Source organism: Triticum urartu, chromosome 1, assembly GCF_003073215.2.
Source record: "Triticum urartu cultivar G1812 chromosome 1, Tu2.1, whole genome shotgun sequence".
In the NCBI taxonomy this organism is placed as follows: domain Eukaryota; kingdom Viridiplantae; phylum Streptophyta; class Magnoliopsida; order Poales; family Poaceae; genus Triticum; species Triticum urartu.
In genome coordinates, this window is record NC_053022.1 from 111,531,925 (window position 1) to 111,604,013 (window position 72,089).

The 72,089-nt window shown below is 44.2% G+C and overlaps 1 protein-coding gene and 1 long non-coding RNA gene across 3 annotated transcripts in view; one reads left to right on the forward strand and one right to left on the reverse strand.

Moving 5' to 3' along the window:
- The first annotated feature begins 20,253 nt into the window (after positions 1-20,253).
- LOC125516025 lies at positions 20,254-23,738 on the forward strand. Of its 2 annotated transcripts, none has more exons than XR_007287230.1 (7): positions 20,254-20,734; positions 20,839-20,877; positions 20,982-21,061; positions 21,145-21,271; positions 21,915-22,061; positions 22,232-22,352; positions 23,278-23,738. It is a non-coding gene; the product is annotated as an uncharacterized LOC125516025 (long non-coding RNA). The 2 variants fall into 2 exon arrangements; XR_007287221.1 differs by having other exon boundaries at positions 21,926-22,061.
- Positions 23,739-67,429: 43,691 nt separating this feature from the next.
- The window catches only part of LOC125550980 (E3 ubiquitin-protein ligase UPL6), a 14,014-nt gene continuing 9,354 nt past the window's right edge, over positions 67,430-72,089 (reverse strand). Inside the window, exons 21-27 of the mRNA XM_048714122.1 lie at positions 71,729-71,899; positions 71,564-71,653; positions 69,210-69,290; positions 68,470-68,543; positions 68,113-68,184; positions 67,949-68,038; positions 67,430-67,834 (exon numbers count right to left, since the gene is read on the reverse strand). Of these exons, the coding sequence (XP_048570079.1) occupies positions 67,768-67,834; positions 67,949-68,038; positions 68,113-68,184; positions 68,470-68,543; positions 69,210-69,290; positions 71,564-71,653; positions 71,729-71,899 (645 nt within the window). The 3' untranslated portion in view covers positions 67,430-67,767. The remainder of the gene's footprint in view (positions 67,835-67,948; positions 68,039-68,112; positions 68,185-68,469; positions 68,544-69,209; positions 69,291-71,563; positions 71,654-71,728; positions 71,900-72,089) is intronic.

The following is a 72,089-nucleotide window of genomic DNA, read 5'->3' on the forward strand; positions in this document are numbered from 1 at the left end:
TTTGGACAGGTCCGTGCCCCTACCCTAGGTACATGGCTTCATAAACTGACATTTGGCTTCTTGCCAGTAAGGAGCTCATAGGATGTCTTGTTCAGAAGCTTGTGAAGATAAACATGGTTGATGATATGGCATGCAGTATCAATGGCTTCAGGCCAGAACTTTCTTGGAGACTTGTATTCATCAAGCATCGTCCGGGCCATCTCAATAAGTGTTCTGTTCTTGCATTCCACGACGCCATTCTGCTGCGGCGTGTACGGAGCTGAGAATTCATGTGTGATGCCCAAAGTATCAAGATAAGTATCTAGGCCAGTGTTCTTGAATTCAGTGTCATTGTCACTTCTGATGTGCTTGATCTTGACGCCATAGTTGTTCATGGCTCGATTGGCGAAGCGTCTGAAGACATCCTGCACTTCAGTCTTCTAGAGGATTATATGCACCCAAGTATATCTTGAATAATCATCAACAATGACAAAGCCATAGAGACAAGCAGTAGTAGTAAGAGTTGAGTAATGAGTGGGACCGAAAAGGTCCATGTGGAGCAGTTCGAAGGGTTGAGTCGTTGTCATGATTGTCTTCGAGGGATGCTTGGCCCTCGTCATCTTTCCTGCTTCACAGGCACCACATAAGTGATCCTTCTTGAACTTGACGCCCTCGATGCCTATGACATGCTTATTATTTGCAAGGGTGTGCAGGTTCCTCATGCCAGCATGCCCTAGCCTCTGATGCCAGAGCCAACATTCAGAAGCTTTTGCTAGAAGACATACGGCAAGTTGTGGTCCCGCTGAGAAATCTACCACGTACAAATCATCTTTCCGATACCCTTCAAAGACTAGAGACTTGTCAGATTCCATTAGAACAAGGCAACGATATTTTCCAAACATCAGAATCATGTTCAAATCGCAAAGCATTGAGACAGACATTAAGTTGAAACCAATGGCTTCAACAAGCATCACTTTATCCATGTGTTGATCCCTTGAGATTGCAACTCTACCTAGACCCAATACCTTGCTTTTACCAGTGTCAGCAAATGTGATGTGACTTTTGTCAGATGGATGTAAGGTTGAGTCCATGAGAAGACTTTGCTTGCCAGTCATGTGATTAGTACACCCACTATCAATAATCCACTCTGAAGCAGCTGGTGTCGTACCCTACAGTGCAGTTAGGGGGATAGGCTTCACGAAGAGAATTGTGAAGCATAAACATTTGACGAGCAAGTGGATTATGAAAGCTTAGATCGAGGTTAGGACTGATAGGGCAAGTAGCAAGCGACTCAGGAACAAAATACATAATAAGACCATTTGGGCATTTGATCTTGTGCCCTACAAGATGTTTAAGGTCCCCAGCAATAGCTTCAGACGAATTTGATTGTCGACTGGAGACCTTTCCCTGCAAAAGAGAGTTAAGCTTTCTTAGCCACCCACATCTTCAAGGGTGGCTTCAAAGCAATGAGTCTAAGTGCAGCATCTGAGAATTTTGGCTTTGGAGCCCTAGCAAAAAGTCTTGCAGGTGGACAATAGTACTCATAAGAATAAGCAGAGTAGTTCTTGGTCTTATGAACATGGCGGTTTGATGAAACACGCTCATATTCATAGGCTTGAGTATGGCTTCCCTGCAAAACATTTGCATTAGTGCGACTTGGGTGAGTCCATTGTCTGTATGAAGCCTTTGGACCATATGAAGCCTGTGGTCTGGGGTTTGTCTTCTTCACTTGTGGTGTCATGATGACATTCACAGGAAGATTCTCCAGCAACCTTTTCGGCACCCAGACTTTCTTCACAGGTGGCCCATTCCTGCAGTTAGTACCAATATACCTGGCAAACACTTCACCATTCTGATTCTTAAACAGTTTATAGTTTGCATCAACAGATTCATCAATAACAATGGGATTAGCACAATTGAAGCCTGACAGGGTGGATGGATCCACTTAGGGTTCCTTTGCAGCAACCCATGTGGTTTTGGGGTACTACTCAGGTTTCCAGTAAGAGCCATCAACATTCATTTTCCTTTCGAACCCAAGACTCTCTTTTCTAGGGTTTCGGTTCAGGATCTGCCTTTTGAGGACATCACATAGTGTCTGATTCCCTTTGAGACTTTTGTAATCCCTGTTTCAAGCAATGTCTTCAACCTAGCATTTTCATCAGCAATTGCAGTGGTATCCTCAGCAGAGGGGTTAGTTACCACATCAATAGTTGAATATATTACAATAGTAGCAGCAGTAGAACATCCAGCAACAGAAGTAGCGTTGTCACGCTCAATGCATTTAAGACATGGTGGTTCAAATCCTTCCTAAGCGGGACTGATCTGTTTGGCGTGAAGTGACTCGTTTTCCTATTGAAGATCTTCATGATCCGCTCTCAATTTCTCAAGATCTTGCTTCCTTTGAAGATAATCATAGGAAAGCTTTTCATGAGTTGTTGAGAGCATTTCATGACGACTTTCAAGTTCCTCATACTTAACATGAATATTTTTTATGTCTTCAATTAAGGTCTAAGATCGACTCATTTCAGCGTCTAACAGGTCATCGCTTTTGTCTAGTAGTTTTTGAATATGTTCCATAGCCTTCTGTTGTTCAGTTGCAATTTTAGCAAGTGTTTTGTAGCTGGGTTTGGAACCACAATCAGAGTCATCTTCACTGGATGTTTGATAGTGAGTAGTGCGTGCGTTTACCTTGGTACCGTGTGCCATGAAGCAGTAGGTGGGAGAGGAGTAGTCCTTGTCATTTGCATCGGTGTCGGTGATGAATTCATTGTCTTCAGTGTTGAAGATGGACTTGGCAACGTATGCTGTAGCCAGACTTGCAATGCCAGAATCGGACTCCTCCTCAGACTCCACCTCCGCCTCCTCGGAAGCGGACTCCTCCTCTGAGTCCATTTCCTTGCCAACAAACGCACGAACCTTGCCAGATGAGCTCTTCTTGTGTGATGAAGACTTTGATGAAGACTTGGAAGAAGACTTTGAGTATTTCTTCTTCTTCTTGTCGTCAAAATCATACTCCTTGCTCTTCTTTTTCTTCTTGTTCTCATTGTCCCACTATGGACACTCAGAGATGTAGTGGCCAGGTTTCTTGCACTTGTGGCATGTTCTCTTCTTGTAGTCATGACCAGAAGCTTCATCATTCTTTGAGCTTGATCGTGAAGACTTTCTGAAGCCTTTCTTCTTGGTGAATTTTTGGAACTTCTTCACTAGCATAGCAAGCTCCTTTCCAATGTCTTCAGGATCATCAGAACTGCTGTCAGATTCTTCTTCAGAAGAGGAGACAACTTTTGCCTTCAAGGCACGAGTTCGCCCATAGTTGGGACCGTAGATGTCTCTTTTCTCAGAAAGCCGAAACTCATGTGTGTTGAGCCTCTCAAGTATGTTAGACGAATCGAGTGTCTTGAAGTCAGGACGTTCTTGAATCATCAGGGCTAGGGTGTCAAACGAGCTGTCAAGTGATCTCAGGAGTGTCTTGACGACTTCATGCTTGGTGATCTCAGTAGCGCCGAGGGCTTGAAGCTCATTTGTGATGTCAGTGAGTCGATCAAACGTGAGCTGAACATTCTCATTGTCGTTTCTCTTGAAGCGGTTGAAGAGGTTGCGAAGGACACTGATTCTCTGATCTCTCTGGGTTGAGACGCCTTCGTTGACCTTGGGGAGCCAGTCCCAGACTAGCTTGGATGTTTCCAGAGCACTCACACGGCCATACTATCCTTTGGTCAGATGACCACAGATGATGTTCTTGGCAGTGGAGTCCAGTTGAACGAACTTCTTGACATCAGCAGCGGTGACACCTTCACCAGCCTTGGGAACGCCATTCTTGACGACATACCATAGGTCGACATCAATGGCTTCAAGATGCATGCGCATCTTATTCTTCCAGTAGGGATATTCAGTTCCATCAAAGACTGGGCACGCAATGGAGACTTTGATTATCCCTGCAGTCGACATAGCTAAAACTCCAGGTGGTTAAACCGAATCACACAGAACAAGGGAGTACCTTGCTCTGATACCAATTGAAAGTGCTAGTGATCGACTAGGGGGGGGTGAATAGGCGATTTTTTATGAAAGTCTTCAAAACATGGAAGTTTCGAAGACAACCGATAGAAATAAACCTATTATCATGCAGCGGAAGGTAGACTACACTAAGCAAGCCATAGTCAAGTATTCAATGAAGTGAAAGCACACCGACTAATAGCAGCTAGGAAGTATAGATCAGGTAGGAAGATAGTGTGAAGCCAATCAGAACAAGCGGTCACTCAGTGAAGACAAAAGATAATGCAAACAGGCAATGACTTCATTAGAGCCAACAGTAAGTAAAGGAATGGGAAGGACGAAACCAGCGACTCGTTGAAGACAATGATTTGTTGGACCAGTTCCAGTTGCTGTGAAAATTGTACGTCTGGTTAGGGAGGCTGAGATTCAACTCAGAAGACCGTGTCTTCACCTTATTCCCCTTGAGCTAAGGACACCCAGTCCTCGCCCAATCACTCTGGTAAGTCTTCAAGGTAGACTTCCAAACCTTCACAGACTTCGTTCATCGGCGATCCACAATGACTCTTGGATGCTCAGAACGCGACGCCTAACCGGCTGGAGGATTCACAGTCCTCAAGTGTAATAAGTCTTCAGATCACACAGACAGGAAGACTTCAGTGATGCCTAACACTCTTTGGCTCTGAGTGTTTAGGGCTTTGTCCTCGCAAGGAATTCTCTCTCAAAGGCTTCGAGGTGGGTTGCTCTCAAACGACAAAAGCCGTACACTAACTCTGAGCGGCCAACCGTTTATGGTTGTAGGGGGTGGGCTATTTATAGCCACTAGGCAACCCGACCTGATTTGTCCGAAATGACCCAGGGTCACTAAGGAACTGACATGTGTTCCAACGGTCAGATTTCAAACACACACGGCAACTTTACTTGAGCTACAAGCAAAGCTGATTTACCCAGCTCTGGATAAGATTTGCTCTCATTGTCTTCGCTTGAAGACATAGGATTTTGGTTAAGCATCACTTCTGTCATTCTAACTGGTTCAATTGGACCCCACTTAACAGTATGGTGGTTCCTATGACTCAACAAAGAATAAAAAAAAGAATGACGAAACAACTAAGTCTTCGTGCTCCATAGTCTTCATGCAATGTCTTCTCTTGTCATAGTCTTCAATGTGAATGTCTTCACATACCATTTTTGACTTCAATGTCTTCATACATTTTTAGGGGTCATCTCTGGTAGGAAAACCGAATCAATGAGGGACTTCTACCTGTGTTATCCTGCAATTCCCACAAACACATTAGTCCCTCAACCAGGTTTGTCGTCAATACTCCAAAACCAACTAGGGGTGGCACTAGATGCACTTACACATAGTATTCTCCAGGAGTGGGAAGGGCTGTGAGCTCAATGATGCCTTGAGCTTTAGCTTCATGATGAACATCTCCTGTTATCCACTCAAGGATCCAAGTCTTCGGATCCCTGTTGTATCCACAAATGTGGAGGGTAGCATAGAATTGAAGCAGAAGTTCTTCATTCCAGTGTTCCTTTGCAGTCACAAAATTAAGCAGATCCGCATCACGGAAGCAGTCAAGGGCTTCTTCAAGGCATGGCAGTCCAGCAATGGCTTCACAGTCAAGATGCATGTGAGGGAAGATGCATCCCTGATTGTATAAGATGCATGAATAATAGCTTCACTATTGATAACTCCAGAATCGGTCTGAAGAGATTCTTGGCCTTGTGTAGGGGTTCTTGGCACTGTTGAAGAATGTGTTGTGTGCCTTGAATCCATTCAGATTAAATGATCCTGGTGAAGTTGCAGTACCTGGAAACCATGGTAGCCTTGGCTTTGGCTTCTGGACCTGAGGCCTGTGCTCCACATGATAGGCAAACTGGGGTCCAGGAGTAGGCGGAGGAACCAGGATTGGCCAGCGAACGGTAACAAGTTGTCCATGAGCATATGCTTGCTCGATGGTGTCTGGCCTTGGAGGAGGTACAAGAGCAGAGGCATTGGCTTCAGGCAGCGGATTTGCTTCGGGTGCTGCATTGGCTTCAGGTGCATTCACTTCTAGCACCACATTAGCTTCAGGCGCCACATTAGCTTCAGCCATGACAACGTCATTGGCTTCAGTGTTGATGTTGGTGGCCGCCTCAGTATGGGTAACCTCCACTTCAGGAGCTGGAGGGTCGGACACGTTCTCCTCGAGAACAACTTCAGGGTTGGACGGGGGTGTACCAAAACGTTCTTCTCTTGGTTCTTCATGGTCATCGGCTGATGCAGCCGCAATATCTTCAGCCGTTTTGGCTTCAGATTCAGGAATGTTCATAGTAGGAGAGGCTTCAGGAAAGACTTCGCGTGAAACGGATTGGCGCTCTTCTCCTTCTGGAACACTTGACAATTTGACCTATGGCCTTGGTCCTTCATGAAGCCTGTGAAATACTGGCGATGCCTGTGGAGATGGAGTTGGTTGGGCCTCAAAGTCTTCACTGTCAATCACCAGAGTGGTGACCTGTGGTGGGGGAGTGACTGGTGTTTCTTCAGCACGAGGGGATTCTTGAGGGTGATCAGCCCATGAGTCATCCTGAGCAATTGGCGTCAATGGACGACCAATGCTGATGAGTTTGCTGTTCGTGAGAACATGCGATGATACAAAATTGTGCTCGATCTGAGGAAGGACTTCATCATCTTCAACATTGTCGTGAGGACCAATGTCTTTAGCTGTGGTGGGGTCAATAGCTGGATTCTCTTCAGCTTCAGGAGCCTTTGTGAAAGCAGGCTCATGAACTACCAAACAACATTCTCGATGTGCAGAGGAAGGACGAGCAACAGAAATTGGCTCGACAACAAGGGGCTCTGTGGAAGCAGCCCGGTCTCTCTTCTTTGTTTTTCTTTTCTTGGTTGGGGGAGCATCATCAGTGGTGGCTTTGGTCTTGTGCTTTCTGGCTTCGGATTCAGCTGCTCTAATTTTTTTGAATGCTGAAGCCACTGTGGGGACCTTAGGCTTCGAGCCTGTCATACTGGCTGGGAAGACAATGCGAGGTTCTTCCTGCCTTGATGCTTCTGGTTCGGCCACAGCTGGCTTCTTCTTCTTCTTGGCAGCCATTCTGGGGTCGATGCCTGGTCGCCCCAAAGCCTTGCGCTTTTCAGCTTCATTGTAGCCTTGAACACTTTTGGCAGTAAGATTCTTCATGCGCTCACGAGAACCTTTTGCTTCTTCTCGTTTCTTGTGGAATGCCTCCTTGAGCTCATGCATCATGACATCTGGGCTGTCAAACCACTCATCAATAAACTTGTATAAGATTTCCACATCAAAGAGGGGAAGATCATTGAAGATTTCCGCCTCTTGCTTGCTCTTTATCAAATGCTCAAGAGAGTCATAGCCAAGATCATCATCGCTGGATAGATCAATGGCGTCATTCTCGTTTCTCAAAACAGCAGCAGGGGTCAGTGCTTGACCAGTGGGTTGCATGGGCTTTTTCAACTTGGCAGACTTGGAGATGCGTGAGAGATCTTCAGACTGCACACTGGCTTCAGGAGGTGCAGTGGCCAGAGGCTTCACCCGTGAGACCTTTGGTGCAGAGGGGGGCTTTGAAGCCTTTGGTTTCTGTTGCTTCATAGGCTTCGGAGGTGCAGGCGCTTCATCAGAATCAGAGTCATCTGCAGAGTGGTCCACGGCTGCCCCTTGAACCTGAATGTGAGTGATGAGACCTTCTAAGTTGTAGAAGGGCCCAATAAGATTGGGTTCAGCTTCGCGTGTGCCATCAGCTGGTGGTGCAGATGGGCCTGGGTTGAAGTCTAATCCCAAAGACTTCTTGTTTTCCTTGGCCGAGTTCTTTGCAGCCTGATAGTTGTGCTTGAACAGATTATCTTCACGACACCATAACAGAGAGGATGGGTCGGCATTAGCAGGCTGAGGTCCACGAATCATGCAAGGGTAGAAGCCTTGAGCAATAGCTTCGGACTTCGACTTGGGCTGAAGACCTTTGTAAATTATATCTCCACAGGGGCCCTTTAAGGCATTCTTCTCAGCATACTCCTTGGTGACGAATCTGTACTTGAACCATTCCTCTGCCCAATGTCTTCGAATCCATAGGATTCGGTTCTTACGTTCTCCATAGGTTTCTTCCGGATCTGACTTGTATAACTCATAGAGATCCGATGGAAGGTCCTTAGCAGTGTTTCCACGGCGTTGTCTGCCACCCTTCCTGACTGATTTTTGAGTTGCCATGAAGTTTAGATTGAAAGTCTTCAACACTGTCGAAGTCTTCCATCTACTGGTCAGACAGGAACTGGCTTCAGGAGAATTTATGTGACGCTGTAAGAATTATTTTGATCGAACTCTTTACCATTGGCGTCAGAATCTAGATGACTCTTGGTAGGCATTGGCGTCGTGTAAGCTTTGCAGTCTTGCATTCAAAACTTCTTCAGGAAATCCTTGAGGTATTTCTCTTGAGATATGAATATGCCGTTGCATTGCTTCGTATTTGAAGACCAAGGAAGAACTTCAGCTCACCCATCATGGACATCTTATATTGCTGTTGCATCCTGTATCCAAACTCATCAATATATTTCTGATTAGTGCAACCGAAGATAATGTCATCCACATATATTTAGCACACAAACAGTTCACCATCATATGTCTTCGTGAAGAGTGTGGGATCTAGGGAACCATGTTTGAAGCCTTTGCTCTTCAGGAAGTCTTTGAGTGTGTCATACCAAGCACGAGGGGCTTGTTTGAGGCCATACAATGCCTTGTTGAGCTTATACACCATGTCAGGATGTTTTGGATCTTCAAAGCCAGGCAGTTGTGCAACATACACTTCTTCAATCTTTCCATTGAGAAAAGCACTCTTCACATCCATTTGATACAGAAGGATGTTATGATGATTTGCATAGGCCAGCAGTATGCGTATCGCTTCAAGCCTAGCCACAGGAGCAAATGTTTCATCAAAGCCAATTCCTTCAACTTGAGTGTATCCTTGAGCAACGAGACGAGCTTTGTTTGTGACAACTTGACCATGCTCATCTTGCTTCTTGCGATATATCCATTTAATGCCTAGGATATTGTGCTTACGAGGATCAGGATGCTTGACCAGTTCCCATACATTATTCAGCTCAAACTGTTGAAACTCTTCTTGCATAGCTTGAATCCATTCAGGTTCCATGAAGGCTTCATCAACTTTCTTGGGTTCAGATATTGAGACGAATGCGAAGTGCCCATAGAAATTTGCTAGTTGTGTTGCCCTTGAACGAGTGAGTGGATCAGGTGCATTGATGCTATTAATTATTTTCTCAATCTGTACTTTATTTGCAACACGAGGATGAACATGACGAAGATTTTGCTCTTGCTGATCATTGTCATCGTTAGAAGGATTGTCTTCAGGCTAAGTATTGTCTTCAGGTTGATCAGGTACAGAGATGATGAGTTCCTCTTCGGACTGTGCTTCAGACGTATGATTTCTCCAGTTCCCATAAGCTTGATGGATTCACTGGATGGAACTTCATCTAGCACATTTGGCAGGTGCTCTCTCTGCGAGCCGTTAGTCTCATCGAACCGCACATCCACAGTTTCAACCACTTTATAGTGAAAGAGGTTGAAGACTCTGTAGGAGTGCGAATCCTTTCCGTAACCAAGCATAAAACCTTCATGTGCTTTCGGTGCAAATTTTGAAGTGTGATGTGGATCCTTGATCCAGCACCTGGCACCAAATACTCTGAAGTAATTGACATTTGGCTTCTTACCAGTGAGGAGCTCATAGGATGTTTTGTTCAGAAGCTTGTGAAGATAAACACGGTTGATGACATGGCATGAAGTATCAATGGCTTCAGGCCAGAACTTTCTTGGAGTCTTGTATTCATTGAGCATCGTCCGGGCCATCTCAATGAGTGTTCTATTCTTACGTTCCACGATGCCATTCTGCTACAGCGTGTACGGAGATGAGAACTCATGAGTGATGCCCAAAGTATCAAGATAAGTGTCGAGGCCGGTGTTCTTGAATTCAGTGCCATTGTCACTTCTGATGTGCTTGATCTTGACGCCATAGTTGTTCATGGCTCGATTGGCGAAGCGTCTGAAGACATCCTGCACTTCAGTCTTGTAGAGGATTATATGCACCCATGTATATCTTGAATAATCATCAACAATGACGAAGCCATAGAGACAAGCAGTAGTAGTAAGAGTTGAGTAGTGAGTGGGACCGAAGAGGTCCATGTGTAGTAGTTCGAAGGGTTGAGTCGTTGTCAAGACTGTCTTCGAGGGATGCTTGGCCCTCGTCATCTTTCCAGCTTCGCAGGCACCACATAAGTGATCCTTCTTGAACTTGATGCCCTCGATGCCTATGACGTGCTTCTTCTTTGCAAGAGTATGCAAGTTCCTCATGCCAGCATGCCCTAGCCTCCGATGCCAGAGCCAACATTCTGAAGCTTTTGCAAGAAGACATACGGCAAGCTGTGGTCTTGTTGAGAAATCTACCATGTACAAATCATCTTTCCGATACCCTTCAAAGACTAGAGACTTGTCATATTCCATTAGAACAAGGCAACGATATTTTCCAAACATCACAATCATATTCAAATCGCAAAGCATTGAGACAGACATTAAGTTGAAACCAATGGCTTCAACAAGCATCACTTTATCCATGTGTTGATCCCTTGAGATTGCAACTCTACCTAGACCCAATACCTTGCTTTTACCAGTATTAGCAAATGTGATGTGACTCTTGTCAGATGGACGTAAGGTTGAGTCCATGAGAAGACTTCGCTTGCCAGTCATGTGATTAGTACATCCACCGTCAATAATCCATTCTGAAGCAGCTGGTGTCATACCCTACAGTGTAGTTAGGGGGATAGGCTTCACGAAGAGAATTGTGAAGCATAAACATTTGACAAGCAAGTGTATTATGAAAGCTTAGATCGAGGTTAGGACTGATAGGGCAAGTAACAAGCAACCCAGGAACAAAATACATAATAAGACCATTTGGGCATTTGATCTTGCGCCCTACAAGATGTTTAAGATCCCCAGCAATAGCTTCAGACGCATTTGATTTTTGGCTGGAGACCCTTCCCTGCAAAAGAGAGTTAAGATTTCTTAGCCACCCACATTTTCAAGGGTGACTTCGAAGCAATGAGTCTAAGTGCAACATCTGAGAACTTTGGCTTTGGAGCCCTAGCAAATAGTCTTGCAGGTGGACAATGGTACTCATAAGAATAAGCAGAGTAGTTCTTGGTCTTATGAACATGGCGGTTTGATGAAACATGCTCATATTCATAGGCCTGAGTATGGTTTCCCTGCAAAACATTTGCGTTAGTGTGACTCAGGTGAGTCCTCTGTCTGTATGAAGCCTTTGGACCATATGAAGCCCGTGGTCTGGGGTTTGTCTTCTTCACTTGTGGTGTCATGACGACATACACAGGAAGATTTTCCATACACCTTTTCGGCACCCAGACTTTCTTCATAGGTGGCCCATTCCTGTAGTTAGTACCAATATACCTGGCAAACACTTCACCATTCTGATTCTTAAACAGTTTATAGTTTGCATCAAAGGATTCATCAATAACAATGGGATTAGCACAAGTGAAGCCAGATAGGGTGGATGGATCCACTGAAGGTTCCTTTGCAGCAACCCATGTGGTTTTGGGGTACTGCTCAGGTTTCCAGTAAGAGCCATCATCATTCATTTTCCTTTCGAACCCAACACCCTCTTTCCTAGGGTTTCGGTTCAGGATCTGCCTTTTGAGGACATCACATAGTGTCTGATGCCCTTTGAGACTTTTGTACATCCCTGTTCCAAGCAATGTCTTCAACCTTGCACTTTCATCAGCAATAGAAGTGGCATCCTCAGCAGAGGGGTTAGTTACCACATCAACAGTTGAAGATATTGCAACAGTAGCAGCAGTAGAACATCCAGCAACAGAAGTAGCGTTGTCACGCTCAATGCATTTAAGACATGGTGGTTCAAATCCTTCCTGAGCAGAATTGATCTGTTTGGCGCAAAGTGACTCGTTTTCCTTTTGAAGATCTTCATGAGCCGCTCTCAATTTCTCAAGATCTTGCTTCCTTTGAAGATAATCATAGGAAAGCTTTTCATGAGTTGTTGAGAGCATTTCATGACGACTTTCAAGTTCCTCATACTTAACATGAAGATTTTTTATGTCTTCAATTAAGGACTGAGATCGAGTCATTTCAGCGTCTAACAGGTCATCGCTTTTGTCTAACAGTTTTTGAATATGTTCCATAGCTTTCTGTTGTTCAGTTGCCATTTTAGCAAGTGTTTTGTAGCTGGGTTTGGAATCACAATCAGAGTCATCTTCATTGGATGTTTGATAGTGAGTAGTGCGTGAGTTTACCTTGGCACCGCGTGCCATGAAGCAGTAGGTGGGAGCGGGGTTGTCCTTGTCATTAGCATCGGCGTCGGTGATGAAGTCATTGTCTTCAGTGTTGAAGATGGACTTGGCAACGTAGGTTGTAGCCAGACTTGCAACGCCAGAATCGGACTCCTCCTCAGACTCCACCTCCGCATCCTCAGAAGCAGACTCCTCCTCTGAATCCATTTCCTTGCCAACAAACGCACGAGCCTTGCCAGATGAGCTCTTCTTGTGTGATGAAGACTTTGATGAAGACTTGGAAGAAGACTTTGAGTATTTCTTCTCTTCTTGTCGTCAGAATCAGATTCCTTGCTCTTCTTCTTCTTCTTGTTCTCATTGTCCCACTGCGGACACTCAGAGATGTAGTGACCAGGTTTCTTGCACTTGTGGCATGTTCTCTTCTTGTAGTCATGAGCAGAAGCTTCATCATTCTTTGAGCTGGATTGTGAGGACTTTCTGAAGCCTTTCTTCTTGGTGAATTTCTGGAACTTCTTCACAAGCATAGCAAGCTCCTTACCAATGTCTTCAGGATCATCAGAACTGCAATCAGATTATTCTTCAAATGAGAAAACAACTTTTGCCTTCAAAGCACGAGTTCGCCCATAGTTGGGACCGTAGATGTCTCTTTTCTCAGAAAGCTGAAACTCATGTGTGTTGAACCTTTCAAGTATGTCAGACGGATCGAGTGTCTTGAAGTCAGGACGTTCTTGAATCATCAGGGCTAGGGTGTCAAACGAGCTGTCAAGTGATCTCAGGAGTGTCTTGACGACTTCATGCTTGGTGATCTCAGTAGCGCCGAGAGCTTGAAGCTCATTTGTGATGTTAGTGAGTCGATCAAACGTGAGCTGAACATTCTCATTGTCGTTTCTCTTGAAGCGGTTGAAGAGGTTGCGAAGGACACTGATTCTTTGATCTCTTTGGGTTGAGACGCCTTCGTTGACCTTGGAGAGCTAGTCCCAGACTAGCTTGGATGTTTCCAGAGCACTCACACGGCCATACTATCCTTTGGTCAGATGACCACAGATGATGTTCTTGGCAGTGGAGTCCAGTTGAACGAACTTCTTGACATCAGCAGCGGTGACACCTTCACCAGCCTTGGGAACGCCATTCTTGATGACATACCATAGGTCGACATCAATGGCTTCAAGATGCATGCGCATCTTATTCTTCCAGTAGGGATATTCAGTTCCATCAAAGACTGGGCACGCAATGGAGACTTTGATTATCCCTGCAGTCGACATAGCTAAAACTCCAGGTGGTTAAACCGAATCACACAGAACAAGGGAGTACCTTACTCTGATACCAATTGAAAGTGCTAGTGATCGACTAGAGGGGGGTGAATAGGCGATTTTTATGAAAGTCTTCAAAACATGGAAGTTTCGAAGAAAAACGATAGAAATAAACCTATTACCATGCAGCGGAAGGTAGACTACACTAAGCAAGCCATAGTCATGTATTCAATGAAATGAAAGCACAAAGACTAATAGCAGCTAGGCAGTATAGATCAGGATGGAAGATAGTATGAAGCCAATCAGAACAAGCAGTCACACAGTGAAGACAAATAGATAATGCAAACAGGCAATGACTTCACAAGGACCAATCTGCAAATAAAGAGATGGGAAGGATAGAACCAGTGGCTCGTTGAAGACAATGATTTGTTGGACCAGTTCCAGTTGCTGTGACAACTATACGTCTGGTTAGGGAGGCTGAGATTCAACTCAGAAGACCACGTCTTCACCTTATTCCCCTTGAGCTAAGGACACCCAGTCCTCGCCCAATTACTCTGGTAAGTCTTCAAGGTAGACTTCCAAACCTTCACAGACTTCGTTCACCGGCGATCCACAATGACTCTTGGATGCTCAGAACGCGACGCCTAACCAGCTGGAGGATTCACAGTCCTCAAGTGTAATAAGTCTTCAGATCACACATATAGGAAGACTTCAGTGATGCCTAACACTCTTTGGCTCTGGGTGTTTTGGGCTTTGTCCTCGCAAGGATTTCTCTCTCAAAGGCTTCGAGGTGGGTTGCTCTCAAAGGACAAAAGCCGTGCACTAACTCTGAGCAGCCAACAAATTTATGGTGTAGGGGGTGGGCTATTTATAGCCACTAGGCAACCCGACCTGATTTGTCCGAAATGACCTTGGGTCACTAAGGAACTGACACGTGTTCCAACGGTCAGATTTCAAACACACACGACAACTTTACTTGAGCTACAAGCAAAGCTGACTTATCCAGCTCTAGATAAGATTTGCTCTCATTGTCTTCGCTCGAAGACATAGGATTTTGGTTAAGCATCACTTCAGTCATTCTGACTGGTTTACTTGGACCCCACTTAATAGTACGGTGGTTCCTATGACTCAACAAAGAAGAAAACGAAACAACAAAACAACTAAGTCTTCGTGCTCCATAGTCTTCACACAATGTCTTCTCTTGTCATAGACTTCAATGTGAATACCTTCACATACCACCTTTGTCTTCAATGTCTTAATACATTTTTAGAGGTCATCTCCGGTAGGTAAACCAAATCAGTGAGGGACTACTACATGTGTTATCCTGTAATTCCCACAAACACATTAGTCCCTCAACCAGATTTGTCATCAATACTCCAAAACCAACTAGGGGTGGCACTAGATGCACTTACAAATCTATTATTCATGCATCTTGTACAATCAGGGATGCATCTTCCCTCATATGCATCTTGATTGTGAAGCCATTACTGGACTGCCATGCCTTGAAGAAGCCCTTGACTGATTTCGTGATGCGGGTCTGCTCAACTTTGTGACTGCCAAGGAACACTGGAATGAAGAACTTCTGCTTCAATTCTATGCTACCCTCCACATTCGTGGATACAACAGGGATCCAAAGACTTGGATCCTTGAGTGGATGACAGGAGATGTTCATCATGAAGCTAAAGCCCAAGACATCATTGAGCTTACAGCCCTGCCCACTCCTGGCGAATATTATGAACCAGGTTGTCAACAACACCAGAATGCTTTGGAGAGCATTTTCCAGAAGCCAGAACCCAACATGAGTCAAATGATGAGCATGATGAAGCCTTTGCCACGCGACGCTGAATACCCAACCGAATTCTTTGTTGAAGAACTAGAGTATCTGCCCCGCACCATTTACCATATCATTAGAAAGACTCCATGGCCTGTCAAAGGACGTTCATCTACAGCGAAGCTTGAAGGAGCAATGAAGACTTTGGTTTTCTATATCTTCAATGGCATAAGCTTCAATGCTCAAGACTTCTTCATCAGGCAGTTGGCTGCATCTGGCTCCGACATCTTTGGTCTGAAGTTCTATGCTCCATGGGTATTCTTGCTAGAGGTTGATCTGTCTGTTGAAGCTATTTACCCAAAGCCTGTAAAGGATCCAATTTATCTTCACAATGTTGATCGTCAAAGCTTCACCCAGCCCATTGAAGGAGTTCAGGCAGTCTCTCGTGTTTATCCCTTGGCTGGAAACACACGTGCCCCTCGTGCCCAAACTGAAGCCACTGGAAGCACCATTTCCCAAAGGCCCCGGAAGCGATCTCGTGTTCTCAATGACCGAGAGCTTCTCGTCGCTCTACGTCAGAAACAGGATAAGCATCATGACTGGCTTAAGCGTCAGATGCAAAGCCTCTTGGTGGACGTCAATCGCATTTGCAATCTTGCCACCAAGAATGCCTTTGTTACACATGAAAACCATCGAAGGTCCTGGAAGAGTTTGACTTTGCTCACTGCCGAAGAAGATCTTCAAGACGATGGCTTCACAGAAAGATTCAAGTTTGACTCCACTCCTCCAAGGAATGCTCACTTGCGTCGGACTCCCTCCCTTGAAGACTCTGACTATTCTTCCTCAGCTGCAATGGTGAATGCCAGAGTTATCGATGATCAAGACGATGCCACTTCACCACCTCCACCTTCAGCACGTATCGACATTGCACCAAGTTCTTCTGCACCACCGGACCTCAACGACGACCCTGCTGCTTCGCCTCCTCCTCATGGGAATGAGTAGAAGCTCTATGTCTTCAAACCTTTTTGGTCATTACTGACAAAAGGGGGAGAAACATATGAGTTGATAGTCTTCAAGCGGGTCCATATGGGTGGTTGCTTTACTTTTTGCTACATTTGCCAAGTGCTTACAACTCTCGCTTTTGAAACATTTGGTGTGTTTTGAGTTGTAACACTTAAACTTGATGGCCGTCTGCTACCTTTTTCGACACTATGTGATGCGATGATAAATTCCGCATGTGCGACGATAATTCCGATCGAAGTCATTTTGCAGACGTCCATTTTTCATTATGCATGTCATTATCTTCGTTATATCATTTCATGCATGATGAATTGTCTTCATAAGTAGAAGAGGAGCTCCGCAAGTACAACCTGCCATGTGCATTTGCATACAAAAGCAAAATACTTTTATGCATATCTTCAGGGGGAGCCCATCTGCTACTTACGAAGACAATACTTAAATCCTTTACAATTTCACATACTTTTATCCCCGTTGAAAACTTCAACCAGTTTGTCATCAATCACCAAAAAGGGGGAGATTGTAAGTGCATCTAGTGCCACCCCTAGTTGGTTTTGGAGTATTGACGACAAACCTGGTTGAGGGACTAATGTGTTTGTGAGAATTGCAGGATAACACAGGTAGAAGTCCCTCATTGATTCGGTTTTCCTACCGGAGATGACCCCTAAAAATGTATGAAGACATTGAAGACAAAGGTGGTATGTGAAGACATTCACATTGAAGACTATGACAAGAGAAGACATCGCGTGAAGACTATGGAGCGCGAAGACGTAGTTGTTTCGTCGTTCTTTTTCTTCTTTGTTGAGTCATAGGAACCACCGTACTGTTAAGTGGGGTCCAAGTGAACCAGCCAGAATGACTGAAGTGATGCTTAACCAAAATCCTATGTCTACGAACGAAGACAATGAGAGCAAATCTTATCTAGAGTTGGATAAGTCAGCTTTTCTTGTAGCCCAAGTAAAGTTGCCATGTGTGTGTTTGAAATCTGACCGTTGAAACACGTGTCAGTTCCTTAGTGACCCAGGGTCACTTCCGGAAAAATCAGGTCGGGTTGCCTAGTGGCTATAAATAGCCCACCCCTTACACCATAAATTGGTTGGCTGCTTAGAGTTAGTGCACGGCTTTTGTCGTTTGAGAGCAACCCACCTCGAAGCCTTTGAGAAAGAAATCCTTGCGAGGACAAAGCCCTAAACACCCAGAACCAAAGAGTGTTAGGCATCACTGAAGTCTTCCTGTCTGTGTGATCTGAAGACTTGTTACACTTGAGGACCGTGAATCCTCCAGCCGGTTAGGCGTCGCGTTATGAGCATCCAAGAGTCATTGTGGATCACCGGTGAACGAAGTCTGTGAAGGTTTGGAAGTCTACCTTGAAGACTTACCAGAGTGATTGGGCGAGGACTGGGTGTCCTTAGCTCAAGGGGAATAAGGTGAAGACACGGTCTTCTGAGTTAAATCTCAGCCTCCCTAACCAGACGTACAGTTGTCACAGCAACTGGAACTGGTCCAATAAATCATTGTCTTCAACGAGCCACTGGTTCTATCCTTCCTAACTCTTTATTTACAGTTGGTCCTTGTGAAGTCATTGCTTGTTTGTATTATCTATTTATCTTCACTGTGTGACTGCTTATTCTGATTGGCTTCATACTGTCTTTCATCCTGATCCATATTGCCTAGCTGCTATTAGTCTGTGTGCTTTCACTTCATTGGATACTTGATTATGGCTTGCCTAGTGTAGTCAACCTTCCGCTGCATGTTAATAGGTTCATTTCTATCGATTGTCTTTGAAACTTCCATGTTTTGAAGACTTTCATAAAAATCGCCTATTCACCCCCCTCTAGTCGATCACTAGCACTTTCAATAGGTATCAGAGTAAGGTACTCCCTTGTTCTATGTGATTCGGTTTAACCACCTGGAGTTTTAGCTATGTTGACTACAGGGATAACCACTTCGCTTTACCTAGTTGCTTTATTACATTTTTTCTTTCAAAATAACATATGTTTATTAAGTAAATGCAGTGTGACTTTACATCTGGATATCAAATGGCATGTGCCCATTTGGATTTATTTTGTTGTTTCCCTGTAGTCAACAGTAACATGTTATGTTTATATGCAGCTGTAGTTTCTAAATTGCATCGTTTTGTCCATATTTATTGTATTTAAAAGGGCACTTATTCCTAGAATTAGTATATGTATTCACTTCTTAATTTTCTGCTGTTGCCTTGCGTATTTTGCTCCTGCAGCTTCTCATATTTGGCTCTCTGGAAAGTTTGGACATTGATGACTTGCGCTTAAACACCAACTATTCTGGAGGTTATCATCCGTTATGTTTCCTTTCTTCTGTAAGAAAATCTGTCATTCCATTACTCAAGAAGCAGCTAGTAATCATATTGAAAGTTGTGACAGGCTATTCTTCCATTACTTAATAGATGCTTTGTGGCCCACCCCTCAATTTGTTATAATAATTGGTAGTTGTGCCATGAGGATATTTTTTGTTTGCTTTTGGTGTGACAAAATATTAATATGCTGAGTAAGCAGGTGTGCCGAAACCAAGCTAATCCACTACTGGTGTCTTGTGCTTGAAAACAGTTTAGTCTTCATAAAAATAACAAGCTTTTTATGTAGCCGCAGCGCTTTGAGCTACTCTTGGCAAACCATCTACAGAACAGCTGTTTTTTTGTGACTGGATGTTCTCGCGGGCCACTCCTTGGATTTGAGTACCTTGATCCGAAATTCTGCATTCAGAGGTTCAGTTTCCTGTATATCTATGTTTTATATTTGTTCTGTTGGAAAATTCATCTTGAACTCCTTTTTAATTTAGAGCTGGTGTCCCCGGCTTGGAGGAACATGGAGACCGTTTGCCCACCTCGGCTACTTGCATGAACCTTCTTAAGCTCCCTCCTTACAGAACATCAGTAAACCATACTAACCACATTTTACGTTTGGCACGCTAGTTCTTTTACATTCTACCTGCTCATTGATTTGCTTCAACATGACAAACTCTCTTCCTGGTTGTGTTGAACAGCAAGGAGCAGTTGCAAACCAAACTGTTGTATGCAATAAACTCGGAAGCCGGTTTCGATCTGAGCTAATTGCATTGTGGATTCAGACATTGTGCACAGTGTAGATAGTTGCTAGATAATAGCTTAAAGGCAACCAAGACCGAAGCACCTACGATTTGGGCCCAATTTAAAGCCCAACAAACAATGGGCAGACATCTTAGGGTGGCCGGGGAATCAGAGGCGGTGCCTGCAACAGCTTAGCAGCCATGACAAGGCCCACCGGCGGATACAGTGGTAAAGGCAAGCAAGCTTAGATGCTGTTGTAAGCAGCCATGAACATGTACATCTATCTATCTATCTATCTATCTATACCTATACTAATTACAGACTCCTAAGAAATTATCACATTAATTAGATTTTACGGACCGTTCATCTGGAGGGACCGAGTTATTATGGTGTAGATTAACCCACATATTCTATCAATTACTATACCAGAGAAGAAAAAAATAGGCAAATAATCGCATGAAGCAGTTTAGATCTAAAGCAACAAGAAAAAAAAAGAGAGAGATGGAATAGCATCGAACGGTTTAGATACGCAATTGTTTACATAAAAAAGAAAAAAAAGTTGAGCCATAGGATCGCACATGCCCGTACAAGGAGTTTGGAAGGATCCGTCATGCGCAGGCCTTCCATCAATAAAAATATTGAAACTAGAATACCACCGTGGCCAATGGATTTTCCTCGCTAGGTCCCGTGTAGACGTGCAATCAAGCCCTAAAAATCTACTATTACGTATAGAGACTCGGAAGCCTCTTCAATCGGCCAAGGAAAAAAATTGCTCCACGGTCTTTTGCTCTTCCCGTGACAAAACAACTGGAAGCAAATTTTACTCCATGTATCCCTATCAATCTGGACAACAAATTCACGCCGCCACCATCGGTTCTCTTTTTGTTTTCCCAGCACGTTGCCCCACCTCCATCCATCCTTGAGGCCGCCGGTCGCGCCATGACGACGGCACGACAAAATCTCGCCGACGATTTCCACCACACAAAGCGCTATGGCCGATCTGCAGCATGGCATCGTTGCAGGATGGATCCCAGCCTCATCCGCTCCTCTAATTTTGCCATGTTCTTGATCTAGGGGACCGTCGTCCCTGAGCATGGCGTTGTTGTAGGACAGATCCCAGCCTTACCTACACCTCTAATTCTACTATGTTCTTGATCTAGGAGACCATCGTCCCAGCCGCATAGGAGTTGGAGGTGTTGTTGACTAAGTTCCTTGCATATACACGGGAGCATGGGTGATGGTGGTACTCCTTGGCACATGGGGTAGTGGTCCTGAAGGCCAGATGCAAGTCGTTATGCTCATAGTCTCACAAACAACGCAAAGCCACACAGGTACATATGTCGTTCCTTCAATAGGCCCTTCGATTTCTTTTGATCACTCTAAGGCATGTAATCTCTACATATTTGTAACTTTGATTCATCTTTTCCTTTTTTAGGTACTTATCACCCTGGAGGAGACATTATATATTTAATTGGTGTGCACTGTAAATACCTACGAGTTGTTCTTCTCCTATCCCCTGAATTTTATAATCACTTTTCTATTTGGTCTCAAACCAATATTTGATTTCTTTTCATCCAGGATTTTTCTGCCATGTGCCATGTCTTGGATTTCACATAGATGAACAAGAGTCAATTCTTGAGCGAGATGCCCAGCTGCAGGTGGTTGTTTGACCAGTTGTGAGATGTTTCATAAGGCACCTAATGGATGTTTGTGTTGTTCGCATGTTCCACTGTATATCCAGGTCGTATGGTCGAGAGCCGAGAAAGAGGCAGTAGGATGGTTGGTCCAACCTTATTGAGAAAATTCTGAGCATGTGATCATTGTCCAGATTTCCCTCGCTTAACAATTATCACCATCGTCTGCACTAGGTTAGTGAGAAGCTTCCTTTTGGAAATTTCCTCTTCTAGCTTTGTGACTTTAAAAAAATGAGAATGATAGATTATACAATTTCTATTTCTTTGAGAGTAAATTGGCATACAAGGACACCCTTGATGTACTGTTTTCTTTTATTTTTCTTACTGAAGTCAGGAATTGTGGTACCTTATTTAAGTGGTTTGGATAGAAGACGTTATGTGTCCTGGGCACTAGAGTGGAAAGCATTGCTTCTCTTTTCATGTCTTTTAGAGCAGTGGAGCCTGCCCCGAAAGAGGAGAAGGTGTGCCATGTTGAGATGGTGCCTTAATCCATTAAAATTCAATGTTTGGTTCTGAATTTTGTTTGAACTTAATTAGAACTAGGCTGTGCTGATGTTTTCCACTTCAAGTATTAAAGAGGTACGAATTTCTTGCTGTTTTGTGAGGCTTCGTCGTCCAGCTCATTGTACCCAATAACGAGTGTGTCAAGTAGAATAGTTTCTGATGCTGCTGGATTAACACATAAATCTGTTGGTTTCATCTCTTTGATAGCATGAGGAGCCTATATAGTATTATCAAGCGCTTTTGTTAGATCAATTGTTGTTCAGTACTTCCAATTCGTTGTCTTATTTTATCTCTTTGTTGTGTTCCCCGTAAGGAAATCTCCAGTATATTTGCATGGATTGTCTGACAAAAAGTCAACCAGTGATCTATGGTTGGATGTTCGCCGTAGTCACCAGCCGACCAGCGTCGATCAATCAACACCCGCAGCTGCATCGTTCATACAAGGTCAGGACTCATATAGGTATGTAAAGGCACATGTACGTCCAACTGTAAGTACGCAAAGACACATAATTAGCAGTTTTATATAATCAGGGTTTTGCTGAGGTTGTTCAAGCCGTCCATAAATTTCCTCTTAGTCGTTCTGTTAATTACCACTGCTGCCTTCAATTGAGACTGCACCATATCTGCCAGGAATCCATGTCGTTACAATGTCTCCTTAATTTCTCTCCTCCCCTTCCAGCATATATGGGTGATGTCCCACACAAAGTTGTTGCTTGCACTATGTCGTGGCCAAGGGTGAATACACCACATGGTGAGGATCGATGCCTTATGAGCTATGATTTCCTATTTAATGTTAGATATGAAACATATCCCGTGTTTTAGTAATTATAGCTTTGTCTCTGTACTATAGATGAATAATAGAATTAATAATTTCTCTAACTTGAGTTGTAACTGAAAAATGCCTGCCTATGATTATCAGTAGTTGTACAAGGACAATGCTCATCCACTGATGGGTTTTCCTTACTATAATTTGTATTATTGGCTGCCGCAGAATATGGTAATGGAATGATTCTACCGTGTTACAGCTCTCTATATATAACCAAGCAAACAAGAGAAACTTATATAAAAAGGAAAATCCGGGGCACTCATCCGGGCCTAACATGGAAGTAAATTTGAAACTTTCGTCCATCATCGATGTTGTGCATATATACTAGATGAAGAATACAATGAGTATCTACATTCCAAATTTAAATTTTACACATGCTCAAATATGTGATTCAGGTGCAAATAGTTATATGTAACGATGTTTGCCATAATGTTCAACATAATCTTTCTAGAAGTTACCCTACAGGGCATAAACAGGCCCCATGTTGTATCAATTCTTAGTTTCTTATAATCTCACTTGAATAAGGTATCTTCTTGAATTACCAACTGTTTTTCGTTACCCAATTAATTTGAAGTGTCAACCATATGAATTATATGGAATATTCTTATTTTTTTCCTAGATTGAGTTTTCAAGGGAAACAATTGTTTATAATTATGGAAAACAAAAGAATTTGCTAAGTTTGCCATATGCTAAGGTCTAAGCAAGTAGGCAATAACTAGCAGACTTTGCATATTACTGAAATGAGACAAATAATACTCACTCTAATCCATATTAATTGTCATTGACTCATGTTTTCTTTCCTCATGTTTAAGAACTTATATCAGATTACCTCACCACAAACTATTTTTAGCTGTACAGGCACATACGATTGCTGGTTGCAGCCAACTAACAGATTTGCGAAAGTACATTCCTACGAAATGTCATGTTTCAAATCCTCGAGGATTCAGTGGATGGGTCATTCATATCTGATTTCATAAAACACATTATTATCTGATAATATATATATATATATATATATATATATATTCGAATGGGATATTAATTAACAAGGCCGTGCAACGCACGGGTTGACGACTAGTATGTATTAGTCGTTGTGATTGAATGGCCGCTTGTGGAATAATATAAGGGATGAATGAAATTGGTAGTTCAGAGTTCGTTAAATTTCAGTGTTACCCCAGGTATGCTTTAGTTGCCTGCTGGAGTTTAAGGGTTCGTTAACCTTTGTGTGGCCCCCTCTTGGCCTGGCTTCGCTGGTCTACGTTAGCATTTGGCTATATACCCCTGCCCAGTAATGGTCATGATCAAGTACGCTATTTTAGACTGTTCTAAATCATAAGAATTCAAGTTACTGGTAATTCCGCCTGATTTCAACCTAGAAAAGCAAACAAACTTAACCGTGTAGGAAATGCCATTTTGGGGCATCTCAAATCGATAGCCAAAATGCCAGCCTTAGAACTTAATTCAGAACAATCTTGGGTATTGGGAAGCTGGTTTCTAACGCATTTGAAGTGTCACAACAGTCGCCACCTCCTCCCTCCCTATCCTTGGTTCCCCTCGCCAATGCTAGAGAACATTGGTTGAGCTAATTCTCAACACTAGTCAATGAAGGAGGTGGCGGGGTGGTCTCTGCTTCGGTGGATAGATGTGATTTAGGGGAGGTCTCTGTTTGGTAGTGATGCGGAGCATCCTACGGTCATCTCCATGTATACTTCAACTACTCCCCAAACCCCAAGTAGACATACGACAAGAGCTCGTGCACGTGCCATTGGACATAAGGTGAACTCGCTTCGAAGTACATCACCATCACAATGTAGACGCTCGAGAGGAGCACAAGAGAAGACCACGCGACAAGCACCACCAAGACGAAACTTCGGCGCCACCTTCAAGGCGACTGCATACACGCATGGGCAATCCTTCCATCTTTGGAAGCACCCCATATTGGAAATATGCCCTAGAAGCAATAATATTGTACTATTATATTTTTATTTTCATAATTAAGAGTTTATATTTCATGCCATAACTGTTATGATCCCGGAATATGCGATTTAGTGGAAAATTCATATGCACGTGTGGAATGATGAGCGGTAAATAATAGGTTCCCAGTCTTGCCTCTAAGACTGACTCAAGTGTTGTCGGTGATCATGTTTTCCGGATCTTAGGATATCGTTAAGTGTAAGATAGTCCTAAAACAACATTGAGAATATGACGTTAGAAGAACATCATATTGAATTGACCCAAAACTTGTTTGTTATACTTTGAGATAATATCATCTGAAATCAATTGTTATAACACGGAGTGTTAACATGTGTTTTAGTTCTAGACCATGAGAGTATCACAATCACTTCTTACCTGGACTTTGGGTTACTCAAACGTCATCTGTGACGGCGATCATAACGACAACTTATAGGTTCATCGGAAAGTTTGACAAGGGACTAGATAGATCGAGAGTGGAATTTGCTCCTCCGATGATGGAGAGATATTCTTAGGGCCCTCTCGGTGTGACGGCGTCCATCATCATCTGGCCAGACACAGGTGATAACGTCATGGGGATGCTAGAATACTTCAACAAGAAAGAAGAACAAAACTGGTAACAAGGATAACGGTATAGTGAGCATGTGTATGACTCGGGAGGATACCGACGCACCTCGGGTTTTATAAAGTATCGTGAAGCAAATGGAACATCACATGATAACCATAGGTTCAGTTTAATGCCATTCATGTAATCATAGGGATCGATATGGACGTCCACAGTTCCGCTATTGGTCATTGAACGAAGGGGTTTCGTTCATGTCTATGTTATCGAACCTACAGGGTCACAAGCTTAAGGTAATCATAATCTGCTGAGTGTTAGTAGGACAGGAATAATGAGAATGTAATTATGATTGTTTCATTAATATTCAGAATAGTTCCAAGAGGAACCGAAAGCCTTTCGGGGTCACCGGAAGGGTTTCAGAGTTTATGGGGCAATACTGGGTATTCCTGATAGATAATATATAGATGGAAAATGTTTTTAGTGATGTTAAATTAATAATAAAATGCCCTAGTAATTTTTAGGAGGCTTTTATATTTAATTTAATATCAACAAGGTTTAAAAGGGCAAGTGGTGGAAGGAGAACTGGGCCACCATGGCCCATGTAGGGGAGGCGCCCCTTATTCCCTTGTGGTGAGGCCGAATTGGAGTGGGGGAGGACTCCTCCTCCCCTTAGGCCGAGGCACTGATACATCTCTAACGTATCTATAATTTTTGATTGTTACATGATATTATAATATTAATCTTGAATGTTTATTATGCAATTATATATCATTTTTTGGGACTAACCTATTAACCTAGTGCCTAGTGCCAGTGCTGTTTTTTTGCTTGTTTTTGGCTTTTCAGAAAGTCAGTACCAAACGAAGTTCAAATGCTACAAAACTTTTTGATGATTTTTCTGGACTAGAAGGGACGCTAGAAGCTTTGGAAGAAGACTTGAAGAGCCATGGGGGAGCGATAAGCCTGCCAGGCGCGGCCCAAGGGGGGCGCCCCCAGGCTTGTGGGCCCCTCGTGGCACCTCTTGACCTAATTCCAGCTCTATAAATTCCCAAATATTCCCAATACATCAGAGAGCCACCCAAAATATTTTTTCCGCCGCCACAAGTTTTGTTCTCCGGAGATCCCATCTGGAGACCTTTTCCAGTACTCTGCGAGAATGGCAATCGATCACGGAGGGCCTCTACATCAACCTTGCTGCCCTTCCGATGATGTGTGAGTAGTTTACCACAGACCTAGGGTCCATAGCTAGTAGCGAGACAATTTCTTCTCTCTCTTTGATCTTCAATACAAATGTTCTCCTCGATGTTCTTGGAGATCTATTCGATGTAATCCTTTTTTGTGGTGTGTTTGTTGGAATCGATGAATTGTGGGTTTATGATCAGATTATCTATGAATATTATTTGAGTCTTCTCTGAACTCTTTTATGCATGATTGTTATAGCTTTGTATATCTCTCCGATCTATCCGTTTAGTTTGGCATACTAGATTGATTTATCTTGCAATGGAAAAGGTGCTTTGTGATGGGTTCGATCTTGCTTTGCTCAATCCCAGTGACAGAAAGGACATGCCATGTACTTGTATCATTGCCATTGAGGATAAAATGATGGGGTTTATTCATATTAATTGGGTTCACTATGTCTACTTCATGTCATCTTGCTTAAGGCGTTACTCCATTCTTTATGAACTTAATACTCTAGATGCATTCTAGATAGCGGACGATGTGTGGAGTAATAGTAGTAGATGTAGGCAGGAGTCGGTCTACTTGTCTCAGACGTGATGCCTATATACATGATCATTGCCTGGGATATCGTCATAACTATGCGCTTTTCTATCAATTGCCCAACAGTAGTTTGTTTACTCAACGTATGCTATGTTCAAGAGAGAAGCCTCTAGTGAAAACTATGGCCCCCGGATATACATTTATCACACACACACACATAAAGTAAGAACAAGTAGATGATAGTTTATGTGAAGGTACTTGATAGGTTTTGGTGATGTCTCCCAGGCAATGGCGCCAGAAATTCTTCCTGCTACTTGTGAGTTGCGTTGGGATTTCCTCGAAGAGGAGAGGGTGATGCAGTACAATAGAGATAAGTATTCCCTTTAGTTAAGAACCAAGGTTATCAATCTAGTAGGAGAACCACGTAAAACCTCATTAATAGCACCTACACACAAAAGAGCAAATACTTGCACCCAACACGATCAAGGGGTTGTCAATCCCCTTGGCCGTTATTTGCAAGGATCAATCCTGATAGTGATAGATACATAAATAAAACATAAAATAAAAGAATGGTAAATAAGTTGCAGCAAGGTATTTTTGGATTTAATATATGATAAAGGTAGACCCGGGGCCATAGTTTTCACTAGAGGCTTCTCTCTCGAACAAAAAGCATATGGTGGGTAAACAAATTACTGTTGGGCAATTGATAGAAAAGCGCATAGTTATGACGATATTGTAAGTGCATCTAGTGCCACCCCTAGTTGGTTTTGGAGTATTGACAACAAACCTGGTTGAGGGACTAATGTGTTTGTGAGAATTGCAGGATAACACAGGTAGAAGTCCCTCATTGATTCGGTTTTCCTACCGGAGATGACCCCTAAAAATGTATGAAGACATTGAAGACAAAGGTGGTATGTGAAGACATTCACATTGAAGACTATGGCAAGAGAAGACATCGCGTGAAGACTATGGAGCGCGAAGACTTAGTTGTTTCGTCGTTCTTTTTCTTCTTTGTTGAGTCATAGGAACCACCGTACTGTTAAGTGGGGTCCAAGTGAACCAGTCAGAATGACTGAAGTGATGCTTAACCAAAATCCTATGTCTTCGAGCGAAGACAATGAGAGCAAATCTTATCCAGAGTTGGATAAGTCAGCTTTGCTTGTAGCCCAAGTAAAGTTGCCGTGTGTGTGTTTGAAATCTGACCGTTGAAACACGTGTCAGTTCCTTAGTGACCCAGGGTCATTTCAGACAAATTAGGTCGGGTTGACTAGTGGCTATAAATATCCCACCCCTTACACCATAAATTGGTTGGCTGCTCAGAGTTAGTGCACGACTTTTGTCGTTTGAGAGCAACCCACCTCGAAGCCTTTGAGAGAGAAATCCTTGGGAGGACAAAGCCCTAAACACCCAGAGCCAAAGAGTGTTAGGCATCACTAAAGTCTTCCTGTCTGTGTGATCTGAAGACTTGTTACACTTGAGGACTGTGAATCCTCCAGCCGGTTAGGCGTCGCGTTCTGAGCATCCAAGAGTCACTGTCGATCGCCGGTGAACGAAGTCTGTGAAGGTTTGGAAGTCTACCTTGAAGACTTACCAGAGTGATTGGGTGAGGACTGGGTGTCCTTAGCTTAAGGGGAATAAGGTGAAGACACGGTCTTCTGAGTTAAATCTCAGCCTCCCTAACCAGACGTACAGTTGTCACAGCAACTGGAACTGGTCCAACAAATCATTGTCTTCAACGAGCAACTGGTTCTATCCTTCCCATCTCTTTATTTACAGTTGGTGCTTGTGAAGTCATTGCCTATTTGCATTATCTATTTTTCTTCACTGTGTGACTGCTTGTTCTGATTGGCTTCATACTGTCTTCCATCCTGATCCATATTGCCTAGCTGCTATTAATCTGTGTGCTTTCACTTCATTGAATACTTGACTATGGCTTGCCTAGTGTAGTCTACCTTCCGCTGCATGTTAATAGGTTCATTTCTATCGGTTGTCTTCGAAACTTCCATGTTTTGAAGAGTTTCATAAAAGTCGCCTATTCACCCCCCTCTAGTCGATCACTAGCACTTTCAGATATTCAAGGCAATAACCATGTATATAGGTCCCTGCAAAAAATGATCATGTATATAGGCATCACGTTCGAGACAAGTAGACCGACTCTTGCTTGCATCTACTACTATTACTCCACCCATCGACCGCTATCCAACATGCACCTGGAGTATCAAGTTCATAAGAAACAGAGTAACGCCTTAAGCAAGATAACATGATGTAGACAAAGTAAATCCAACCAATATGAATAAACACCATCGTTTTCCCCTTGATGGCAACAATACAAATACGTGTCTTGTCCCCTTCTATCATTGAGATATAGAGCACCACAAGATTGAACCCATTACAAAGCACCTCTCCCATTGCAACATAAATCTATCTAGTTGGTAAAACCAAATGGATAGATGGAGAGAAATACAAAGCTATAATAATCATGCATAAAAGGATTCAGAGAAAACTCAATTAATATTCATGTGACGCCCGAATAATTAAGCTACAATAATCCTCTACTAATGATTCCACGTCACCATGATTACTGTTGATAAACTCGCGTTGGTTCGAAATTGGTTCAAATTAAAGTCCAAAACTAAAAGTTTACAAACATGAAAGCTAAAATATTCAAAGTGGGGCAAATAATCTCTGGTTATTTTTCATGTTGGAACCAACCTCTTTTGGATTCCTAAGTGCCCCTGGAAAATTTATTTAGTGGTCCAACATCTTTTAAAATTGGCCTTTTCAATTTCTAAAAATGGTTAGACAACTTATTTGACCCCCAAACTTTTTATTCCATCTCAAGGTACCGAGTTAGATTTATGTGCCAAGTTTTGTTCAAAACAAAATTCATTTGGTACTAAAATAAAATGCAAAATAGAAACAGATTTAAAAAAATAGAAGAAAAGCCCTGACCTCCCGCCTCACTCGGCCTCGGCCCAGCTGGACCGCCAGGCCAGCCCACCATCCCCGGTCCCTCCCCTCTCTCCTGTTCGTGCGACCGAGTCTCTACAGGGCAGGTCACCCCGGACCACCTCGCCGGCGCTGACGCCGGGAAGGGATAAGGACGCCACGCCCCGACCCCTCGATCCCATCCCCCTCACTCGCTCATCACTCCACTCTTCTCTCCCCTCGCTCCCTTTTCTCAATCTGGACCGGGCCGAGCGCTGCCATGGCATCCCCGCCGTAATTCGCGTAGCCGCCGACCTCCTCTCGCCTCGCCGTCGAGTCCACGAGCTCCACCCGCGTCCGCTACGTCGTCCTCTACCACGAGTCCGAGCTGGGGAGCGCTGCATCGAGCCCCAAGACGCCTTTCCTCCTCCTCGGGTCGCCGACGAACTCCGTCGATTCCGGCCAACCTGCTGCTACTAACCTATCGCCGGCTTTTCTTGAGCCTCCCGGTGAGCTCCCCTCCCTCTCCCCTCACCACCCCGCTTCTCTCCACACTCGTAGCCGCCGTTCCTGCCGTGGTCGTACCCGCCGCCGTCGTCGTGCCCGTAGTCGTGGCCATGCTCGCCGACGAGCTTGCCCGAGCACACAGCGCGCTCCCCGCGGCCCCGTACACTCCCCCGCCTAGCCATGCCCACCAGGGCCCCGTGCCCGTCCCGCTCCTGCTCACCCGCAGCGCGCTCGCTGCCATCGCCTTAGGTGCCCGTGCCCGCAGCTCGCTCCCGCCCACACGCTGCTACTGCCGCCTCCGCCCGCAACTCTGCTGCTGGCGCCCGCTCACTGACCGCGTCTCGCAGCCGCCTCTACTCGCGCTCTCCGACCACCCCTCCCCCCTCCCCGGCCGCCGCCAGTGCGTGCGCGTAGCCCGTACCGCCGCACCCGCTGCGAACTGCTGCTGCTGCTCCCCACTGACGCCGGCCGCTGCTGCGCACGCTCGCGTCGGGCGCCTCCCCCTTCCTCTGGTCGCGTCGTCGCGGGCCGCTACTGCCGCTTGCCTCGCCTGCTGCGCGCGAGCCTCGCCCCGCCTCTTTCTTCTGCCACCCTGCGCCGCTCACCACGCAGCCTCCCACCGCTTCGGCCTGCTGCGCACTCGCTGAGCCACCGCCCACCCGCCCGCACACTACGACGCCGGCTGGCGCCCGGACGCAGCCTCACCCGCGCCCGCGCGCCACCGCCCCCTGCGCCCGTCTCCGGCCGCCTCTGCCCAGGGCCGCCGCCCCTCGGCCCCGTCGCTCCCCGTCGGCCGGGCTACGCCCGGGCACAGGCACCTGACGCCCACACTGGCCCCGCGCCCACTAACCCGCCCTGGCTGGCCCCTGTGCCACTGCCAAGGGGCCCCACGCCCTGGTTTAAAAAAGTTTTAAAAAGAGTAAGTATAAGTAAATAAAAATAAATAGAATTAATTAGTTAGCCAATTGATTAACTTAATTAAAATTTGCTTAATTAACTTAACCTGCTAATTAGACTGCCTAATATGTAATTAGTTAGCTGTGAGTATGACACGGGGCCCCACCCCTCTTGACCAGTGAAACGTTGTCTGGTCAACTGGGACCCTCCTGGACCTACATGTCATCGTCTGGTACACTTTTGTGTACACAGATCTGGGTGCACCTAGCTTTTAACCTGTATTTTTCGCTACGACGTGTTGATCTTTCGAGGCTGGGCATTGACCCAGAAAAGTATGTCCGGCCAGAGTAATCAAGTGTGTTGGAAAATGTGGTGCACCCCAGCAGGGAAGATTATCTATTAATAGCCGTGTCCATGGTAACAGACGTTCAGATTTGTATCCTGATCTATTACAACTAGAAATGGATACTTGAGATATGTGACCCCGGGATTGCTTTCTCGCAGGGAGTCGAGGAAGGATCTCTGAGCATTAATACTATAACATGCTTGTTAATTATAAAATGCTATTCTATACTTTTCTGAATGCTGCAAGATGCTTGGAGCTGCTTGAAGATGCTAGTCTTCGATAGGCTAGGCCTTCCCCTCTATTCTGGCATTCTGCAGTTCAGTCCACAGATACAACCCTTCCATTTGATACCAATGCATACTTTAGTATAGATATGATGCTTGTGAGTACTTTGGATGAGTACTCACGGTTGCTTTGCTACCCCTTTTCCCTATTCTCTCCTCTTTCCGGTTGTTGCAACCGGATGGTGGATCCCAGGATCCACATGCCAAACCGCCGACTAATAGTACTACCCGGAGGGTGCCTACTACGTGGAGACCGCCGAAGACCAGGAGTAGTTAGGAGGTCCCAGGCAGGAGGCCTTGCCTCTTCGATCGTGTTGCTTTTGTGCTAGCCTTCTTAAGGCATCCTTGTTTAACTTATGTCCATACTCAGATATTGTTGCTTCCGCTGACGCTTGTGTATCTAGCTTGTATTCGAGCCCTCGAGGCCCTTGGCTTGTAATATAAAGCTTGTATTATTTTAATTTGTGTATAGAGTTGTGTTGTGATATCTTCCCGTGAGTCCCTGATCTTGATCATACACATTTGCATGTATGATTAATGTACGATCGAATCAGGGGCATCACAATTCATGAATAATCTAATCATAAACCCACAATTCATTGGATCCCAACAAACACACTGTAAAAGAAGATTACATCGAATAGATCTCCATAACATTGAGGAGAACATTGTATTGTAGATCAAAGAGAGAGAGAGAAGAAGCCATCTAGCCACTAGCTATGGACCCGTAGGTCTGTGGTAAACTACTCACACATCATCGGAAGGGCATCAAGGTTGATGTAGAAGCCCTCCGTGATTGATTCCCCCTCCGGCAGGATGCCAGAAAAGGCATCCAGATGGGATCGCGGAAGAACAGAAACTTGCATCGGCGGAAAAAGTATTTGGGGTGGCTCTCTGATGTATTGGAAATATCTAGGAATTTACGGAGGTGGAATTAGGTTAATAGGTGCCATGAGGGGCCCACAAGCCTAGAGGGCACGCCCCCCGAGCTTGTCGCTCCCTCGTGGATCGTCTGGTCTTCTCCCGAACCTTCTAGGGCCCCTTGTGGTCCAGAAAAAATTAATCCAAAGGTTTTTTCTCCGTTTGGACTCTGTTTGATATTGATTTTCTGAAAAGCCAAAAACTAGCAAAAAAGCAACAACTGGCACTGGGCACTAGGTTAATAGGTTAGTCCCAAAAAAGATATATAATTTCATATAAAACATCCAAGATTATACTATAATAGTATGGAACAAAAAAATTACAGATACATTGGAGACATATCAGTGCCTCCCTTATTGGGCCCTTGTGGCCCAATACTCCTTCCACTACTTGGCCTTTTAAGGCCCGTTGATGTTAAATTAAATAAAAAAGCCTCCTAACATTCAATAGAGCCTTTTATTATTAATTTAACATCACAGGAAACATTTCGCCCTATATATTATTTATTGGTAATACCCGGTATTACCCGATAAACTCTGAAGCCCTTCCGGTGACCGTGAAAAGCTTCCGCTTCCTCTCGAAACTATTTCAAATATTAATGAAACTATTTCAGAAATATTTCCTCATCACTCCCGTCCTACTAACACTCAACAGATCGTGATTACCTTAAGTTTGTGACCTCGTAGGTTCGGTAAATCATAGACATAAATGAAACTCCTTTGTTCAATGACCGATAGCGGAACCGTGGACGTCCATATCGATCCCTATGATTACACGAATGATATTTGAGCGAACCTTTGGTTATCATGTGATGTTCCCTGCTTCGTGATACTTTACAAAATCCGAGATGCATCGGTATCCTCCTGAGTCATACACATGCATGCTCACTATACCGACATCCTCGTTACCGGTTTTGTTCTTCTTTCTCTTTGATATGTTTCATCATCCCTGTGACATGGTTACCTGTGTCCGGTGATGTCACTACAAAAAAATACACTTCCATGATGATACGTATTTTTCACAGTAGGTCACGTTTTCTTTCATGCATGTACTTCCATGACGATTTTATGACAGAATCATGATAGTCATACCTGTGCTGTCGTAGAAGTGTTCGATGACTTATCATCACGGAAGTGTCCACTTCCATGATGATAAATGCCGCGTCATGGAAGTGTTTTCGTCAAGGGTAACAGACACGTGGCTTCCACTGTAATGGGTCGCCGTTAAGCTATCCGGTTCCCGTTTGCATCCTATAACCCATTAACAACCCAGACCAGTGGGGATTTTCCACGTGTAAAATTCTCATTGGCCGCATGAACCATGTGTCAGCTCGCCATTGGGACAGATAGGTGCCTATGATATGTCGACATGTGGCACGACCCAATAGTGGCCCATTTAGCTTACAAAGGCTGGGCCGTTTGACTTGGTCAAAAGCTAGCGGGCCGGCCCATGAAAAGCCTGTTAATTGTCTGTTCGCATATATCCCATTTTACGGCCCATTATGGCATTTTTCCGAATTCGGCCCAACATCGTCATGTGGGCCATCTAGTATAATACCAACACGTTTCACTTTCGACCCATGTGTGACCCATGACGGCTTTCGGCCCATATGAGGCCTTTCATCCCTTTGGGCCCTTTAGTGGCCCCTGGTTACTCTGCCCCATAATAAACAATAAATCTCTTTATAACCATTAACAACCCATGATTCACATGGGTCATTTCCAGTCCGTGTTAGCTTACGGCCTACTGAGGGCCCATAAATTCTTGGGCTCCTTTCCGACCTTCGATTACTTTCGGTCCGTTACTGGCCTGTTCTTCTAATGGGCCAAATTTAGCCCGTGGCTAGAATCGGCCCGTTTGTGTCCTGTCAATCCATTGCGCCGTTTCCAACCTGTCATGTATTCGGGCCCATTAACGACCCGTTAATCCTGTGACAGAATTAAGCCTTTGCTATCTTCTATCCTATTAATGGCCCATCATTGTGCTGTCCCGATACCTATTACGCCCGCTTACGGCCCATGTCGTGGTCTGGTTTTGGCACACGAATTGTTGGACCCATGTGTGGCCAATGGATCCTAAGGCCCATTGGAGGCCCATTTATCCGATGGCCCGTAGGAGGCCCATTGATCCTACGACCCGTAGCAGGCTCAAGGTTACCACGGTCCGTATCTGGCTGATGTCTACTACACAACTTGTTCTTGTAGACTCGTGTTGGGCCTCCAAGCACAGAGTTTTGTAGGACAGTAGCAAATTTCCCTCAAGTGGATGACCTAAGGTTTATCAATCCATGGGAGGCGTAGGATGAAGATGGTCTCTCTCAAACAACCCTGCAACCAAATAATAAAAAGTCTCTTGTGTCTCCAACACACCAAATACAATGGTAATTTGTATAGGTGCACTAGTTCGGTGAAGAGATGGTGATACAAGTGTAGTAACGATAGTAGATATTGATTTTTGTAATAAGAACAATAAAAATAGCAAGGTAGCAAGTAACAAAAGTGAGCACAGACGGTATTGTAATGCTTGAAAATGAGGCCTAGGGTCCATACTTTCGCTAGTGCATCTCTCAACAATGCTAATATAATTGGATCATATAACCATCCCTCAAAGTGCGATGAAGAATCACTCCAAGGTTCCTATCTAGCGGAGAACATAAGAAGAAATTGTTTGTAGGGTACGAACCACCTCAAAGCTATTCTTTCCGATCAATCTATCCTAGAGTTCATACTAAATAACACCAAGCTATTCTTTTCGATCGATCTAACCAAGAGTTTGTACTAAAATAACACCATATGATACACATCACCCAACTCTAATGTCACCTAGATACTCCAATGTCACCGCGAGTATCCGTGAGTTGATTATACGATATGCATCAAACAATTTCAGATTCATAATACTCAATCCAACACAAAGAACCTCAAAGAGTGCCCCAAGATTTCTACCGGAGAAACAAAGACAAGAACATGCATCAACCCCTATGCATAGATTACCCCAATGTCACCTCGAGAATCCGTGAGTTGAGTGCCAAAACATATATCAAGTGGATCAATATGATACCCCATTGTCACCATGAGTATTCATAGCAAGACATACATAAAGTGTTCTCAAATCCCTAAAATTATTCAATTCGATAAGAACGAAATCTCAAAGGGAAAACTCAACTCACGACAAGATAGAGAGGGGAAAACACCATATGATCCAACTACATTAACAAAGCTCGCGATACATCAAGACCATGACAATCTCAAGAACACGAGAGAGAGAGAGATTAAACACATAGCTACTGGTACAAACCCTCAGCCCCGAGGGTGGACTACTCCCTCCTCATCATGGTGGCCGCCGGGATGATGAAGGCAGCCACAGGTGATGATCTCCCCCTCCGGCAGGGTGCCAGAGCGGGGTCTAGATTGGTTTTTTGTGGCTACAGAGGCTTGCGACGGTGGAACTTCTGATCCCTGGTGGGTTGTGCTCCCCTCAGAGCTCCCCTCTAGTACTTCTTTGGCCCACTGGGTGTCTTCTGGTCTAGAAAAAATCTCCAAAAAGTTTCGCTTCGTTCGGACTCCGTTTGGTATTGATTTTCTGCGATGAAAAAACAAGCAAAAAACAACAACTGACACTAGGCACTATGTCAATAGGTTAGTCCCCAAAAATGGTATAAAGTTGCTATAAAATGATTATAAAACATCCAAGAATGATAATATAACAACATGGAATAATAAAAAATTATAGATATGTTGGAGACGTATGAGAATCCCCAAGCTTAATTCCTACTCGTCCTCGAGTAGGTAAATGATAAAAACAGAATTTTTTGATGTGGAATGCTGCCTAATATGTTCATCACACATTCTTTTCTTTTGTAGCATGGACATTTGGACTTTTATATGGTTCAAATCAATAGTCTAGTTTTGACATGAAGATTTCAACACTCAAGCATATCAACAAGCAACCATGTCTTTCAAAATATCAACACTAAAGAAAGTTATCCCTAGACCATCATGCTCAATCAATGATCCATTCACGAAACACACTCGCATATTAGGTACATCCAATGCTCAAGTATGATCATAATGCTCCCTAGTTGGTGCTTTATAAGAGAAGATAGAGACTCAAATAAAAATAAAAATTTGCATACAATTAAATAGATAGGCCCTTCGCAGAGGGAAGCAGAGATTTGTAGAGGTGCCAGAGCTCAAAGCTAAAATTGAGAGATAATTTTTTTTGAGAGGCATACTTTTCCCGTCAACGAAAACGACCGAGTAATTCCCAACACTTTCCATGCTAGATATATCATAGGCGGTTCCCAAACATAGAATAAAATTTATTCCTTTTCCACCATACTTTCACATTCCACGGCTAGCCGTATCCACGGGTACCGTCCATACCAACACTTTCCAAGGAATTTATTATTTGACTACATAAAGTAAATTTCTTTTTCATTTCAGGACTGGGCATCCCTATTACCGTCGTACTCTCGTGCAATGACAAGTGAATAAAATACTCATCTTGAGAATAATACATCTAGCATGGAAAATATTGGCCACCCCCTACCGCTTCATGAGCAGTACGAGCACACAAAAAGGAAATTCATTTTGAAAATTAGAGATGGCACATACAAATTTGCTTATAACGGCATGGAAATACCGCATATAGGTAGGTATGGTGGACTCATATGGAAAAACTTGGTTTAAAGATTTTGGATGCACAAGTAGTATTCCCACTTAGTACAAACGGAGGCTAGCAAATAGATTGAGAAGCAACCAACCAAGAAATGAAAATTCACATAAACGAGCATTAACTAACACCGAATAATGCATCACAAGTAGGATGTAATTTCATTGCATAACTATTAACTTTCGTGGTTTCATAGGGAATCACAAACCTTAACACCAATATTCTTACTAAAGCACAATTACTCACCAACATGACTCACATATTGTTATCTCCATATCGCAAAACTATTGCAAGGAATCAAACTTATCATATCCAATGATCTACATGATTTTTTTTATTATATCCTTCTCAGATATTCATCATATTAGGACCAATTACATAGCTTGTGAAAATTTTCATCACTAGTATCAACTCTCAAAATAATATAAGTGAAGCACAAGAGTAAATGACAAACTACTCCAAAAAGATATAAGTGAAGATCAAGCTAGTGGGTAGCTATTTGAGGACTCTCTCTTATTTAATTTTTTTTAAGATCTAAGTATTTTATTAAAACAGCAAGAAAAACAAAATAAAATGACATTCCAAGAATAGCACAACTCATGTGAAGAAGCAAAAACTTAGGCTCGACCGATTCTAACCGATAATTGTTGAAGAAGAAAGGTGGGATGCCTACCGGGGCATCCCCAAGCTTAGATGCTTGAGACTTATTGAAATATTATCTTGGGATGCCCTGGGCATCCACAAGATTGAGCTTTTGTGTCTCCTTAATTCTTTTATATCACGGTTTCCCTAAATCTTAAAACTTCATCCACACAAAACTCAACAAGAACTCGTGAGATAAGTTAGTATAAATTAATGCAAAAACCTTATCATTCTCTACTGTAGAAAACCACTAAAATATTATTTAACATTGCATATTAAATGCCTTTGCATATTTAGTAGTCCTATTCTCAAATAGAATCATTAAACAAGCAAACATATGCAGACAATGCAAACATAACATCAATGTGTCAAAACAGTACAGTCTGTAAAGAATGCAATAATATCAATACTTCTTTAACTCCAAAAATTCTAAAAACTTACCACACTATAGAAAATTTATCATATAATATTGTGTAAAAATTTCAAGATTTTATCACGTTCTGACTTTCTAGAAGAACTCAGAAAATGACAACAAACTTTATGTTTTTAAACAGCAACATGTATACTTGTAAAATAAGCATGGTAAAGGCTATACTTGACATTTTGATTGAAATGAAAGATGCAAAACATTATTATAAATAACAGTAAGAAAATCCGTACAAAAAAATGGCGCTCGAAGAAAAACACATATCATGTGACGAATAAAAATATAGCTCCAAGTGAGGTTACCGATAATGTTGAAGACGAAAGAGGGGATGCCTTCCGGGGCATCCCCAAGCTTAGTTGCTTGGCTCTTACATGGATATTACCTTGGGGTGCCTTGGGAATACCCAATCTTAGGTTTTTTCCACTCTTTATTCTTCTCATATCGACATCTCACCCAAAACTTGAAAACTTCAATCACACAAAACTTAACGGAACTTTGGGAACAAACCATTCACTTTGGTACTGTCAAAGACAAGATTCTTAATTGTTCTCATACAATGCCAACTATAGCTTATAATCTCCACAATTTATATTGAGCAACATAAGCCATAGAAACTAGAAAACAAGCAAACTATGCATTGAAAACAGAACTGTCAAAAATAGAATAGTCTGTAATGATCTGGACAACCACCATACTTCTGCTACTCCAAAAATTCTGAAAAATTAGGACAATGTAGGAAATTTGTATATCAATCTTGTGTAAAACATTTAGAAGCTTTCGTCACTTCTGTGATTTTTCAAAATTGTTTACTGCAAAAGTTTCTGTTTTCCAACAAGATCAAATCAACTATCACCAAACATAATTCCAAAGGCTTTACTTGGCACTTTATTGAAACAAAAGCTATAAAACATGATTACTACAGTATCTTAATCATGTGAACACAAAAAAATAGTAGGTGAAAATGTTGGGTTGTGATAACCCACAAGTATAGGGGATCGCAACAGTTTTCGAGGGTAGAGTATTCAACCCAAATTTATTGATTTGACACAAGGGGAGCCAAAGAATATTTGCAAGTATTGGCTGCTGAGTTGACAATTCAACCACACCTGGAGATTAATTATCTGCAACAAAGTGATCCGTAGCAAAAGTAATATGATAGTTTTGATAGTATTTCGAATAGCAATAGTGACGGTAACAGTGGTAGCAAAGTTTTTGTAATAGGTGAAACACTAACAGCAACGGTAGTAACTTAGCAAGATCAATATATAGGAAAAACCGTAGGCATTGGACCGGTGGATTCGTTGGATGATATTCATCATATAACGGTCATAACCTAGGGCGATATAAAACTAGCTCCAGTTCATAAATATAATGTAGCCATGTATTCCGTAAATAGTCATACGTGCTTATGGAAAGAACTTGCATGACATCTTTTGTCCTACCCTCCCATGGCAGCGGGGTCCATAAGGAAACTAAGGGATATTAAGGCCTCCTTTAATAGAGAACCGGAACAAAGCATTAGCACATAGTGAATACATGAACTCCTCAAACAATAGTCATCACCGGAAAGTATCCCGAATACTGTCACTCCGGGCTTTACGGATCACAACACATAATAGGTGAATATAACTTGCAAGATCAGACCTAGAACATAGATATAATGGTGATAACATAAACAGTTCAGATCTGAAATCATGGCACCCGGGCCCAAAGTGACAAGCATTAAGCATGGCAAAGTCATATCAACATCAATCTCATAACATAGTGGATACTAGGGATCAAGCCCTAACAAAACTAACTTGATTACATGATGAATCTCATCCAACTCTTCACGACCAGCGGGCCTACGAAAGAATTACTCACTCCCGGTGGGGAGCATCATGGAATTGGCGATGAGGAAGGGTTCGTGATGACGAAGATCGAAGACCCCCCTCTCTGGAGCCCCAAACGGACTCCAGATCTCGCCTCCCGATGAAGAATAGGAGGTGGCGGCGGCTCTGTATCGCAAAACGACATAATTCTTCTGTTGGGGAACGTAGTAATTTCAAAAATTTCCTACGCACATGCAAGATCATGGTGATGCATAGCAACGAGAGGGGAGAGTGTGATCTACATACCCTTGTAGACCGACAGCGGAAGCGTTATGATAACGCGGTTGATGTAGTCGTACGTCTTCACGGCCCGACCGATCAAGCACCGAAACTACGGCACCTCCGAGTTTTAGCACACGTTCAGCTCGATGAGGATCCTCGGACTCCGATCCAGCAAAGTGTCGGGGAAGAGTTCCGTCAGCACGACGGCGTGGTGACGATCTTGATGTTCAACTGTCGTAGGGCTTCGCCTAAGCACCACTACAATATTATCGAGGACTATGGTGGAAGGGGGCACCACACACGGTTAAGAGAACGATTTTAGAGATCAACTTGTGTGTCTAGGGGTGCCCCTGCCCCCGTATATAAAGGAGTGGAGGAGGGGAGGGCCGGCCCTCTCTATGGCGCGCCCTAGGGGAGTCCTACTCCCACCGGGAGTAGGATTCCCCCTTTCCTAGTCCAACTAGGAGTCCTTCCATGTAGTAGGAGTAGGAGACAAGGAAGGGGAAGAGGGAAGAGAAGGAAGGAGGGGGCGCTGCTCCTCCCCCTAGTTCAATTCGGACTAGTCAATGGGAGGGCGCGCGGCCTGCCTCTCCCTCTCCCCTAAAGCCCAATAAGGCCCATATACTTCTTCCCCCGTATTCCCGTAACTCTCCGGTACTCCGAAAAATACCCGAACCACTCGGAACCTTTCTAATGTCCGAATAGAGTCGTCCAATATATCGATCTTTACGCCTCGACCATTTCGAGACTCCTCGTCATGTCCCTGATCTCATCCGGGACTCCGAACTCCTTCGGTACATCAAAACTTATAAACTCATAATATAACTATCATCGAAACCTTAAGCGTGCGGACCCTACGGGTTCGAGAACAATGTAGACATGACCGAGACATGTCTCCGGTCAATAACCAATAGCGGAACCTGGATGCTCATATTGGCTCCCACATATTCTTGTAAGATCTTTATCGGTCAGACCGCATAACAACATACGGTGTTCCCTTTGTCATCGGTATGTTACTTGCCCGAGATTCGATCGTCGGTATCTTAATACCTAGTTCAATCTCGTTACCGGCAAGTCTCTTTACTCGTTTCGTAATACACCATCTCACAACTAACTCATTAGTTGCAATGCTTGCAAGGCTTATATGATGTGCATTACCGACGAGAGGGCCCAGAGATACCTCTCCGACAATCGGAGTGACAAATCCTAATCTCGAAATACGCCAACCCAACATGTACCTTTGGAGACACCTGTAGAGCTCCTTTATAATCACCCAGTTACGTTGTGACGTTTGGTAGCACACAAAGTGTTCCTCCGGCAAACGGGAGTTGCATAATCTCATAGTCATAGGAACATGTATAAGTCATGAAGAAAGCAATAGCAACATACTAAACGATCGGGTGCTAAGCTAATGGAATGGGTCATGTCAATCAGATCATTCACCTAATGATGTGATCCCGTTAATCAAATAACAACTCTTTGTCCATGGTTAGGAAACATAACCATCTTTGATTAACGAGCTAGTCAAGTAGAGGCATACTAGTGACACTCTGTTTGTCTATGTATTCACACATGTATTATGTTTCCGGTTAATACAATTCTAGCATGAATAATAAACATTTATCATGATATAAGGAAATAAATAATAACTTTATTATTGCCTCTAGGGCATATTTCCTTCAGTCTCCCACTTGCACTAGAGTCAATAATCTAGATCACATCGCCATGTGATTTAACATCAATAGTTCACATCACCATGTGATTAACACCCATAGTTCACATCATCATGTGACCAACACTCAAAGGGTTTACTAGAGTCAGTAATCTAGTTCACATCTATATGTGATTAACACCCAAAGAGTACTAAGGTGTGATCATGTTTTGCTTGTGAGAGAAGCTTAGTCAACGAGTCTGCCAAAATTCAGATCCTATGTATTTTGCAAATTTCTATGTCTACAATGCTCTGCACGGAGCTACTTTAGCTAATTGCTCCCACTTTCAATATGTATCCAGATGAAGACTTAGAGTCATCCGGATCAGTGCCAAAAACTTGTATCGACGTAATCCTTTTACGACGAACCTTTTGTCACCTCCATAATCGAGAAACATATCCTTATTCCACTAAGGATAATTTTGACCGATGTCCAGTGATCTACTCCTAGATCACTATTGTACTCCCTTGCCAAAATCAGTGTAGGGTATACAATAGATCTGGTACATAGCATGGCATACTTTATAGAACCTATGGCTGAGGCATAGGGAATGACTTTCATTCTCTTTCTATCTTCTGCCGTGGTCGGGCTTTGAGTCTTACTCAATTTCACACCTTGTAACACAGGCAAGAACTCTTTCTTTGACTGTTCCATTTTGAACTACTTCAAAATCTTGTCAAGGTATGTACTCATTGAAAAACTTATCAAGCGTCTTGATCTATCTCTATAGATCTTGATGCTCAATATGTAAGCAGCTTCACCGAGGTCTTTCTTTGAAAAACTCCTTTCAAACACTTCTTTATGCTTTACAGAATAATTCTACATTATTTCCGATCAACAATATGTCATCACATATACTTATCAGAAATGCTGTAGTGCTCCCACTCACTTTCTTGTAAATACAGGCTTCACCGCAAGTCTGTATAAAACTATATGCTTTGATCAACTTATCAAAGCGTATATTCCAACTCCGAGATGCTTGCACCAGTCCATAGATGGATCGCTGGAGCTTGCATATTTAGTTAACACCTTTAGGATCGACAAAACCTTCTAGTTGCATCGTATACAACTCTTCTTTAATAAATCCATTAAGGAATGCAGTTTTGTTTATCCATTTGCCAGATTTCATAAAATGCGGCAATTGCTAACATGATTCGGACAGACTTAAGCATAGATACGAGTGAGAAACTCTCATCGTAGTCAACACCTTGAACTTGTCGAAAACCTTTTGCGACAATTCTAGCTTTGTAGATAGTAACACTACTATCAGCGTTCGTCTTCCTCTTGAAGATCCGGCAAATCCATCAAAGTCCATACTTTGTTCTCATACATGGATCATATCTCAGATTTCATGGCCTCAAACCATTTCGCGGAATCTGGGCTCATCATCGCTTCATCATAGTTCGCAAGTTCGCCATGGTCTAGTAACATGACTTCCAGAATAGGATTACCATACCACTCTGGTGCGGATCTCACTCTGGTTTACCTACGAGATTCGGTAGTAACTTGATCTGAAGTTACATGATCATCATCATTAGCTTCCTCACTAATTGGTGTAGTAGTCACAAGAACAGATTTCTGTGATGAACTACTTTCCAATAAGGGAGAAGGTACAATTACCTTATCAAGTTTTCTACTTTCCTCCCACTCACTTCTTTCGAGAGAAACTCCTTCTCTGGAAAGGATCCATTCTCAGCAATGAATATCTTGCCTTCGGATCTGTGATAGAAGGTGTACCCAACATTTTCTTTTGGGTATCCTATGAAGATGCACTTCTCCGATTTGGGTTTGAGCTTATCAGGATGAAACTTTTTTCATATAAGCATCGCAACCCCAAACTTTAAGAAACAACAACTTTGGTTTCTTGCCAAACCACAGTTCATAAGGTGCCGTCTCAACGGATTTAGATGGTGCCCTTTTTAACGTGAATGCAGATGTCTCTAATGCATAACCCCAAAACTATAGTGGTAAATCGGTAAGAAACATCATAGATTGCACTATATCCAATAAAGTACGGTTATGACGTTCGGACACACCATTATGCTGTGGTGTTCCAGGTGGCATGAATTTGTGAAACTATTCCACATTGTTTTAACTGAAGACCAAACTCGTAACTCAAATATTTGTCTCCGCGATCAGATCGTGGAAACCTTATCTTCTTGTCATGATGATTTTCCACTTCACTCTGAAATTCTTTGAACTGTTCAAATGTTTTAGACTTATGTTTCATCAAGTAGATATACCCATATCTACTTAAATCATCTGTGAAGGTCAGAAAATAACGATACCCACCGCGAGCCTCAACACTCATCGGATCGCATACATCAGTATGTTTTATTTCCAATAAGGCAGTTGCTCGCTCCATTGTTCCGGAGAACAGCGTTTTAGTCATCTTGCCCATGAGGCATGGTTTGCGAGCATCAAGTGATTCATAATCAAGTGATTCCAAAAACCCATCAGCATGGAGTTTCTTCATGCGCTTTACACCAATATGACCTAAACGGCAGTGCCACAAATAAGTTGCACTATCATTATTAACTTTGCATCTTTTGGTTTCAATATTATGAATATGTGTATCACTACGATCGAGATCCAACGAACCATTTTCATTGGGTGTGTAACCATATAAGGTTTTATTCATGTAAATAGAACAACAATTTATTCTCTTACTTAAATGAATAACCGTATTGCAATAAACATGATCAAATCATATTTATGCTCAATGCAAACACCAAATAACACTTATTTAGGTTCAACACTAATCCCGAAATTATAGGGAGTGTGCGATGATGATCATATCAATCTTGGAACTACTTCAAACACACATCGTCACCTTACCCTTAACTAGTCTCTGTTCATTCTGCAACCCCCGATTCAAGTTACTAATCTTAGCAACTGAACTAGTACCAAATACTGAGGGGTTGCTATGAACACTAGTAAAGTACACATCAATAACATGTATATCAAATATACCTTTGTTTACTTTTACATCCTTTCTTATCCTCCAAATACTTGGGTAGTTCCGCTTCCAGTGACCAGTCCCTTTGCAGTAGAAGCACTTAGTCTCAGGCTTAGGACCAGACTTGGGCTTCTTCACTTCAGCAGCAACTTGCTTGCTGTTCTTCTTGAAGTTCCCCTTTTTTCCCTTGCCCTTTTCTTGAAACTAGTGGTCTCGTCAACCATCAACACTTGATGTTTTTCTTGATTTCTACCTTCGTCAATTTCAGCATTACGAAGAGCTTGGGAATCGTTTCCGTTATCCCTTGCATATCATAGTTCATCACGAAGTTCTACTAACTTGGTGATGGTGACTAGAGAATTATGTCTATCACTATTTTATCTGGAAGATTAACTCCCACTTGATTCAAGCGATTGTAGTACCCAGACAATCTGAGCACATGCTCACTAGTTGAGCGATTCTCCTCCATCTTTTAGCTATAGAACTTGTTGGAGACTTCATATCTCTCAACTCGGGTATTTGCTTGAAATATTAACTTCAACTCCTGGAACATCTCATATGGTCCATGACGTTCAAAACGTCTTTGAAGTCCCGATTCTAAGTCGTTAAGCATGGTGCACTAAACTATCAATTAGTCATCATATTGAGCTAGCCAAACGTTCATAACGTCTGCATCTGCTCCTGCAATAGTCTGTCACCTAGCGGTGCATCAAGGACATAATTCTTCTGTGCAGCAATGAGGATAAACCTCAGATCACGGATCCAATCCGCATCATTGCTATTAATATCTTTCAACACAATTTTCTCTAGGAACATATCAAAATAAACATATGAAAGCAACAACGCGAGCTATTGATCTACAACGTAATTTGCAAATACTACCAGGACTAAGTTCATAATAAATTTAAGTTCAATTAAGCATATTACTTAAGAACTCCCACTTAGAAAGACATCCCTCTAATCATCTAAGTGATCACGTGATCCAAATCAACTAAACCATGTCCGATCATCACGTGAGATGGAGTAGTTTTCAATGGTGAACATCACTATGTTGATCATATCTACTATATGATTCATGCTCGACCTTTCGGTCTCCATTGTTCCGAGGCCATATCTGTATATGCTAGGCTCGTCAAGTTTAACCTGAGTATTCCGCATGTGCAACTGTTTTGCACCCGTTGTATTTGAACGTAGATCCTATCACACCCGATCATCACGTGCTGTCTCAGCACCAAGAACTTTCGCAATGGTGCATACTCAGGGAGAACACTTATACCTTGAAATTTAGTGAGAGATCATCTTATAAAGCTACTGTCGAACTAAGCAAAATAAGATGTATAAAAGATAAACATCATATGCAATCAAAATATGTGACATGATATGGCCATGATCACCTTGCGCCTTTGATCTCCATCTCCAAAGTACTGTCATGATCTCTATCGTCACCGGCATGACACCATGATCTCCATCATCTTGATGTATATCAATGTGTCATTACATGGTCGTCTCGCCAACAATTGATCTTGCAACTATTGCTATCGCATAGCGATAAAGTAAAGCAATTATTTGGCGCTTGCATCTTATGCAATAGAGAGACAACCATAAGGATTTTGCCAGTTGCCGATAACTTCAACAAAACATGATAATCTCATACAACAACTTATATCTCATCACGTCTTGACCATATCACATCACAACATACCCTGCAAAAACAAGTTAGACGTCCTCTACTTTGTTGTTGCAAGTTTTACGTGGCTGCACGGGCTTAGCAAGAACCAATCTTACCTACGCATCAAAACCACAACGATAGTTTGTCAAGTTGGTGTTGTTTTAACCTTCGCAAGGACCGGGCGTAGCCACACTCGGTTCAACTAAAGTTGGAGAAACTGACACCCGCCAGCCACCTATGTGCAAAGCACGTCGGTAGAACCAGTCTCGCGTAAGCGTACGCGTAATGTCGGTCCGGGCCGCTTCATCCAACAATACCACCGAACCAAAGTAGACATGCTGGTAAGCAGTATGACTTATATCGCCCACAACTCACTTGTGTTCTACTCGTGCAAATAACATCAACACATAAAACCTAGGCTCGGATGCCGCTGTTGGGGAACGTAGTAATTTCAAAAAAATTCCTACGCACACGCAAGATCATGGTGATGCATAGCAATGAGAGGGGAGAGTATTGTCTACGTACCCTTGTAGACCGACAGCGTAAGCGTTATGACAACGCGGTTGATGTAGTCGTACGTCTTCATGGCCCGACCGATCAAGCACCGAAACTACGGCACCTCCGAGTTCTAGCACACGTTTAGCTCGATGTCGATCCCCGGACTCCGATCTAGCAAAGTGTCAGGAAAGAGTTCCGTCAGCACGACGGCGTGGTGACGATCTTGATGTTCTACCGTCGCAGGGCTTCGCCTAAGCACCGCTACAATATTATCGAGGAATATGGTGGAGGGGGGCACCGCACACGGCTAAGAGAACGATCACGAAGATCAACATGTGTGTCTATGGGGTGCCCCCTGCCCCCGTATATAAAGGAGTGGAGGAGGGGAGGACCGGCCCTCTCTATGGTGCGCCCTAGGGGAGTCCTACTCCCACCGGGAGTAGGATTCCCCTTTTCCTAGTCCAACTAGGAGTCCTTCCATGTAGTAGGAGCAGGAGACAAGGAAGGGGAAGAGGGAAGAGAAGGAAGGAGGGGGCGCCGCCCCTCCCCTTAGTCCAATTCGGACTAGTCAATGGGGGGCGCGCGGTCTGCCTCTCCCTCTCCCCTAAAGCCCAATAAGGCCCATATACTTCTTCCCCCGTATTCCCGTAACTCCCCGGTACTCCGAAAAATACCCGAACCACTCGGAACCTTTCCGATGTCCGAATATAGTCGTCCAATATATCGATCTTTACGTCTTGACCATTTCCAGACTCCTCGTCATGTCCCCGATCTCATCCGGGACTCCGAACTCCTTCGGTACATCAAAACTCATAAACTCATAATATAACTGTCATCGAAACCTTAAGCGTGCGGACCCTACGGATTCGAGAACAATGTAGACATGACCGAGACACGTCTCTGGTCAATAACCAATAGCGGGACCTGGATGCCCATATTGGCTCCTACATATTCTATGAAGATCTTTATCGGTCAGACCGCATAACAACATACGTTGTTCCCTTTGTCATCGGTATGTTACTTGCCCGAGATTCGATCGTCGGCATCCAATACCTAGTTCAATCTCGTTACCGGCAAGTCTCTTTACTCGTTCCGTAATACATCATCTCGCAACTAACTCATTAGTTGCAATGCTTGCAAGGCTTATGTGATGTGCATTACCGAGAGGGCCCAGAGATACCTCTCCGACAATCGGAGTGACAAATCCTAATCTCGAAATACGCCAACCCAACATGTACCTTTGGAGACACCTGTAGAGCTCCTTTATAATCACCCAGTTACGTTGTGGCGTTTGGTAGCACACAAAGTGTTCCTCCGGTAAACGGGAGTTGCATAATCTCATAGTCATAGGAACATGTATAAGTCATGAAGAAAGCAATAGCAACATACTAAACGATCGAGTGCTAAGCTAACGGAATGGGTCAAGTCAATCACATCATTCTCCTAATGATGTGATCCCGTTAATCAAATAACAACTCTTTGTCTATGGTTAGGAAACATAACCATCTTTGATTAACGAGCTAGTCAAGTAGAGGCATACTAGTGACACTCTGTTTGTCTATGTATTCACACATGCATTATGTTTCCGGTTAATACAATTCTAGCATGAATAATAAACATTTATCATGAAATAAGGAAATAAATAATAACTTTATTATTGCCTCTAGGTCATATTTCCTTCATAGTCTACCTTCCGCTGCATGGTTATAGGTTTATTTCTATCGTTTGTCTTCGAAACTTCCATGTTTTGAAGACTTTCATAAAAATCGCCTATTCACCCCCCCCCTCTAGTCGATCACTAGCACTTTCAATTGGTATCAGAGCAAGGTACTCCCTTGTTCTATGTGATTTGGTTTAACCACCTGGAGTTTTAGCTATGTCGACTGCAGGGATAATCAAAGTCTCCGCTGCGTGCCCAGTCTTCGATGGAACTGAATATCCCTACTGGAAGAATAAGATGTGCATGCATCTAGAAGCCATTGATGTCGACCTCTGGTATGTCGTCAAGAATGGCGTCCTCAAGGCTGGTGAAGGTGTCACTACTGCTGATGTCAAGAAGTTCGTTCAACTGGATTCCACTGCCAAGAACATCATGTGTGGTCATCTGACCAAAGGACAGTATGGTCGTGTGAGTGCTCTGGAAACGTCCAAGCTAGTCTGGGATTGGCTGTCCAAGGTCAACAAAGGCGTCTCAACCCAGAGAGATCAAAGAATCAGTGTCCTTCGCAACCTCTTCAACCGCTTCAAGAGAAACGACAATGAGAATGTTCAGCTCATGTTTGATCGATTCACTGACATCACAAATGAGCTTCAAGCCCTCGGCGCTACTAAGATCACCAAGCATGAAGTCGTCAAGACACTCCTGAGATCACTTGACAGCTCGTTTGACACCCTAGCCCTGATGATTGAAGAACGCCCTGACTTCAAGACACTCGATCCGTCTGATATACTTGAAAGGCTCAACACACATGAGTTTCAGCTTTTTGAGAAAAGAGACATCTACGGTCCCAACTATGGGCGAACTCGTGCTTTGAAGGCAAAAGTTGTTTCCTCGTCTGAAGAAGAATCTGATTGCAGTTCTGATGATCCTGAAGACATTGGAAAGGAGCTTGCTATGCTTGTGAAGAAGTTCCAGAAATTCACCAAGAAGAAAGGCTTCAGAAAGTCCTCACGATCCAGCTCAAGGAATGATGAAGCTTCTGCTCATGACTACAAGAAGAGAACATGCCACAAGTGCAAGAAACCTGGTCACTACATCTCTGAGTGTCCGCAGTGGGACAATGAGAACAAGAAGAAGAAGAAGAAGAGCAAGGAATATGATTCTGACGACAAGAATAATAAAAAATACTCAAAGTCTTCTTCCAAGTCTTCATCAAAGTCTTCATCACACAAGAAGAGCTCATCTAGCAAGGCTCGTGCGTTTGTTGGCAAGGAAATGGATTCAGAGGAGGAGTATGCTTCTGAGGAGGCGGAGGTGGAGTCGAGGAGGAGTCCGATTCTAGCATTGCAAGTCTGGCTACAGCCTATGTTGCCAAGTCCATCTTCAACATTAAAGATAATGACTTCATCACCGACGCCGATGCTGATGACCAGGACAACTCTGATCCCACCTACTGCTTCATGGCACGCGGTGCCAAGGTAAACTCACGCACTACTCACTATCAAACATCCAGTGAAGATGACTCTGATTGTGGTTCCAAACCCAGCTACAAAACACTTGCTAAAATTGCAACTGAACAACAGAAAGCTATGGAACATATTCAAAAACTGTTAGACAAAAGCGATGACCTGTTAGACGCTGAAATGACTCGATCTCAGTCCTTAATTGCAGACATAAAAAATCTTCATGTTAAGTATGAGGAACTTGAAAGTCGTCATGAAGCTGAAGAAACTTATTCCATGGTCACTGATAACCGCTTTTGGTCCCAAATCTTTGGTGTTGCTTTTTCCAATAAACACTGGTTACATTTCTTTATGCTATTTGTACCCGTCACCGGTTTATGGATGAGTGCTATTGGCGTAGTTGGCTTGGCTCTGAACTTACGTTCCTATGACTTTGTTTCCCAGGAAAAACGCTCTCAACAACTCATGAAAAGCTTTCCTATGATTATCTTTAAAGGAAGCAAGATCTTGAGAAATTGAGAGCGGCTCATGAAGATCTTTAAAAGGAAAACGAGTCGCTTCGCGCCAAACAGATCAGTTCCACTCGGGAAGGATTTGAACCACCATGTCTTAAATGCATTGAGCGTGACAATGCTACTTCTGTTGCTGGATGTTCCACTGCTGCTACTATTGCAATATCTTCAACTGTTGATGTGGTAACTAACCCCTCTGCTGAGGATGCCACTGCTATTGCTGATGAAAATGCTAGGTTGAAGACATTGCTTGAAACAGGGATGTACAAAAGTCTCAAAGGGCATCAGACACTATCTAATGTCCTCAAAAGATAGATCCTGAACCGAAACCCTAGGAAAGAGGGTGTTGGGATCGAAAGAAAAATGAATGCTGATGGCTCTTACTGGAAACCTGAGCAGTACCCCAAAACCACATGGGTTGCTGCAAAGGAACCTTCAGTGGATCCATCCACCCTATCTGGCTTCACTTGTGCTAATTCCATTGTTATTGATGAATCCTTTGATGCAAACTATAAAATGTTTAAGAATCAGAATGGTGAAGTGTTTGCCGGGTATATTGGTACTAACTGCAAGTATGGGCCACCTATGAAGAAGGTCTGGGTGCCAAAAGAGTGTCTGGAAAATCTTCCTGCGTATGTCGTCATGACACCACAAGTGAAGAAGACAAACCCCAGACCACGGGCTTCATATGGTCCAAAGGCTTCATACAGACAGAGGACTCGCCTGAGTCGCACTAACGCAAATTTTTTGCAGGGAAACCATACTCAGGCATATGAATATGAGCGCATTTCATCAAACCGCCATGTTCATAAGACCAAGAACTACTCTGCTTATTCTTATGAGTACTATTGTCCACCTGCAAGACTATTTGCTAGGGCTCCAAAGCCAAAGTTCTCAGATGCTGCACTTAGACTCATTGCTTCGAAGCCACCCTTGAAGATGTGGGTGGCTAAGAAAGCTTAACTCTCTTTTGCAGGGAAGGGTCTCCAGCCGAAAATCAAATGCGTCTGAAGCTATTGTTGGGGACCTTAAACATCTTGTAGGGCACAAGATCAAATGCCCAAATGGTCTTATTATGTATTTTGTTCCTAAGTCACTTGCTACTTGCCCTATCAGTCCTAACTTCGATCTAAGCTTTCATAATCCACTTGCTCGTCAAATGTTTATGCTTCACAATTCTCTTCGTGAAGCCTATCCCCCTAACTGCATTGTAGGGTATGACACCAGCTGCTTCAGAATGGATTATTGATAGTGGATGTACTAATCACATGACTAGCAAGCGAAGTCTTCTCATGGACTAAACCTTACGTCCATCTGACAAGAGTCACATCACATTTGCTGATACTGGTAAAAGCAAGGTATTGGGTCTAGGTAGAGTTGCAATCTCAAGGGATCAGCACATGGATAAAGTGATGCTTGTTGAATCCCTTGGTTTCAACTTAATGTTTGTCTCAATGCTTTGCGATTTGAACATGGTTGTGATGTTTGGAAAATATTGTTTCCTTGTTCTAATGGAATCTGACAAATCTCTAGTCTTTGAAGGGTATCGGAAAGATGATTTGTACATGGTAGATTTCTCAGCAGGACCACAGCTTGCCATATGTCTTCTTGCAAAAGCTTCAGAATGTTGGCTCGGGCATCGGAGGCTAGGGCATGCTGGCATGAGGAACTTGCAGACTCTTGCAAAGAAGAAGCATATCATAGGCATCGAGGGCGTCAAGTTCAAGAAGGATCACTTATGCGGTGCCTACGAAGCTGGAAAGATGATGAGGGCCAAGCATCCCTCGAAGACAATCATGACAATGACTCAACCCTTCGAACTGCTACACATGGACCTCTTCGGTCCCACTCACTACTCAACTCTTACTACTACTGCTTGTCTCTATGGCTTCGTCATTGTTGATGATTATTCAAGATATACATGGGTGCATATAATTCTCTACAAGACTGAAGTGCAGGATGTCTTCAGACATTTCTCCAATCGAGCCATGAACAACTATGGCGTCAAGATCAAGCACATCAGAAGTGACAATGGCACTGAATTCAAGAACACCGGCCTCTACACTTATCTTGATACTTTGGGCATCACTCATGAGTTCTCAGCTCCGTACACACCGCAGCAGAATGGTATCGTGGAACGCAAGAAAAGAACACTCATTGAGATGGCCCGGACGATGCTCGATGAATACAAGACTCCAAGAAAGTTCTGGCCTGAAGCCATTGATACTGCATGCCATATCATCAACCGTGTTTATCTTCACAAGCTTCTGAACAAAACATCCTATGAGCTCCTCACTGGTACGAAGCCAAATGTCAGTTACTTCAAAGTATTTGGTGCCAGGTGCTGGATCAATGATCCACATCACACTTCAAAATTTGCACCGAAAGCACATGAAGGTTTTATGCTTGGATACGGAAAGGATTTGCACTCCTACAGAGTCTTCAACCTCTTTCACTATACAGTGGACAGTTCGATGAGACTAACGGCTCGCAAAGAGAGCACCTGCCAAATGTGCTAGATGAAGTTCCATCCAGTGAATCCATCAAGCTTATGGGAACTGGAGAGATCATACCGTCTGAAGCACAGCCCAAAGAGGAACTCATCATCTCTGCACCTGATCAACCTGAAGACAATACTCAGCCTGAAGACAATTCTTCTAACGACAACAATGATCAGCAAGAGCAAAATCTTCGTCATGTTCATCCTTGTGTTGCAAATGAAGTACAAATTGAGAGAATAATTGACAGCATCAATGCACCTGGTCCACTCACTCGTTCAAGGGCAACACAACTAGAAAATTTCTGTGGGCACTTCACATTCGTCTCAATATCTGAACCCAAGAAAGTTGATGAAGCCTTCATGGAACCTGAATGGATTCAAGCTATGCAAGAAGAGCTTCAACAATTTGAGCTAAATAATGTATGGGAACTGGTCAAGCGTCCTGATCCTCGTAAGCACAATATCATAGGCACTAAATGGATATATCGCAAGAAGCAAGATGAGCATGGTCAAGTTGTCAGAAACAAAGCTCGTCTCGTTGCTCAAGGATACACTCAAGTTGAAGGAATTGACTTCGATGAAACATTTGCTCATGTGGCTAGGCTTGAAGCTATATGCATACTGCTAGCCTATGCAAATCATCATAACATCCTTCTGTATCAAATGGATGTGAAGAGTGCTTTTCTCAATGGCAAGATTGAAGAAGAAGTGTATGTTGCACAACTGCCTGGCTTTGAAGATCCAAAACATCCTGACATGGTGTATAAGCTCAACAAGGCATTGTATGGCCTCAAACAAGCCCCTCGTGCTTGGTATGACACACTCAAAGACTTCCTGAAGAGCAAAGGCTTCAAACATGGTTCCCTAGATCCCACACTCTTCACGAAGACATATGATGGTGAACTGTTTGTGTGCCAAATATATGTGGATGACATTATCTTCGGTTGCACTAATCAGAAATACAGTGATGAGTTTGGATACATGATGCAAGAGCAATATCAGATGTCCATGATGGGAGAGTTGAAGTTCTTCCTTGGTCTTCAAATACGACAGCAACGCAACGGCATCTTCATGTCTCAAGAGAAATACCTCAAAGATTGCCTGAAGAAGTTTGGAATGCAAGACTGCAAAGGTTACACGACGCCAATGCCACCTAAACACCATCTGGGTCCTGACGACAATGGTAAAGAGTTCGATCAAAAGGTATACCGCTCCATGATTGGTTCTTTGCTTTATTTATGTGCATCTAGGCCAGATATCATGCTTAGTGTTTGCATGTGTGCTCGATTCCAAGCGGCACCAAAGGAATCGCATCACTTAGATGTGAAGCGAATTCTTCGATATTTGGCTCACACCCCAACACTAGGATTATGGTATCCAAAGGGCTCAGAGTTTGATATAGTTGGATTCTCGGATGCTGATTATGCTGGTGACAAGGTGGATCGCAAGTCTACATCAGGCACATGTCACTTTCTGGGACGATCACTTGTATGTTGGTCTTCAAAGAAGCAGAACTGTGTATCTCTCTCCACTGCTGAATCTGAATACATTGCTGCTGGATCTTGCTGCGCTCAGCTTCTATGGATGAAGCAAACACTCAAAGACTATGGCATTCATCTGAAGCAAGTGCCACTCTACTGTGACAACGAAAGCGCCATCAAGATTGCTAACAACCCAGTTCAGCACTCGAAGACAAAGCACATTGAAATTCGTCATCACTTTCTCAGAGATCATGTCATGAAGGAAGATATTGATATCATACACGTCAACACTGAAGAGCAACTGGCAGATATCTTCACAAAGCCCTTGGATGAGAAAAGGTTTTGCACGTTACGGTGTGAGCTAAATATCTTGGAATCCTCAAATGTCCTGTGATCGGGCACACATCCTAACACTTATGCATGTTGATGACTTAGATGTGCAACACACGAAGTAAAGTATGTCTTCAATCAATGAAGACTTACATTCTGAGTGTGAATACATTAACGTGGAATTTGACTTCGGAGCGCCACGATAATTGTGCATCGTGTCTGGGTCTAATACTTCCTATACGGTGGGTAACGCCACCACCAAATTCTTCCCTTAGAAGTGTTTTTCTCATGGCGTTACATTTGCAAAGTCTTTGCATTTTGTTTGTCTTCAATATTAACATGGCCTCATGTTTATCTTCAATGTACTAATTTAGTTTTTGTCCTCTACAGCATTCACTTATAGCTATGTCTTCACGTTGAATCTTTTGAACTAAGTGAATGTGATCGGACCCTAACCTTTCTATGCTCCTGTCTCAAGTCTATCTATCCAAATCATATGCATTCTATTGAAACTGTCGAATGTCTTCGCTGTGTCCTTGTCAGCAGGAGATACAGAGACAAACATTAAATCCGTTTTTAAATGCTCAATCCTTTTGCCTAAAACCCGGAGAAGTGGGAACGACCACCCGACAATCCAGGCGTGCGTGGGAACGTGGAATAACCTCCAATGTGTTGCATGATCGCCACGTGTCCTTCAGATGTGAACCGCCAGGGGCACCTACGTAATAACGATGTGTCGTCCCTGTCTCTATAAATACATGCCTCACCCTAGTCATTATCTCTTCTTCCACTCTCGCACAAACCCTAGCGCCACCGCTAGCCCTCGACGACGTCGGCGACGAAGCGCTTAGCTGCCACGACCTCACCGACGCCGTCCTCACGCCGGCTGCGGACATCGTCTTCTCCGCCGTCGCCATAGGTGTCCTCCGTCGCCAAGTTAGGGCACGGAAGATCGAACTGCTCGGCCTCCTCTCCCACTCCATCTAGTAGTTCCTCGTGTGGTAAATAAAACCTCTTTTTACATTCTTTTTGATCCGATAGATTCATCCTTTACAACCACAAGTGGTTTATGTTCCCACAAGTTGGATCTATCTCATTCCGCATCTCATAGCATGCCTAGTATGTTCACTTATGCTTCACAAAGTAGTTAGATTCCTCACTTGTACTTATTCGTGGATTCGTACAAATCTGAAACCAACTCTCTACATATGAGTGAATGTCTTCGCACTATGAGGTCAATGTCTTCTAAACTGATTTATCTTCAAAATCTTCTGAGAATGCATATGACCTCTTCCCCTTCCCTCGCACCTTTAATTCTGTCACAGGTACATGTCCGTGGGAGAATCCCTTGGTTCTCATAGGCTGCATTCATTTGCAGAGTTCTTACAGCATCATATAAATTCTCCTGAAGCCAGTTCTTGTCTGACCAGTAGACGGAAGACTTTGACAGTGTTGAAGCCTTTCAGTCTAAACTTCATGGCAACAGAAAAATCAGTCAGGAAGGGCGGCAGACAGCGCCGTGGAAACACTGCTAAGGACCTGCCACCAGATCTCTATGAGCTATACAAGTCAGATCCAGAAGAGACCTATGGAGAACGCAAGAACCAAATTCAATGGATTCGAAGACATTGGCAAGAGGAATGGTTCAAGTACAGATTCGTCACCGACGAATATGCTTAGAAGAGTGCCATCAAGGGCCTCTGGGGAGATATAATATACAAAGGTCTTCAGCCCAAGTCGAAGTCCGAAGCTATTGCTCAAGGCTTCTACCCCTGCATGATTCGTGGACCTCAGCCTGCAAATGCCGACCCATCCTCTCTGTTATGGTGTCGAGAAGATAATCTCTTCAAGCGCAACTATCAGTTTGCAAAGAACTCGGTCAAGGAAAACAAGAAGTCTTTGGGATTAGACTTTAGCCTAGGCCCCTCTGCACCACGAGCTGACGGCACACGTGAAGCTGAACCCAATCTTGTTGGGCCCTTCTACAACTTAGAAGGTCTCATCACTCACATAATGGTTCAAGGGGCAGACGTGGATCAACCTGCAGACGACGCTGATTCTGACGAAGCGCCTGCACCACCGAAGCTTGTGAAGCAAATGAAATCCAAGGCTTCAAAGCCCTCTTCAGCACCAAAGGCTTCAAAGCCCTCATCTGCACCAAAGGTTTCACGGGCGAAGCCTCTGACCACGGCACCTCCTGAAGCCAGTGTGCAGTCTGAAGATCTCTCACGCATCTCCAAGTCTGCCAAAGTGAAGAAGCCCATGCAACCCACTGGTCAAGCACTGACCCCTGCTGCTGTTTTGCGAAACGAGAATGACGCCATTGATCTGTCCAGCGACGACGATCTTGGCGATGACACTTTTGAGCAGTTGATCAAGAGCAAGCAAGAGGCGGAAATCTTCAATGACCTTCCTCTCTTTGATGTGGAAATCTTAAACAAGTTTATCGATGAGTGGTTTGACAGGCCAAATGTCAGCTTTGATGATCTTCAGCTTCCAATTGGCCTCAGCATCGCCTTCCATGGAGCCATTGCTCCTGAGCTGGCTCTAGCTCAGAAAATTGTTGAGCTGAAGCATAAGATCGATTATGAAAAGGCTTAGTTCAAGAAGCACATGGCCAAGCTCAATGTTGAAGACATTCAAAACTTCAAGGTCATGATGCATGAGCTCAAGGAGGCATTCCACAAGAAACGAGAAGAAGCAAAAGGTTCTCGTGAGCGCATGAAGAATCTTGCTGACAAATGTGTTCAAGGCTACAATGAAGCTGAAAAGCGCAAGGCCTTGGGGCGACCAGGCATCGACCCCCGAATGGCTGCCAAGAAGAAGAAGAAGCCAGCTGTGGCAGAACCAGAAGCATCAAGGCAGGAAGAACCTCGCATTGTCTTCCCAGCCAGTATGACAGGCTCGAAGCCTAAGGTCCCCACAGTGGCTTCAGAATTCAAGAAAACTAGAGCAGCTGAAGCCGAAGCCAGAAAGCGCAAGACCAAAGCCACCATTGATGATGCTCCCCCAACCAAGAAAAGGAAAACAAAGAAGAGAGATCGGGCTGCTCCCACAGAGCCCCTTCTTGTCGAGCCAATTTCTATTGCTCGTCCTGCGTCTAAACATCGAGAGCGCCAGTTGATAGTTCATGAGCCTGCTTCCACAGAGGCTCCTGAAGCTGAAGACAATCCAGCTGTTGACCCCACCACAGCTAAAGACATTGGTCCTCACGACAATGTTGAAAATGATGAAGTCCTTCCTCGGATCGAGCACAATTTGGTATCATCGCCTGTGATCACACAGCGAGCTCATCAGCATTGGTCGTCCTCTGATGCCAACTGCTCAGGATGCATCGTGGGCTGATCACCCACAACAACAAGACACCCCAAGTTCTCCCCAACCACAAGTCACCTCATCAGTGCAAGATGAATATGACTTTGAGGCTCAGCCAACTCCATCTCCACAGGCGTCGCCTGCGTTACGCAGGCTTCGCAAAGGACCAAGGCCCCAAGTCACTCTTCCGAGCATTCCAGAAGGAGAAGTGCATCACCAATCTGTTGCACGTCAAGTGTTCCCAGAAGCCACTCCAACTGTGAACGTCTCTGATTCTGAAGCCAAAATGGCTGAAGATATTCCGGCTGCATCAGCCGATGAAGAAGAAGCACCACGTGATGAAGAAAGAGTTGCAACACCACCAACCATTCCTGAAGCTGTTCTCGAGGAGAACGTGTCCGACCCTCCAGCTCCTGAAGTGGAGGTTACCAATACTGAGGCGGTCACCAACATCAACACTGAAGCCAATGACGTTGTCATGGCTGAAGCTAATGTGGCGCCTGAAGCTAACGTCACCACCACCAACAACACTGCTGACGACACTGATGTCGTCATGCCCGAAGCCAATAATGAAGCACCTGAAGCCAATGTGGCCCCTGAAGCCAATGCAGCACCAGACATAATCATTCCTCCCGAAGCTATTGTGCCACTTGCATCCCATGTCAACGAAAATGCCAATGCTCCTGTACCCCCTCCAAGACCTCATACTGTTGAGCTGGCATTTGATCGTGGTCAGCCTGTTATGGTCCGATGGCCCATTCTGGTTCCTCCACCTACTGCGGGTCCACAATTTGACTATCATGTCGAGCATAGGCCTCAAGTCCAGAAGCCCAAGCCAAGACTTCCAAGATTCCCATGCACTGCAACCTCACCTGGGGTCTTCAATGTGAATGGCTTCGTGGCACATAACACCTTCTTCAACAGCGCCAAGAACCCTTACTCCAAACCTCGCATTTCATCGGATCGGTTCTAGAGCTATCAGCAGCGCAGCTACTATTCATGTGTCTTATACAATCAAGGGCGCATATTTCCACATATGCGTCTCGACACTGAAGCTATAGCTGGCCTGCCCTGTCTAGAAGAAGCGTTGGATTGCTTCAGAGACTCTGGCCTCCTGCAATTTGTCACAAACAAGGAACACTGGAATGAAGAGCTTCTATTACAGTTTTATGCCACTCTTCACATTCGAGGCTACAACAGGGATCCAAAGACTTGGGTCCTTGAGTGGATGACAGGCAATGTCCATCATGAAGCCAAAGCTCTTGATATCATTGAGCTTACAGCCCTGCCCACTCCTGGTGAATACTATGAACCAGGTTGTCAACAACACCAGAATGCTTTGGAGAGCATTTTTCAGAAGCCAGAACCCAGCATGAGCCAAATGTTGAGCATGATGAAGTCTTTGCCTCACGATGCTGACTATCCATCTGAATTCTTTGTTGAAGACCTAGAGTATCTGCCTCGCACCATTTACCATATCATCAGAAAAACTCTATGGCTTGTCAAAGGACATTTGATACGGCTCAAATAGCTTTGAGTCGATTTTATGGGATGTCCCTGATCTTTCACCGGCGCAAAGGGCTAGCAGATTAGAATTGATCCGAAGCAGATGAATTAAAACAAACCAGATAAGATGTGTACGGGCGGAAGTACTGGTATAGTTGCAGGAAGTAGCAGACGTGGTAGACGGATGGATTATGCTAATGATGATCAGCGGCGGTGGCGGCGTAATTAGCCAGATGGAGTTCACGAACTAGTAGTAGTAGATGAAAAAAAAGGACTGGATCGCTCCTTGAAGAACAAGAACCGAACAAAGCTATGCCCTGGAGATCAAGTCGCCAAAACACATGCGATCACCGATCCAATTCATGGAACGCAGGAACACAGAGGGGCGCACATCATCAGATGCCTTTCTGAGTATTTTTCTTGACCAAACTAAAACCTAGCTTTTACATGGCCATATGGCCTTTATTTATAGTCGCACGCAGGCAACCTGGGCTAAGCCCAAAACTCACGAGAACACAAACCGGACTTGACAAAACTAAATAAACTAGGACTCGGCTAGATTCAAACTAGTAGACTTTCCATGTAACTAGGAGACCTTCACATGCATGGTTTTCTACTACCACCGCGAAGATGATTAATTCCAACGCGGGGGAGTCCGAAAGTTTGGCATGATATCTTGCTTTGGTGGTGTCACTGTTGATTGATATTTAACTGAACATTGTATCTTCTGTCGATTTGCACGCGGCACAGGTCCAAGTATACCTACACCTCTTCTCCACATGCCAGCTGCTTCTCCATGTTGTGCTGGTATGACATATTTTCTAGAACCGGACTCCCACACCTCCTTCTCAGGCGTGACCTTTTTCAACGATGCAATAATATTGGGTACATAACTAGGCATGATTACATCAACATTCATCTGCAGCGAAGCTTGAAGGAGCAATGAAGACTTTGGTTTTCTATATCTTCAATGGCATCAGCTTCAATGCTCAAGACTTCTTCATCAGACAATTGGCTGCATCTGGCTCCGACATTTTTGGTTTGAAGTTCTATGCTCCATGGGTAATGCGTCTTATCAAGCTCCACTCTGCCTTCAACTATCAGCTGTCTGTGCGCAATCATCTTGTATTCTTGCCAGAGGTTGATCTGTCTGTTGAAGCTATTTACCCAGAGCCTGCTAAGGATCCCATTTATCTTCACAATGATGATCGTCAAAGCTTCACCCAGCCCATTGAAGGAGTTCAGGCAGTCTCTCGTGTTTATCCCTTGGCTGGTAACACACGTGACCCTCACGCTCAAACTGACGCCACTGGAAGCACCATTGCCCAAACGCCTTGGAAGCGATCTCGTGTTCTCAATGACCGAGAGCTTCTCGTCGCGCTACATCAGAAACAGGATAAGCATCATGACTGGCTTAAGCATCAGATGCAAAGCCTCTTGGTGGACATCAATCGCATTCGCAATCTTGCCACCAAGAATGCCTTTGTTACACATGAAACCTATCGGAGGTCTTGGAAGAGTTTGACATTGCTTAGTGTTGAAGCTGATCTGCAAGACGATGGCTTCACAGAAAGATTCAAGTTTGACTCAACTCCTCCAAGGAATGCTCATTTGCGTCGGACTCCCTCACTTGAAGACTCTGACTATTCGTCCTCATCTGCGACAGTGAATGCCAGAGTCATCGATGACCAAGATGATGCCACTTCACCTCCTCCAACTTCAGCGCGTGTCGACACTGCACCAAGTTCTTCTGCACCACCGAACCTCAACGATGACCCTGCTGTTTCGCCTGCACCTCATGGGAACGAGTAGGCGCTCTATGTCTTCAAACCTTTTTGGTCCTTCCTGACAAAAGGGGGAGAAGCATATGAGTTGATAGTCTTCAAGCGGGTCCATATGGGTGGTTGCTTTACTTTTTTCTACTTTTGCCAAGTGCTTACAACTCTTGCTTTTTGATACATTTGGTTCTTTGAGTTGTAACACTTAAACTCGATGGTCGTCTGCTACTCATTTGCTATTCTGTGATGCGATGATAAATTCCGCATGTGCGATGATAACTTCCGCACTTAGGTCATTTTGCAGACGTCCATTTTTCATTATGCATGTCATTATCTTCGTTATATCAAATCATGCATGATGAATTGTCATCATAAGTTGAAGAGGATCTCCACAAGTACAACCTGCCATGTGCATTTGCATTCCAAAAGCAAATTAATTATATGCACATCTTCAGGGGGAGCCTTTGCCACTTATGAAGACAATACCCTATCCTTTACAATTTCACATATTTTATTCCCCATTGAAAACTTCAACTGGTTTGTCATCAATCACCAAAAAGGGGGAGATTGTAAGTGCATCTAGTGTCACCCCTAGTTGGTTTTGGAGTATTGACGACAAACCTGGTTGAGGGACTAATGTGTTTGTGAGAATTGCAGGATAACATAGATAGAAGTACCTCATTGATTCGGTTTATCTACCAGAGATGACCCTTAAAAATGTATGAAGACATTGAAGTCAAAGGTGGTATGTGAAGACATTCACATTGAAGACTATGACAAGAGAAGACATCGCGTGAAGACTATGGAGTGCGAAGACTTAGTTGTTTCGTTGTTTCGTTTTCTTCTTTGTTGAGTCATAGGAACCACCGTACTGTTAAGTGGGGTCCAAGTGAACCAGTCAGAATGACTGAAGTGATGCTTAACCAAAATCCTATGTCTTCGTGCGAAGACAATGAGAGCAAATCTTATCCAGAGCTGGATAAGTCAGCTTTGCTTGTAGCCCAAGTAAAGTTGTCATGTGTGTTTGAAATCTGACCGTTGGAACACGTGTCAGTTCCTTAGTGACCCAGTGTCATTTCGGACAAATCAGGTCGGGTTGCCTAGTGGCTATAAATAGCCCACCCCCTACAACCATAAACGGTTGGCTGCTCAGAGTTAGTGTACGGCTTTTGTCGTTTGAGAGCAACCCACCTCGAAGCCTTTGAGAGAGAATTCCTTGCGAGGACAAAGCCCTAAACACCCAGAGCCAAAGAGTGTTAGGCATCACTGAAGTCTTCCTGTCTGTGTGATCTGAAGACTTATTACACTTGAGGACTGTGAATCCTCCAGCCGGTTAGGCGTCGCTTTCTGAGCATCCAAGAGTCATTGTGGATCGCCGGTGAACGAAGTCTGTGAAGGTTTGGAAGTCTACCTTGAAGACTTACCAGAGTGATTGGGCGAGGACTGGGTGTCCTTAGCTCAAGGGGAATAAGGTGAAGACGCGGTCTTCTGAGTTAAATCTCAGCCTCCCTAACCAGACGTACAGTTGTCACAGCAACTGGAACTGGTCCAACAAATCATTGTCATCAACGAGCCACTGGTTCTATCCTTTCCATCTCTTTATTTGCAGATTGGTCCTTGTGAAGTCATTGCTTGTTTGCACTATCTATTTGTCTTCACTGCGTGACTGCTTGTTCTGATTGGCTTCATACTATCTTCCATCCTAATCTATACTGCCTTGTTGCTATTAGTCTTTATGCTTTCATTTCATTGAATACTTGACTATGGCTTGCTTAGTGTAGTCTACCTTTCGCTGCATGGTTATAGGTTTATTTCTATCGTTTGTCTTCGAAACTTACATGTTTTGAAGACTTTCATAAAAATCGCCTATTCACCCCCCCACCCCCCTCTAGTCGATCACTAGCACTTTCAGATACAAGTACATGTCATGTCCTTTCTGTCACTGGGATTGAGTAAAGCAAGATCGAACACATCACAAAGCACCTCTTCCATTGCAAGATAAATCAATCTAGTATGCCAAACCAAACGGATGGATCGGAGAGATATACAAAGCTATAACAATCATGCATAAAAGAGTTCAGAGAAGACTCAAATAATATTCATAGATAATCTGATCATAAACCCACAATTCATCGGATCCCAACAAACACACCACAAAAAAAGGATTGCATCGAATAGATCTCCAAGAACATCGAGGAGAACATTTGTATTGAAGATCAAAGAGAGAGAAGAACTTGTCTCGCTACTAGCTATGGACCCTAGGTCTGTGGTAAACTACTCACACATCATCGGAAGGGCAGCAAGGTTGATGTAGAGGCCCTCCGTGATCGATTGCCATTCTCGCAAAGTACCGGAAAAGGTCTCCAGATGGGATCTCCGAAGAACAAAACTTGCGGCGGCGGAAAAAATATTTTGGGTGGCTCTCTGATGTATTGGGAATTTTTGGGAATTTATAGAGTTGGAATTAGGTCAAGAGGTGCCACGAGGGGCCCACAAGCCTGGGGGCGCCCCCCTTGGGCCGCGCCTGGCAGGCTTATCGCTCCCCCATGGCTCTTCAAGTCTTCTCCCAAAGCTTCTAGCGTCCCTTCTGCTCCAGAAAAATCATCAAAAAGTTTTGTAGCATTTGAACTTCGTTTGGTACTAACTTTCTGAAAAGCCAAAAACAAGCAAAAAACAGCACTGACACTAGGCACTAGGTTAATAGGTTAGTCCCAAAAAATGATATATAATTGCATAATAAACATCCAAGATTAATATTATAATATCATGTAACAATCAAAAATTATAGATACGTTAGAGATGTATCAGTACCTTGGCCTAAGGGGAGGAGTCCTCCCCCACTCCAATTCGGCCTCACCACAAGGGAATAAGGGGCGCCTCCCCTACATGGGCCATGGTGGCCCAGTTCTCCTTCCACCACTTGCCCTTTTAAACCTCGTTGATACTAAATTAAATATAAAAGCCTCCTAAAAATTGCTAGGGCCTTTTATTATTAATTTAACATCACTAAAAACATTTTCCATCTATATATTATCTATCGGGAATACCCGGTATTGCCCCATAAACTCTGAAACCCTTCCGGTGACCCCGAAAGGCTTTCGGTTCCTCTTGGAACTATTCTGAATATTAATGAAACAATCATAATTACATTCTCATTATTCCTGTCCTACTAACACTCAGCAGATTATGATTACCTTAAACTTGTGACCCTGTAGGTTCGATAACATAGACATGAACGAAACCCCTTCGTTCAATGACCGATAGCGGAACTGTGGACGTCCATATCGATCCCTATGATTACACGAATGGCATTCAAGTGAACCTATGGTTATCATGTGATGTTCCATTTGCTTCACGATACTTTATAAAACCCGAGGTGCATCGGTATCCTCCCGAGTCATACACATGCTCACTATACCGTTATCCTTGTTACCAGTTTTGTTCTTCTTTCTTGTTGAAGTATTCTAGCATCCCCATGACGTTATCACCTGTGTCTGGCCAGATGATGATGGACGCCGTCACACCGAGAGGGCCCTAAGAATATCTCTTCATCATCGGAGGAGCAAATTCCACTCTCGAGCTATCTAGTCCCTTGTCAAACTTTTCGATGAACCTATAAGTTGTCGTTATGATCGACGTCACAGATGACGTTTGAGTAACCCAAAGTCCAGGTAAGAAGTGATTGTGATACTCTCATGGTCTAGAACTAAAACACATGTTAACACTCTGTGTTATAACAATTGATTTCAGATGATATTGTCTCAAAGTATAACAAACAAGTTTTGGGTCAATTCAATATGATGTTCTTCTAACGTCATATTCTCAATGTTGTTTTAGAACTATCTTACACTTAACGATATCCTAAGATCCGGAAAACATGATCACCAACAACACTTGAGTCAGTCTTAGAGGCAAGACTGGGAACCTATTATTTACCGCTCATCATTCCACACGTGCATATGAATTTTCCACTAAATCGCATATTCCGGAATCATAACAGTTATGACATGAAATATAAACTCTTAATTATGAAAATAAAAATATAATAGTATAATATTATTGCTTCTAGGGCATATTTCCAATATGGGGTGCTTCCAAAGATGGAAGGATTGCCCAAGATGGAAGGATTGCCCGTGTGTGTATGCAGTCGCCTTGAAGGTGGCGCCGAAGTTTCGTCTTGGTGGTGCTTGTCGCGTGGTCTTCTCTTGTGCTCCTCTTGAGCGTCTACATTGTGATGGTGACGTACTTCGAAGCGAGTTCACCTTATGTCCAATGGCATGTGCACGAGCTCTTGTCGTATGTCTACTTGGTGTTTGGGGAGTAGTTGAAGTATACATGGAGATGACTGTAGAATGCTCCGCATCACTACCAAACAGAGACCTCCCCTAAATCACATCTATCCACCGAAGCAGAGACCACCCGGCCACCTCCTTCGTTGACATCTATCCACCGAAGCAGAGACCACCCCGCCACCTCCTTCATTGACTAGTGTTGAGAATTAGCTCAACCAATGTTCTCTAGCATTGGCGAGGGGAACCAAGGACAGGGAGGGAGGAGGTGGCGACTGTTGTGACACTTCAAATGCGTTAGAGCATCTCCAACAGGCACGCTAAACAGGCGCCGCGCCGCAAAATCTCCCATTTTAGCGCGCGCGCAACCCGGCGGATGGCTCCAGCGGGCGGGCAATAACCACGCGCGCGGTATAAGCAGTTAGGCGCGCGCTAGGAAGCGATACGTCGCGCCGTGTATTTGCGGCGCCCGCTTCCGCGCGCGGCACACACGACGCTCGCGCTGCGCTCTTCTTCTTCCCCTTCAAAGCCCCGCGCGCGTCGGCGCCAGCGACCCGCACCCATGGACACACGCGCTGGCACCCCGCTCACCCCGTCCTATAGCTGCGACCCCCCCCCCCCCCCCCCCCCCGCCCCCGCCGCCGCCACAAACCCTAGCCCGGGTAGCATTGGCCTCGCCTCCGCCGGAGCTCCTCCGACGAGCGGCCTCGCGCGCGGCCTCTTCATGCCACCGCGGATGACCTCGACGGCGGGTGGCCTCGCGTGCATCATTTTGTGTTGAAATATGCCATATGCAATGCACCAGCGAGTCGCGCGCGCTGCATTTTGGCGCGCTGCTGGAGCGACGCGCGCGCTGCATTTTAGCGCGGCCGCTGGAGCCAGCGCTGCGCGCCGCGCCAAATCAACTGATGCGCGTTTAGCGCGGCCGCTGGAACCAGCGTTGCGCGCCGCGCCAAATCAACTGATGCGCGCGCGGCATATGTGTTTTTTGCGCGCAGCGCGACCGGCGCCTGTTGGAGATGCTCTTAGAAACCAGCTTCCCAATACCGAAGATTGTTCTGAATTAAGTTCTAAGGCTGGCGTTTTGGCTATCGATTTGAGATGCCCCAAAATGGCCTTTCCTACACGGTTAAGTTTGTTTGCTTTTCCAGGTTGAAATCCGGCGGAATCACCAGTAACTTGAATTCTTACGATTTAGAACAGTCTAAAATAGCGTACTTGATCATGACCATTACTGGGCAGGGGTATATAGCCAAACGCTAACGTAGACCAGCGAAGCCAGGCCAAGAGGGGGCCACACAAAGGTAAACGAACCCTTAAACTCCAGCAGGCAACTAAAGCATACCTGGGGTAACACTGAAATTTAACGAACTCCGAACTACCAATTTCATTCATCCCTTATATTATTCCACAAGCGGCCATTCAATCACAACGACTAATACATATGTACATGTTCATGGCTGCTTACAACAGCATCTAAGCTTGCTTGCCTTTACCACCGTCTCCGCCGGTCGGCCTTGTCATGGCTGCTAAGCTGTTGCAGGCGCCGCCTCTGATTCCCCAGCCACCCTAAGATGTCTGCCCTTTGTTTGTTGGGCTTCAAATTGGGCCCAAATCGTAGGTGCTTCGGTCTTGGTTGCCTTCAAGCTGTTATCTAGCAACTATCTACACTGTGCACAATGTCCGAATCCACAATGCAATTAGCTCAGATCGAAACCGGCTTCCGAGTTTATTGCATACAACAGTTTGGTTTGCAACTGCTCCTTGCTGTTCAACACAACCAGGAATTGAGTTTGTCATGTTGAAGCAAATCAATGAGCAGGTAGAATGTAAAGGAACTAGCGTGCCAAACGTAAAATGTGGTTAGTATGGTTTACTGACGTTCTGTAAGGAGGGAGCTTAAGAAGGTTCATGCAAGTAGCCGAGGTGGGCAAACGGTCTCCATGTTCCTCCAAGCCGGGGACACCAGCTCTAAATTAAAAAGGAGTTCAAGATGAATTTTCCAACAGAACAAATATAAAACATAGATATACAGGAAACTGAACCTCTGAATGCAGAATTTAGGATCAAGGTACTCAAATCCAAGGAGTGGCCCGCGAGAACATCCAGTCACAAACCTGTGCATTTAATGTCATCCACGTGACGGGAGTAAGAAGAACATTGATTTGATATGAACAAAAGAGCATGCTTAGATAGAGAAGTCGCAAGGAAAGAGATGAATTTCGAACATTCAAGCTCCTAAAGTAAAAGGGGAAAATATATCAATCAATCAGCAAAGCTTAACATACAATCTCTTTATCCTAGGTTTAACGACAATAATTAAAACTAATAAACACTAGCACAAAGCTCGCGAGCAGAATAAAGAATTGCTCATGCCATGAAAAAGAGGGAGAGTGGCCTACTTGAGAAACTTTTTCTGATTATCTGAACTGAAGCTCTTTAGAACCTCCCACAGCATATCGATAATCTCATGGTCCTGAAAGAAAAGTATTATCAATCCTTCTCTTAAGTAGGAAAAAACTCACTATTACATGAAAAAATAAACATACAGATCCCATGATACAATACTAGTGTTTGTGCTGTGCAGCTGTCCAAATTGTGATCTAAATAAATTCCATAAAAACCATCCTGGATCCTAATTCAGATTGTCTATTTTGAAGCTGGGACATAGCCTCAACTAGCTAGTTTAGATAGAGATTGAATTAAATCTTTGAGGACCCAAAGTGGATGGCCAACTTACTACAATCTACTTTCACCAAAGAACATAGTGAACCCTCTAATACAAAAAAAAAAACAGCTGTTCTGTAGATGGTTTGCCAAGAGTAGCTCAAAGCGCTGCGGCTACATAAAAAGCTTGTTATTTTTATGAAGACTAAACTGTTTTCAAGCACAAGACACCAGTAGTGGATTAGCTTGGTTTCGGCACACCTGCTTACTCAGCATATTAATATTTTGTCACACCAAAAGCAAACAAAAAATATCCTCATGGCACAACTACCAATTATTATAACAAATTGAGGGGTGGGCCACAAAGCATCTATTAAGTAATGGAAGAATAGCCTGTCACAACTTTCAATATGATTACTAGCTGCTTCTTGAGTAATGGAATGACAGATTTTCTTACAGAAGAAAGGAAACATACCGGATGATAACCTCCAGAATAGTTGGTGTTTAAGCGCAAGTCATCAATGTCCAAACTTTCCAGAGAGCCAGATATGAGAAGCTGCAGGAGCAAAATACGCAAGACAACAGCAGAAAATTAAGAAGTGAATACATATACTAATTCTAGGAATAAGTGCCCTTTTAAATACAATAAATATGCACAAAACGATGCAATTCAGAAACTACAGCTGCATATAAACGTAACATGTTACTGTTGACTACAGGGAAACAACAAAATAAATCCAAATGGGCACATGCCATTTGATATCCAGATGTAAAGTCACACTGCATTTACTTAATAAACATATGTTATTTTGAAAGAAAAAATGTAATAAAGCAACTAGGTAAAGCGAAGTACTTAATAAACATATCTTACTTGCAATGGAAAAAAGTCCATTTTACTCCCCTGAACAAAGTGGGTGGTTCACTTTACCCCCTGATCTATTTTTTGGCTCCTTCTAGACCCCAAACAAAACAAAACCGGACAAAACACCCCCCGGCTGGTTTGTCTCCATTCGATGTTGATGTGGCACGGTCCAACGGCGGTTTTGATCAGGGTGGGGCCTACTTGTCAGGTTGGACTGTTATAGAACTGCCGTTCCCGTTGCGATCTGGATCAGACAGTTCCCGTGGCAGGTTGTACACATCCTGACCGAGGCGGAGGCGCGCGCTGAAGTGGAGCGTCTCGCGAACTGTGTGAGCAGCGGGCAAAGGACGTCATGCTGGGTGACGTAGACGCAGAGTGGGCGCAGGGCCGCGGCGTCCACAGGCGAGTCATTGACGCGGAGGTCAGTAGGACGGGAGGAGCTGGGCTCAAGGCGGCCGGAGAGGATTTCGAGCAGCATAGACTTGCCAGCGCCGCTGGGTCCGATGATGGCAAGCAGCTCGCCGGGGCGAGCGCGGCAGCTGAAGTTGCGGAGCACTAGGCGGCACCGGCTGCTGCGGCTCACCAGCAGAGGTGCGGGCGCAGCAGGGTCGCCGGTGGCGTCGAGGAGGTCGTCGGGCCTGCTCCATATCTTGAGCGGGTGAGGCAGGGCGGAGACAGTGATGCCCGCGGCCTCCACCTCGCACCTGCTGCTTTCTACTCCTCCTCCGCTCTTCATTGATTCGCTCGCTAGCTCGTCGTCTTCTGGATGGTTGCTAGTAAAGGTGGTGCTTTACCTGCCGGATGCATGGAAGACGATAAGCTTCGTGGTTGCTAGCTTTATGGTTTGTGTTGGCTGAAGCTCGGGTGAAGCTTGAATGATTGGGCTTGGCTGAGCTTAGTTTGGCTTGCTCGGTGGGCGTACATGGGCATGGGAGTGTGAGCTTGGAGTGGAGTGGCACATGATGATACCATGTACGTGCTGGTCTTCTTGGAAGGTGGCAGGCGCCGCTGGGGCTGACGATGGCGAGCAGAGAGGTCCTTGACCCTGGCGTCCGCGATGCGGGTCAGGGCGAGGTCGTCGACGAGCGCGTCGACCGGCGGGGTCGTACGCGTCCGAACCGAGGCGGCCGGAGGCGTGCGCTGAAGTGGAGCGTCTCGCGCACGGTGAGGAGCGCGAAGAGGCGGCGCAGGGCCACGGTGTCGACAGGGGAGCCATTGACGCGGAGGTCAGTAGGAGGGGAGGAGCTCGGCTTGAGACGGCCGGAGAGGATCTCAAGCAGCATGGAATTGCCGTCTCCGCTGGGCCCGACGATGGCGAGCAGCTCGTCGGGGCGGGCGTGGCAGATGACGTTGCGGAGCACGAGGCGGCACCGGCTGCTGCCGCATACTGGCGAGGGGCATGTGCAGCAGGGCCGCCGGCGGCATCGAGGAGAAAATGTAAACGCCGGCTATTTGGCATGGTCGTCAGCTACTCGAAGCAGCCCTGCTCCTCGTCCTGGTCCGCGTCCGCCTTGCTGCACCCACGTACCGTCGTGCTCCTGCTCGGCTGCTCCTATGCGCTGTACCGCTCTTGTATGCCGCCGCGCTCCGCATTGGCATGCTCGTCCCCGCAGGTTGCAGCGTTGCGCCGCCCCGCTGGCGCACCTGCGCACAGCTGGTCTTCCCTGGTCGCAACGGCAGCTCTATAACAGTCCAACCTGACAAGTAGGCCCCACCCCGGTCAAAACCGCCGTTGACTGTGCCACATCAGCATCGAATGGAGACAAACCAGCTGGGGGGTGTTTTGTCCGGTTTGGTTTTGTTTGGGGTCTAGAAGGAGCCAAAAAATAGATTAGGGGGTAAAGTAAACCACCCACTGTTCAGGGGAGTAAAATGGACTTTTTTCTTTGCAATGGTATAATGCTCTTATTTGCAATAGTATAATGCTCTTATTTGCAATGGTAAAACAAGTAGGTAAAGCGAAGTACCTGAATTTCATGTTCATTGAACATATCAATCCATTCCTTTGGTATAAGTTTTTGAAAACCTCTTAGAAAATGTCTACCTTGTCCACGGATCTGTGATCAAAACAAAAGCAAATTGTTTGTCAAAACAATACATGACAAGCAAATGACAGGACAAAATAATTTTACCTGATAGTTTAATCGATGGTTGGCAACAAGGTGGATAAACGTAATAACATTCTGATTAGTAACACGCATCTCTCTCCCACCAGGAAGGAGCTCTTCTTCAGCTTGTTCACCATATTCATTATTCACGATAACGAAGTACAACTCCAAATCTGAGAGGTCGCCCTTGTAATGCTAAGCATAGAAAGGAGAGGTCAGAACACGGCAAAATGCACATCAGATGACAAGGAGCTTTATATTATAGTTGGTCCCTACATGGCCGTATCCTATGAAGTATCTCATGCTACAAGAACACAATACGGCCACAAATATATGGATTGCAGCCACACAATTGAAGCCAAAACTTTCATATATTAGCTTCAGA